Source organism: Podarcis bocagei (assembly GCF_964188305.1).
Source record: "Podarcis bocagei genome assembly, chromosome: 5".
NCBI lineage: Eukaryota > Metazoa > Chordata > Lepidosauria > Squamata > Lacertidae > Podarcis > Podarcis bocagei.
In genome coordinates this window covers 25,157,930-25,218,877 of record NC_138129.1, presented here as the reverse complement: position 1 = coordinate 25,218,877, position 60,948 = coordinate 25,157,930, and the positions used below count along the sequence as shown (strand labels likewise).

General features: G+C 43.1%; 1 protein-coding gene across 2 annotated transcripts; it reads right to left on the bottom strand.

The window, feature by feature from the left end:
- Positions 1-1,349: 1,349 nt before the first annotated feature.
- On the bottom strand, positions 1,350-47,200 carry ZHX3 (zinc fingers and homeoboxes 3). 2 transcript variants are annotated; one of them, XM_081196099.1, is made up of 4 exons: positions 46,909-47,200; positions 23,611-23,716; positions 5,647-8,590; positions 1,350-4,239 (listed from the first exon to the last, which is right to left on the bottom strand). In XM_081196099.1, exons 3-4 carry the CDS (start codon positions 8,441-8,443, stop codon positions 4,229-4,231), a joined length of 2,808 nt encoding a protein of 935 aa, XP_081052225.1. In that variant the 5' UTR covers positions 8,444-8,590; positions 23,611-23,716; positions 46,909-47,200; the 3' UTR covers positions 1,350-4,228. The 2 variants fall into 2 exon arrangements, with proteins under 2 accessions (XP_081052225.1, XP_081052224.1); XM_081196098.1 differs by having other exon boundaries at positions 47,001-47,200.
- Positions 47,201-60,948: the final 13,748 nt, after the last annotated feature.

Sequence of the window (60,948 nt, the reverse complement as noted above, 5' to 3'; positions counted from 1 at the left end):
TTCAGAAAATGAAACACATAAATAAAACATCCTCAGTGCACCAGGAAACCCAGCTCCTAAGTGCCTTGCCTAACTGCCCAGCATGTAACAGTGTCTACAACTAGCTAAGCAGCCACATCTCCAACCAAAGTGCTCCAATAGCCTTAGGAGAGGTGTGAGGATAACATTTTTCCACTGAAAATTCTACAATGGTACTTAATTTTCTAGCTACAACTGAGACTGATTCATGTAGATAAATCAGTGTAAAAAAGACTTGTTTTACCACCAAACGTCCAATCTCTGTCAAAATTAGCTTTTGTATTGTGGGGTGGGGTAGAGACCTACAACTCATTCTCCAGACAAAGATTCACAAAAATGACAAGCCTCTTTGAATTAGGAAGCTGTTTTATACTGAGTCAGACCACTGATTCATCTAAGCAGCTCTCCAGGGTCCCTTCGGTATGCAAAGCCTCTTCCAAATTTTCTACATAGTTCAAGAGTTGGAACGTCTTACTAGAAAACCTGTGCAAAATTGTGGCGATGCTTCTTGTGACATGAAACACAGCTGTGAAACCACTGGGGAGATCAACTAAAACTCTACGGTTTTGCTAGAGAGAGGAAGCAAGAGGATGCATTAGCTCATAGCATCCTCTCTTTGGAATCAGTCCTGTCTTGCAAACTCAAATTAAGGTACTGAATATGGCTTTAAATTGGGTACAGGTCAGCAAGTCAAGTCCCAATTATGCTCCTCTGTCCACCTTTGCTCTGGAGAGAGGGAGTTGTGTGCCCCCATTGGAATCCACATGCCCAAAGCTAGTCAGTCGTTGGATCAGACACCAATGTGGTAGGAACCACCATGAACTGTGCATTCAACCGATCCATGCTATATGACTGCACTGCAGACTGGTACAGCCACATGGCTAGTGCCTGCAATGTTTTAGGAGTGTTGTTGGTGTGTGACTGTTGCATACACCAGGGATGCTCTGCCACAGTTCCAGCCTAAATGATAATCAATTTAAATTAAATACCTACTTAGTTACAAGCTAACACAGAGTCCACTGAAGTTGCAGGTCTGCAAACCGCAAACCTGAACTCAAGGCTTGCAAACCAAGTACATCATATAAATGTCTGATCTGCTATTAAAATTGGCTACTCTAATCGTACACCCAGTTACATGGAACTGGGTCTCTCTGACATCCTGCTTTCTGAGTAAGGATGTTGAACATCACAGCCTTAGGAATCCCTTCATCCTGCCATCCTTAGGTAGACCTCAAGACACCCTCTTCAAATTTGATGCTAATTCCTTTTAACTGCTCACAGAACTATTTTTCCCTCTTAAGAGCAGAGTGAGATTTCCAATTACACAGCAATCTGTACATGTACATTTTTAATATTGATGCTATGCATAAAATAACTGCATATATGTACTGTATATGTGTATACTTAAAACAAACCTGTATGTATGTAGGCATAGAAAAGCAAGGATATAGACTGCCAAGAACTGTTCCTGTGCCACCCCCATTGAAGTGAATGAGGTTGCTCTTTCATTTGAGAGCTTTGGCTTCATTCCCATTCACTCCTATAGCAGTGTCCTACAATCTCCTTTGAAGACTGAACCCCAAGACAATTACCCACATTTGTTCTCTGAAGGCATTGCAGTAAAAGGAAGCTACAATATTTTAGTCAAAGCTCATTGCACAAACTTTCCCTGGATCCAGGCCCCTTGCTTTTAAAGTAAACCATAAACAGGCCTGGCCATGCCATCAGTAGGTTCTAGCAGCTATCCCACACTGTTTCTCAAAAGAGCTATGGAAGTGCTAATAGGGTCATAAGGCTTCTTTCGTGTGAAAGCAGAAAGAAACTCCAGCAAATCTATCTACGTCTTAAGAGTAGGTTCCTGTGTTTGAAGCTCTAACATTGCAAGCTAGCTGGGCTCCTTCTCCTACTTGAGCATGAAGAGCAGAAGCTGAACTCACAAGACCTCTTTCATAGAAATATATTTGAGCCATAGATGGCCTTTAGGTATGATACTGAAGGGGAGAGCCATGAGTCCCCACTTTGGACCTAACAGCAGAAGCAGAAAGATGAGGCCTTTTCTTTTAATATGTGGATTAATATAAGCGGAGCTTGCGGACCTGCACATCCCCCCCCCTTCTGTGCTAAAGTATCTCCTATTGTGTGCAAAAATATTTTGTATGGCGAAGGGTAGAACTGGGGTGGGATGGGGGGGAGTTGTAGAATCAGGCTGGAAGGCGTGGTTTTCACAGAAACATGATACAAAGGGAAAGGGTTAAGAGGACACCGTCCCCCTCCTCACATGATGAGCTGTCACTTCAAATTGTAGCATCAGTGGTTGCGTTGTGAAAAAGATCCAAACTAAGAATCCAAGAACTCCACGCAATGTGTGCACAGCTGAATTCTGAGACTGAAAAATACCATGTTGTGCTTTGGGGGGCTTGGACAACACAAACATACTTGTGATTTAAAGGCTCAAGATACAGTCATGCTTTTGGGGAAAGAATTCATGAGGACACGATAGCCACAAGCTAACAAAATTTAGGTGGAACGAAGTATCACACAAAGACAACCTTTCTGAACCAGAGACTTGAGATACACTCAGTACAGCAGCCTTCAATCAACACAGTGCCCCTCTAGATGTTCTGAGAGGACGATTCCGATAATCCCTGCCCATCTGGAGCAGACAGTAGTCCAAAACATCTGGGGGCACTAGGTTGGGGGTGGCTGCAACATAGGTGCAGTAAGAGAGCTGGGATTGGATCCAGTGCTACCTCTGGAGAAGATACCTGAGGTGGTTCTAAGGAAGGGAAAACTCCCCTACTTAGTGCCACCAAACTGACTCACTTAAATAAACATTTTCAGCCACTACAAATAAACTCCAGCGCATTAAATTATATTTTTTTCCATACTATTAAAATAATTAAATAAAATACTTAAAAAACAACAAGAGGCCAAGACTTGGGTAGGTAGGGGGAGAAGCATACCTACTATAACCAGGTAAGATTAATTGTGCAATTAAGATAGCGCAAAGTTGCTTGACAAAAAAAAGGGGGGGAGCAGCAGCTCATAAATGGCTAGGAAGTCTGGGAGAAATGGCAAAAGTTTCCAAAAGATCATCCCTCTGAAAGAAGGTATGGGATAAAACACAATTCTGGTCCAAACACAGAGGTAGGGTAGGGGTATGCAAAATATGATGATTGCCTACTAAATGCTTTCATGCCCCCCCCCTTATAGTCTTCTTAATAAAAAAATTAAGTTTGCTTGCTTTAAACAAGGGATCTGGATTAAGATGTGTTTTAAAAGTGCATTGATTCATATACTTGCAGATTAATTCAAGTAATAGATTCTGCTGCAGAAAAGTCTCACATAGTTTGTCACTAAAAGATGAATGAATGACAGATGCCAGAGTTCGGGGTCGTCGTTGTCGTCCGACTCCCCCCCCCCCCCCAGATTTCCACCCTACTAGCATGCATCAAATGCCCAATTAGAATGGCTGTAATTTGCCATATTCTTATTATCCTGGTTTTGTGCACAAAAACTAGGAATACTGCTCATCAGAGCTGTCCCTAAAACACACACACATGATTAGCAGCACAACCCTATGTCAACTCAGAAGTTCCATAGAGTTCAATGGGACTTGCTCCCTGGTGAGTGGGTGCCAGTTGCAGCTTTTATTTCCATACCTAGAGATTCAATGGTGAAAGGATGTCTGTCTCTCTCTTTCTTTCTGTATATGCAATGATTCAGCCTTCAGAGAACAAACACTGAAAGATTATGAATGTATTATGCCAATGATAGTCCAGTTCTATGAAACAGTAACGTTTAACACAATGCCCCAGATTCATGATCCTGTTTGCAGGCCACTCGGTAATATAAGAAAAACCGATAGGAAGTTTGAAAGAAATTGTCCACTGGAAAACAAAAACGGAGAATCTATTTGAGAGAGAGGAAATTTTTGCCACTGTGGCAGTTCTGCTCCCATGCTTGACGAGGCAGCAGACTGCTAGACTAAAACTAAACATACAAAAATGAGCCCCTTCCCACACACAAAAACAAGGTCTTCTTGAGTAATCGGTTCCCTCTTGCTTAACTCCCCAATGTGCTTTACAAAAGTATGATCTTGGCATTATGGCAGTGTTTCCTCAGGACCTTCAGAGATTCAGAATGAGGCCCACAGCTGCTGAGTCTTCGCAAAGTTAGCAGCAGATCCTTCGGAGGAGGCAGGGCTGGTTCACTCCATTTCTGAAAACAACACACAGGCATGTCACAATGCACTCTACAATACTGAAAGAATAAGCAGGCAGAAAGGCCAAGAGCGAGTTTGTGGAGTGGGGGGGACGGACCCACAAATTAATTATGACCTCAGCTATTTTGAGAAGGAAGTGTTCATTTGTTTTTTGAGAACTGCTTTAGAACATTAGGAAGAACTTCCTGATAGTAAAAGCTGTTCGACAGTGGAATTTGCTGCCAAGGAGTGTGGTGGAGTCTCCTTCTTTGGAGGTCTTTAAGCAGAGGCTTGACAACCATATGTCAGGAGTGCTCTGATGGTGTTTCCTGCTTGGCAGGGGGTTGGACTCGATGGCCCTTGTGGTCTCTTCCAACTCTATGATTCTATGATTCTATGAATGCCTGCCCAATGCTACCAGTCTGTGTGCTTAAGAAGTTGCTCTTTACCTGCCTATCTTCTGACCTTATCTGTATTATGTAGCTCCCTTTCATTTCCCCTCCTCTCACTTTTCTACCTGTAACAGACCAGAATTCCCCTCTCCTGAATGATGCAGTCTTAAAACACAGGAAACTGAGTCGGGCCACTGGACCATCTAGCTCAGCGGTTCTCAACCTGTGGGTCCCCAGATGTTGTTGGACTACAACTCCCATCATCCCTGAGTTCTGGCCTTGCTAGCTAGGGGTGATGGGAGTTGTAGTTCAACAACATCTGTGGGGACCCACAGGTTGAGAAAGGCTGATCAAGATCAATACTGTCTGAACTCACCGGCAGCAGCTCTCCAGGGTTTCAGACAGGAGTCTCTCCACAGCCCTACCTGGAGATGCCAGGAGTTGACCCTGTCGCCTTCCACTCTACCACTGGGCTACGGCCCCTTTACCCTTATGGAACATAGGAATCTAGACCATTTCTTGCATAGTTCAGTACTGTCTAACCAGCCTTTCTCAACCTGTGGGTCCCCAGGTGTTGTTGAACTACAACTCCCATCACCCCTAGCTAGCAAGGCCAGAGCTCAGGGATGATGGGAGTTGTAGTCCAACAACATCTGGGGACCCACAGGTTGAGAACCGCTGCCAGTGGCTCTTCGGGGTTTCAGATGCCTTGGAGATGCTGGGGAGTGAACCAGAGACCTCATTTGTATGCAGATGCTCTACCACTGAACAATGGCCCTTGCTGCGCATTATGACTGAAATTCCCTTTCAGGACATTGATGTGCCAACATCTCCCATCCCCACCCCCCCACCCCAAAATACCTCTCAGCTCTCCATTTCTGTGAAATCTTTAGCCCCCTCTAAAAAGGGGGAGGGAAGTTATTTCCTACTGAAGTTTCATCTGATCATCAACACTTGTTTTTTTAAACCACTTTTTAATGCTGAAATGTGAAGGGCCAAATTAGCAGAAACAGTTAAGATGAAATCACTTACCAAAGTGAACGGCAGGCAGATGACTCTCCGGATCTCCAAGCTCAGAACTACCATCTTGACCTCCAGGCTCCCAGGATTCACTGTTCTCAGAAACTTCAGAAAAGGCATCGACTGTCCCTTTTTGACTGCTGGCTGGCTCACCAACACTCGAGGACTGATCTTCACTTCCTGTGTCTGACACTCCCCTGTTTTCTTCATCTAGCCTTTTGGCAAACCACAGCCTGATCTGTTGAGTAGTCATCTGAGTTCTCTCACACAGACCTGGGAGGTCATCTTCACAAAGCACCTTGTTCTTTTGGAAATAGTCCTGCAGGACCACCCTGCTGGCCTCACTGGAGGTCGATAGGTCTTTAGGAAAGATACCATGCTTGTAGTTCTCATACCACCTCAAATTTCCATTTTTTAAACCATAGCGACTATCTCCAAACCAACGAATCACCTCAGTCCTGGGAAGTCCTGTATGAGAACATATTTGGTCATATTGTTCATTTGTCGGCCGCTGGGTCTGCACAAAGAGCTGCTTGAGCAAATGTCTCTGCTGAGCAGTCTTTTTAGAACTTAGCTTGGGCTTCCGGGGGTTCTCTCTTTGGACATCTTCACTCAAGCCTAGCACCTCACTTTTGCCATTTGACTCAGTCACCTTAAAGTTCTTAAGGTTGATTTTTATAGGGGTTACTTTGCGCTCTCCTGGCGTTTGAGAGCTGGTGGCTGCATCCAATGAGCCATTTTCACTGGAAGCTTTCAAGTCGTCCGAGGAGCCTTCGTCTTCCCCTGAGTCGTCTTCGGCGTCATCGTCCCTCTGCCGCTCTGCGTCTTTGATCACCTGCCGTTTCCTCCGCTCCGAGAACCAGCTGTCAATCTCTCTCCTCGTCATTTTGGTTTCGCTCCTCAAACGGTCCACTTCCTCCTCTGGAGGAGAGGGATTTTGTGCAAAGCTGCTTTCCAACGCTCTGAGCTGCTCAGGAGCCCTCTCTTTATATTTTGTAGCGGAGAAATCGGGTGTCTGATGCCAGGATTGCCGACGGGCTGGGGTGTGAACAGCAGGTGTTGCTGCCAACGTGGAAGTTAATTCTGGGGTTGCTTTGGGAGAAGAGGTGAAGGTAATTTCAGGCACAGAATCTATTATTATTGTATTATCTCCAGCATGTATAGCTTTGCCACCTCTGATGTTCCTGCAATGGTACCTCCTATCGCTAAACCATTTTCGAACTTCCCTTGTACTAAGGCCTGTGATTTTTGTAAGCCGCTCCACTTCAGCATGTCCAGGAAACTGGTTCCTACAGAAGCTGTCTTTCAATGCAGAGAGCTGCTCATAAGACTTCTTATTTTTGTATATACTGGGATCTAAGAAGGCCTGTGAAGTTATAGTTGGGCAAGCAGTGAGCTGTGATGGAGCAGCACTCACCACTTTCACAGGGGACGAAGTGCTAGAAACTGACACAGTGGCAGGCGGCTTTGCTATCTGAGTCTTTGGAATGGATGTGACTGCTATTGCAAGAGATGAGGTTGTCCCTTGAAGTCCATTTGATATTATTGGTTGCGTAACCAATACACCACCCGCTCCTTCGGGTTTCCCAACAGAATGGCCAGGTAAACTGGCCTGAATGAGATGCTGAACACTACCGGGGCTTGCAACTAGGGGTGTATTTAACACTGTAATGGTGGACTGGGGTATGGACTGAATCACAGTGTTAAACATTTTCTTCCGTGCATCTTCTATCTCCTCTGGTGACCAACTGATACCCTGCTTCAACCTCTGGGCAGTAAACCAAATCTTCAGCTGTTCTTCTGGGTACTTGGTCACAACAGTCAAATAGCAAAGCTCAGCTTTGGTAGGGTAAGGGAACTTATGGAAAGAGTTTTTCAGAAAGCTATTAGAGTCCATTGTTGCATTGTATGTTGGGATACTGCTCAGGGGAATCATTACCTTGGGAAGGGATTTTGAAGTGGGTAGCTGCTGGTGAAGTTGTTGTTGCTGCTGCTGCTGCTGTTGTTGCTGTTGTTGCTGCTGCTGCAGATGCACAAATTGAGTGAGGCCTGCCTGCAAAACAGGTACATTTCCTATTATTGAGCCATTGACAACATGTGTTGGCTTAACTGTTCCTGTTGATGATTGGTTCACTGGCACCGGTCCATTGGTGAATGGCTGCTCGCCAACTTTTTTCTCTAGATCCTTGACCGGTTTACTAGATACGTTTTCTTTCAATGTGTGGATTTTTTTCACTTCTGGTTTCGTTTTCATTATCTTCATAATGGGTGTTTTGGTAATGATAATTTCAGCTTGGCTGTCTTGACCTTCCTCAGGGAGGTCCCCCAGAAGGTCCTGGCTGCTGCTGGCATCTCCAATGGTTTGCTCCACAATCACGTGCTTGCCTTGTTTCACGACATTCCAGATTAAGCCAGTTTCCCCAATGTGGCACTCTGCGTTGTGGCAAGAAAGCTCTTTGTGACTCTTGACCAGGAAACTGCACTGCACACACACAAAGGACGGGCCTTTGCTAAAGTCTATGTGCTCAGAATCAAGGTGACCAAGGAACTGATTAATGTCTTGAGAGCCAAAATTGCAATAGATACATCTGTAAGTATCACCATCTAAGATACCACTATGTCCATTGGACAACAGCCCATTTTTGTGATTATTGTGAACAACAGTGTCACTAACAGGCAGAGTTGTAGGAGTAACAGACTGTTGAGATCCTTCATGATCAACTGCAACAGAGCCTGGTTGCGACTCCTGCAGTGCCAGTGTTTTTGGTGGTATCATGCAAGGCGTTGTGGATTTCCTTTTGCTGGCCATTTTTACAATCAGTGAAGATAATAAAAGATTAGAGGACAGGTGCTACTTTTTGAGACTGCTTTGCAGGCTATATTCCTGAAAATCCATGATGCCCAGAAAAATGTGTGTGTCAGGAGTCTTGACAACCATTTAAGTCGGCCATTGAATCTGAGGAAACAAAAAGAATAGCATATCAGCAAAATATTGTGCTAAACATTTTCACCAGCACAACCGCAGGCTGTTTCTTACTCAGTTATATACTGTGTTGCATATACATCATAAGATAGTTAACTAAGAAACAGTATTTCAGTTGGTCAACTGAGAAACTGAAAGCAGTTGTCTTTATAGAGCTAAGGAGAGACAGAAATGTTGGCCACACATCATGGCATAGCTGATATTTTGGAGAAAACACAACCTACAATATAGGAAAGATTTAAAGTTACCCAAATTAAAACTGTCATGGAGGTACAGTGGTACCTTGGGTTAAGTACTTAATTCGTTCCGGAGGTCCGTTCTTAACCTGAAACTGTTCTTAACCTGAAGCACCACTTTAGTTAATGGGGCCTCCTGCTGCTGCCGTGCCGCCGGACCACGATTTCTGTTCTCATCCTGAAGCAAAGTTCTTAACCCAAGGTATTATTTCTGGGTTAGCGGAGTCTGTAACCTGAAGCGTATGTAACCTGAAGCATATGTAACCCGAGGTACCACTGTATTATAATTTTGATTCTCCTCTACCCACCCCTCCAGGTAATGATGACTATATCGGTTTTCATTAAAGTTCAATGCAGTTTTTAAATCTAAACAAAAGACGGAATAATAGTCAAAGTTTGATTTTCAGTGGGTCTACTCAGAGTATGGCTAATATTGGATATTGGATATCATCCATTGGGTGCAATTCATCTAATGAATTGCATTAGATGTACGGAAAATCACTATAAGACTGCATGCAGGAACCATCAATGCTGGAACCAAAAACAATTCCAGAAACTGGTGTTGCAGAGATTATACATGCCGGTTTTTGTAGCAAATGCAGGTCACAAAGACACCTTTATTTTAAAAGGAGGAAAACACTTCTTGTTTTGTTGATAGATGTCTGACACATTACTCAAGGAAGCAGGACAAATTAGGTGATAAGCTACAGGTTTCTCACACAAACATTAGCAGAAGCAAACCTATAGAACCTTATATGCCTATGAGAGTGAAAGAGAAGCTCCACAACTGATTTACACTAGAGGGGATAAGGACATGGAGGGTGGGGGGAGATGTTGACAGCTGAGCAAAGTCAACATACACAAGCTGAAAGTTAGAAAAAGGGCTTCTCTATGCAAGTTTCCCTAGCCCCTTTTCCAGACTGCATGCACGTGAACATAATTAAACTGCACTGGATATATCCATAGGAATAACTAAAGAGGGCTTTGCCTGGTTCCCACAGTGTTCATGCATGTACAGTGGTACCTCCGGTTGTGGACGGGATCCATTCCAGAGGTCTGGTCAGATCCCAAGTTTTCCGCAACCTGAGGACCACTTCTGTGCATACGCGCATGGCGAAACTCAGTAAAATACTTCCAGGTTTACCACACGCGCATCCCAAAGTTTACGCAACCAGAAGGTTACGTAAACGGAGGTTCGACTGTATTCGGAATAGGAAGACATAATGCAGTTTCTATACCCTTAGGAGGATCACTTTTGGTGATGCAAAGTGGATGCACCCCATAATTCTCCCAAACTTCGCCTCCTGCAAGACAATCAGCCATGCTCCTTGTGGTGGGTAGAGGCACATTGCAAAGGAAGAGCGAACCCTTATGGCACTTTCACACAAACAAGCTGTGCGGGAATTCAGACATCACTCCAACTTGGAAAGGGTCCATTGCTCTGATGGTTGGGATAGATATACAAAAACACAGAGCTACCTTGTGCAGAAACTGACCCACTACTGTCTACTTGTAATGTTTTCCAAGATTCCAGACAGTGTCCCTTACCACTGGGTTCTTTTTCACTGGAAATGCAAGGGACTGAAACCCCCAATTGAAATAACCCTGTGATGTGCACAGGGGTCTTCCCTGTATGGGTTGTAAAGTGGCAACCATGTGGCAAGGCTTAAGAGAGCCCCACAGTGCAAAGAAAGAAAGAAAGAAAGAAAGAAAGAAAGAAAGAGGAGTTAAATAACATTCTGGTTTGCTAAACAAGAGTTACTGATTGACTAAATGTTCCTTAAGTTCTTTAGCGCTCCATGAAGGCTAGATCTCCAAAATGAAAAGCAGTGATGAGTGTGTCATTTACAGAACAACCGCAGGGAAAGCTGTTTTGATTCGGCTGAACCACTAAAAAGGCCAGATCTGGAATACTGTGGCAGCCTGACCTTATTCCCAGAGGAAAAAGTTAATATTTGCTCGGCCCTCTCATGTAAAGTTCGCTGGAGTTTAAGCACAGTGACAACACACCAGACAAAATGTAATCGAAGGGACTGTTTGTACATTTCTTTTCCCTCTAGAACAGTTATATAAGCACTATGCAGAAGGCTGGTGCACACTTGCATCTGCAACTTGAGTTGCGTACTGAGCAGACCACAGGATGTTTTAGATTACTAAGCAAACGGGGCTCGTGTATTTACAAGTTGCGAAAGAGCCAAGCTCAGGAGCAACACTTCTTATTTCAAATCACAACAGGTTAGGCCCAATTTCTAAATTTTCAGAATTTGTTCATTTAAGCACGAGTGCGTGACGCTGTCATACAATGAGCCAAGACCACCATATGTTCCAGCACTGTCTTGTCTGACAACAGCTTTTCAGTGTATCAGGGAGACAGTTCCTCTTCATCACTTGCAAGCTATGATCCTTTTAACTGGAGGTCCCAAGAACTGTAGAGTTGGAAGGGACCCCAAGGGTCATCTAGTCCAACCCCCCACAATGCAGGAATCTTCACTAAAGCATCCATGACAGATGGCCATCCAACCTCTGCTTGAAAACATCCAAGGGAGGAGAGTCCACAACCTCCCGAGGGAGTCTATTCCACTGTTGAATAGCTCTTACATTCAGAAAGTTCTTTCTGATGTTTATTCAGAATCTCATTTCTTGTATCTTAAAACCATTGGTTTGGGCCCTACCCTCCACAGCAGGGAGGAATCTGGGACCTTTCATATGTAAAAAAAATGCTGTACCCATTTCCTATGGCCTCTTCTCCAAAATAAACAACTTAAAACTGCTTTAACCAGTGCCAATTTATATTACACATTGTTTTCCTATGGTAAAAGCATCACAATTGCTCAGGGATATTTCAAAACTTTCTTATTTTTTTTAAGTTTGGCAATTTCACTAATTGTCCACTAAACTTAACCATCCAGGGGTCCTTTACCTTTACTTTACCTAATATTTTCTCCCTCTAATTTTTACCTTGTTTTAAAGAAAGTTTATGTTTAATGATGTTGTTTGTACTTTTATATAGGCATTGGGGTCAGGTAGTTTCAGCCCCTATCCTGTCCCAAATTCTAATCTCGCTAAAATAATCCTATTTAACAACAGCAGTTACGTTCAGATGGTGTTAGCCATTGTGTACTATGATTTTATTTATATTCTAGGAAGGTTGAAATTTCATTTTTTAAAAACTCACTTAACATCACACCTACTAACTGTTACACTTTGAGACAGCTAAGTTGAAAGGGGGAGGGTATAAGTAAAGTACCATAAGATCTTTTAAGAAACAACATTAGAGGTCCTCTAAGATGTACCAACCCTACAGAGCTCATGGCTGTCTTACAGCTGATACTACCCAAATTATTTTGATGGCCGTGAACACTTATTATGGAAAGCACAACTCTGGGTAAGTGTAAGTTATCTATACATTAATATAATTAAGTTTTAAATAAGTACCGCTAGGTAAGAGGGCACCAGTCCTTTTCGGCTGGCTTGTAAATGGCTTGTTTTCATATAATTAATAAAGGCAGGGTTGTTAATGCAAAACATTTCGTCTGGTCAATGCCAAAGTCTACATTTAGAAGATTAAAAGTGTGATCTTCACCCAAGGCTTGCTTAGCAACCAAAACTGAACATGTGCCATGTTTGAGCGTAGATTCTTAAGACCACTGAATACTCAATAAGGTTTTCCTTTTAATGAGCTTTCAGTACCAGTTTACCTACACAACTAGGGTAGGAGAATATTAAGCAAAGAACAATTAAGACATGAGTGATCAAGTCCTCTGACCTCTGAATATGGATGTGTGTGTACTAAATAACCCCAGACGTGCCAACAGCATCCACAGGTAGCTTTTGGTGACAGCTTGCTTGGCACACTCATTGCCATGCTAGTGGCAACTGGCACAGATGGCAAAGGCAGATTCCCTGCAGCACCCATAAGCAGCTGGACCCATATCTTGTGAAAAGTTTACTTCTGCTGGGACCATATGGAAGGCCCGTCCAAATATAGACTGTGTATGAGTGAGTCAGCATTGTGCCCTCCTATGAGGTGGTAAGGAAGCCTTTTAAATGCATTTGTGGGAGGGGATTTATTATTTTGTTGTTTTTTTAACTATTTATTTGTGCTTTTACCTTGTATCCTTATCTTGTGAACCACCCTGAGATATTATGATGAAGGGCAGTATATAAATCTAATAAATAAAATCAAATAAATTATCAGTATTAAGCCGGTTAAAGTTATAATTACATTATAACACCCACAGACACAAATATAGGCAGGCATGTGGGCTGAGAAATTCCTTGTAACCTTAATTTTTAGAAACAAACTATGATGAAGTGCTGCTTTCAAACAACATCCAATTAAAGGGACACTAAATGAGCCATAATTTTGACATGAATGCTGTAGGTATTTGTTTTCATGTCATTAAAAAAAAACCCCAAGGCAACTTATGATAACATAAAAAAAAACCTGCATGAAAATCCCCAACAAAATTCACAGACTAGAACAAAGATAATCACAGCAGCACAACTAGATTAAGTGGGGGAATGGCATAATTTAAGAGGTCGGGTTGAGGCTTCAAACTGCAGCCCTAAGACATGGAATGTTCTCAGACATTTCCTATCACCTGCACCCAGGTTTGAAAGTGGTTGTGCACATGCAAACTTGGCAAATATACATCTTTAGATCACAGCATTGATAGACATGTCTCTGAGCTGGTTGGATCACTGTTTGCTAATACAGAGAACCATTAACAGCAGAGAACCATTTCCACATTGATTATCTGCTCATGAATCTTTGTATTACAAAAAAGATTTGGGGTGCACTTCAGGAGAAGCTTCCAATTTACCTGGAGCCACTGCCACACCTGTTCCGCTGTCATCAACCCACATAAACTGAGTATGCTAGAACACGTCCAATAATCCTCTGAAACTGCTTTGCAGAGGGAAGATTGGTAATGGATTTTTATCCAACTGCACTTCACAAAGCTTCTTCATCCATTTTCTTGTTTTTAAGAATATGGAGACTGCAGAAATTCTACATAGACTGCGCCACTTTCAAAGACTTGAATCTTTTAAATAAGAAACCACTTCTGCGTCCTTATTCATTGCAATATTTCTGCAATGCCTGAAGCTCTGCTCTGGTCCTATGCAGAAGCTCAGATGTTAAGTACTCAGAAGGGGAGACCAATGGTGGGCAAGAGATGCAGCTTTGCACACTTACATCCAGACATCTGAGGATGCTTCTAGTAAGTAAGGCAGTAGCATTTCCCTTGCATTGGTAATCAGTGCTTGCCAAACTGTTGTGCAGCAGTTCCACCATTCAGCTTAATTATCCCATAATCTACCAACTGAATATGTTGCCAGGGTGATCAAGTGATGAAGGGCTGAAATCTTAATTTTGTTTCAGGCCAAAAGCTAAATTGAAAAATAATGTTGACGAGTAAACTAAGGCCTGACATCACAACACAAGCTTGGACAAACACCTATATGGAGGTAGCTCCTTCCTTGTTCAAACGTTTTATCTGCTCTCAGAGAGCTAAGGGCTTCCAGTTTGACGAATCGAGAAATTACATCAGGAGAGAAGCAGGGGGAATAAGCAATCAAGTGGCAAGCCTAACTGAACTGCAATTTTTAGATTCCCCGTGCGGAACACAGTTCATAAAGTTATGAACCTTCAGTTCATAAAGAGCATCTCAGAACCTGAATTACAGGTTGAAATGGACAAAGTGGCTCAGAAGCAGATCAGGTTAAAAAACAAAACAAAAGATGCATTTACTCTAATAAGACATACCTCCTCTGCTATGTCACCATTACAGTCATTTAAAGGAGCCAGTGTATGTGACATAATTGCTGTGTGCAGGCAATTCCTCTCAGCTCTGCTAAGAACTCATGGTACCCTTAGCCTCCCTCAGCCTTCTCTCTGTGAAATGGGGGCAGTAATATCAGCATATCCTTGCTTTTTTAAGGATTACTGGAAAATATGGTGAGAACCTTAGCATTTAGCTGCTATGTTAGTAAGGTTAAAATCAGGGGGCTCACCCAAAACAAACAAATCACCCACTAAGAAGAAAGAAAGAAAGAAAGAAAGAAAGAAAGAAAGAAAGAAAGAAAGAAAGAAAGAAAGAGTTTGTATAATACTATCAAAATGTAAACACTGGAACTGCTGCCACTTTAATCTGTAAAACAGCCCCACGCAGTTTGCATCAGTATCAAGAATGGCTCTATTGTGCCCATCCTTCAATTGTGCTTTGTAGATGTTGCCTGGCTTTCAAAACGCTTGGATGGTTTATGGGCACAGAAAGACCAGTCGAGTGAATGATCACATTCATTTCCCAAACCAGGGCAGAACGGAGATTTGTTTATTTTTTTAATCTGGATCAAACTGTTGAGAGATGCGTTTTGTCCAATTGGGCCATGCAGCATAAATATTTAGGAGCTGCTCGCCTCTATTTGCTCTTGTTAAATCAATTCTTTGTAGAGGACAACATGAAAGTAGCAAATTTCAGTTTTCTTTCATGTGCATAGATCTCTCATTGCATCTCTCTATAGGACTACCCTTGAGGTTGGTTTGGAGGATGCAACTGGTGCAGTGGTCCAGCATCCTGTTCTCACAGGCCAATCAGATGCCTATGCAAGCAGGACCTGAGGGCTAGAGCACTCTTCCCTCCTGCGGTTTCTAAAAGGCAACTCTGATGCAACTTCTGGTTTAGAACAAGTACTGTTTTAATGCAGAGGCTCTCGGGAATTGTGGGTAGACCCAACGTTCTTTCCCTCCACCCAACTTTTATCTCAAAACTTCACCTCTGCTTCTATACCTTTTGCTATTGGCATTTGATTCAGTATTTCGCCCTTCCATCCTACAACCAGGTAGAGGGTTACAAAGCTTAGGTTAACAAACTCTCTGAACAAGTGCTCTGCATCTCTTATTGCTGCCTCCCACCCACCCTCCCTTAAAAAAATGTGCTGTGATACTTTTTTTTTTTGCTCACAATCAGTTTCAAGTTTCAGAACATTGAAGATAAGCAATAACAAAAATCCAGGTGACTCAGGTGGTGGCAGGCTTTTATAACACCGATCAAATGAGAGGACAATCTTGATAGCAGCATTAAAACTAATTCCTTCTGCGGAGGTGCACAAGAAGCTTAGTGAGTTCAGAAGAAAGAATTCTGGGCTAGAACTTCATAGCCAGCTTAAGATCTTTTAATTTGCAGACTCCATGCCAGAAATTTCACATGAGGCAACAGGGGCATTCATTGCCAGATCCTAGCATCCGCCACATTCATGGAAATTAGTCACATTTTAAATGCAAATTACAAATACCAATTATTAGTGGGCATTCATTAACTGCACACGCTTTGTATATATCACACCACAGAGGTTTGAACCAGAAGGTCTGGCACACCCAAGTTAGAAAAGTTTGAATGCTTTCTGCAAAGTGTTGAGATTGGGAATAACAAAAGAGCCCGTTCTTATTCTGAATGCATGCACAACTTATTTCTGATGTATTTCATGCTACGGATAGCTGAAATGACTATGGGGGGGGGGGGAGAGAACTGTCCCCTTAGAAAATATCAATTATTTCCCCCTCTTTTTCTTAAGAGCTTGGTTTCAAGGCAACTTCATTATAGCCAAACACTTTTTCAGTTTTCTGAATATGCTGGTTTGCCGCTCTGAGTTGTTCTGCTCACTGAACTGGCTCATTCTTTTAGCAGAACAAACTGTTCCATGTTGAAGCAGGATTTGGCACTGTGTTAACAAAAGAGTCCCCCCTCTACTTTTGACAGCATTCTGCCAAAGACCTAGTGCATTTCCAGTGCCAAGATACAAAAGGTCAGAAGGGGTCAAGCCAAACAACGGGTATACGCTACAGCATGTGTTGCAGACAGCAAAGTGAATTGAGAGGGGGAGCAACCGTACCCCATTTATTTCAGAATAGCTATTGAGGCAGAACAAGAAAAGTATCACCTGTAAGCCTTAAAGCATTTGCTGGTTTGTGGAAGATCAGCATGGCATAGAAAATATTATTTACTCCCAGTTTCAGCTATACATGCTTCTTTCTGGGGCTGAGATGTGTGGATCCCTCAAGCTGCGGAGATTTTAAGGAACCTGAGAGTTTTGAATGGGTTGGTTCTGTCCAGTGAGGCCAAATATTCTTTGCCGTTGCTCTCATCTCCCGCTTGGGATTTAATGAACTCTGGCAATGAGCTACTCTCCGTAAATCACAAGCAGTGATAAAACTGAATATCACCTTACGAGAAACAAAGTCAACTTTCAACATGTACAACAGTAAGTTCATTTACTCAAGTCCTGGGAATATGGGATGGTGCTCAGAGTAATGCGCCATTATTCAGAACATGCTGAACATCGGGAAGGAATAGCTTGGGTGCTTCAGTTATCAGCTTCTTGGTTTTTTAAAAACATAAAAACAGTGCATTAAATTAACTCTGTTTTTTCTAAGATACCAGTTGTTCTCCCATCCCCCTTAAGCTGGAAGAGAAAAGCAAAGGTGGGGTGTTGAGGAGCAGATATTGCATCAATGCGACACTAAGTCAGGTTTTATAAACTATAGTAAATATACAGCAACTGCATTCAGAGGAAAACCATGGAGACACATGCTTCCAATATCAGGGGAATAGAAGGGGCATGTGCTATACAGTCAGCATAGATGGACAAGCATTGCACAGATTTACATGTATATGCAAAAAAAAAAGAAGTACAGTGGTGCCCCGCAAGACGAAATTAATTCGTTCCACAAGTTTTGTCGTCTAGCGAATTTTTCGTCTTGCGAATCACAAAATCCCATAGGAATGCATTGAAAATCAATTAATGCGTTCCTATGGTCAAAAAAAGTCCAAACAAAGCCAAATTTGGTACAACAACAGTTTATTAACTGCTCTTTAAAGTCACACATACTGTAAAGAGCAGTTCAAAAATTGAAGGGAAAATAAATTAACTTTATAAACATGACAGAAAAACATTTAAAAATCAACAAAGTATACAGTACATTTTCTAAGACTCTGGGGGACCACTTGAAGAAGGCTCCTCTTCCACTCTTTGCTTCTTGCTGAAGAACCCCCTCCCCAACTGTTCCCCCAGCCACCCAGCACACAGAAATTCAAATCCAGAATTTTTTTAAAAAAAGAGCAGAGTGGACCAATGGTCACAGAAAATCATAAAAATGCAGAAAAAACACACAAGCTTCCAGATTCTTGCAAACCCCTCCCCAACACCAAGTCCTTGAATTCCAAACACCCCAACCCAAAATCCAAAACCCCCCAAAAAAGTTTTTAAAACTTAACTTACCAAATGGCTGCAAAAGAAGTTCTGGAAAAGCTTCAAAAATCACCAAAGTCTTTAAAAACCTCAAAAAAGGCTACTATGTACACTGCGTTCTATGAGTTGCTCCTCGAAGTCAAGTCGCAACTGTATTAACAGTGTTAAGAAAAAGGAAACAAACTTGCAAGACGTTTTCGTCTTGCGAAGCAAGCCCATAGGGAAATTCGTCTTGCGAGGCAAATCGAAAACGGAAAAACCTTTCGTCTAGCGAGTTTTTTGTCTTGCGAGGCATTCGTCTTGCGAGGTACCACTGTAGTATTTTTGGTTGGTGGAATAAACACACTTGAAGGAGGTTGTAAAGGCTGGTTCTGGAACTGGAAATAAATCTGATCTAATCTAAAGTGTGAAAAGGGTATTGTTTTAAGTGTCTTTGGGTGGTATGCAACTACCATATCCCATGATAACAATAATTTCTGCTTGTACAATGGGACTTCCCCGCTCTCCTCCCTCCATACCTTTTACCATTCTGCTCCAGAGGGTTGGGAAAACCCCTAGAACAGCTTTAGAGGTTGTACCAGGGGAAGAGGTCCACTGTGCAAGCAGAAATCCTTCCACTGACGTAAAGTTTGCATAGCACTGCACTGAATACAACCTTCTTTTGCTAGGTGATCTCATTCATTTGGCTTACCTTGCTCACTCAGTGTAAAATGAGAATACCTAATTTCTTATGAAGCATGGAAGGCATGCTCTCTGAAGAAGCTCCCTCTCCTAACAAGCAACTTGTCTACTGGAAAAAAGTACCGGTAGTTATTTGCTTATTGCATTTATATACCACCTTTCCTCCAAAGAGCTCAAGGTGCTGTACGTATATAGTTCTCCTCCTCTCCATTTTATCCTCACAACAACCCTGTGGGGAAGGTTAGACTGAGGGGAAGTGACAGGCCCAAAGTCACCCAGTGCATTTCATGGCTAACTGGGGATTGGCAGCTTTTGCCAGTAAATTTTGCTTCCCACAGCAGACATATCCTTGGAAGGGCTTAATGCTGAATGCAAACAACTGATATAAAACAAATGAAAGTGCAGGTGTGTAGCTGGAGGTCACCCAAGACTGTTTGCACCTGAAACGAGGATTTCTTTTCCCAGAAGAGAAACACACAACAAGACAGGAAGTGTCAGAAGGGAGTGTAGCAGAGATACAATATCAAGCCATACAGAATCCCAAAATGCATCTGTAAGATTTGGAGGCTGCTTAGGGAGGGAGTTAGCTAACCAAATAATGCCCAGGGAAAACCACCCCTGCCTGTTAGTACTGCCACCAGCCCTGAACCCCCAAATCTGAGTCAGGAAACACTCAGATCTGTTTGTGGACACCCTTTGGGATTCAGCCAGGCAAGAGACAATGATCCACTCCTTGCCTTCCAAGCCCCCAAGGTACTCAGTAGCAATGACCAAGCAAAGCAGGCAGGTGCCAGAGCTTACAGTAAGGAACCACACCAATAAAGACGAATGTGTTATTAAGAGACAGCAAAGACAACCCTTTTATAGTAAAGTTGTGGTTTAAGAAACGAAAGACCCTTCCGACATTTCAGGTACAGACCAAAACTGCTTGCCCCATCCTAACACCAACCATTAGAATCACAGGAGCACCAGCAAACTGCATCCAGACAAACATGGTTACATAGCAACACGATCCTTCATCTGAATGCGACCCCAGAACCAAGTCAATGGCCAGGTTTTTTATATACCAAAAGGCCTAGACACAGGAGGGTAGATTGCTAGATTTCCCTTTAGCCAATCAAGCCCTAGGGCCTATTTTCCCCAGCACTAGAGGGTATTACGTGCTGGAAGACAATGCAGCTGCAGCTACTAACTTGATTTTTGCACCACCACTATGACCTTGAGCAGTCTTTCAGCCGATGATTCACACAAGTGGTAGATTAAATGATAAACCGGAGCTTTCCTCTTGGAAATACTATAACCAGAATACCAAGTAAAAAGTCATTAAAATAAACCAAAGATAAAGGGGAGGAAATACAATATAAACACATTTGAAGCATTTAGTGGGCATGAAAAATCACACACACACACCCCAAAAGCAGCAGTCATGAACTGCAATTCTAAGCTTGTTTACTCAAAAGTGAATCCCACTGGACTCAATGTTGTTTATTCTCAGGTAAGTGCATAAAAACGGGACGCGGGTGGCGCTGTGGTCTAAACCACTGAGCCTAGAGTTTGCTGATCGGAAGGTCGGCAGTTTGAATCCCCACAACAGGGTGAAGAAGGGTGAGCTCCCGTTGCTCGGTCCCAGCTCCTGCCAACCTAGCAGTTTGAAAGCACATCAAAGTGCAAGTAGATAAATAGGTACCGCTCCGGCAGGAAGGTAAACGGTGTTTCCATGTGCTTCTCTGGTTTTGCCAGAAGCGGCTTAGTCATGCTGGCCACGTGACCCGGAAGCTGTACGCCGGCTCCCTCGGCCAATAAAGCGAGATGAGCGCCACAACCCCAGAGTCGGCCACGAATGGTCCTAATGTTCAGGGGTCGCTTTACCTTTACCTTTAAGTGCATAAAAACGGGACGCGGGTGGCGCTGTGGTCTAAACCACTGAGCCTAGAGCTTGCTGATCGGAAGGTCAGCAGTTCAAATCCCTGCAATGGGGTGAGCTCTCGTTGCTCGGTCCCAGCTCCTACCAACCTAGCAGTTCAAAAGTACATCAAAGTGGAAGTAGATAAATAGGTACCGCTCTGGCGGGAAGATAAATTGTATTTCTGTGCGCTTCTCTGGTTTCGCCAGAAGCGGCTTAGTCATGCTGGCCACATGACCCGGGAAAACTGTCTGCGGATAAATGTCGGCTCCCTCGGCCAGTAAAGCGAGATGAGCGCCGCAACCCCAGAGTGGTTCGCGACTGGACTTAACTGTCAGGGGTCCTTTACATTTACCTTTTACTAAGTGCATAAAACATCTTCCGAATTTTTTTTTAATAAAACCTTTAAATACTCCCAAAAAATGGGAGGTGGGGGGAGAGACAGAGCCTGTTCATACTTTCCCAGGAGGATAATTTCATAACTGGGGTTCCTCCAGTGCATCTTAAAAGGAGAAATTACCTTTGTACAGGAAAGGAACGGGACGCGGGTGGCGCTGTGGGTTAAACCACAGAGCCTAGGACTTGCCGATCAGAAGGTTGGCAGTTTGAATCCCCGTGACGGGAATATATTGGAATATAGCGACTATAAAAAAGGGGGGGAAACACATATAACAAGAACGCTGATATACTGCAATATTTGTGTGCATTTCACTTGTGTAATACAGTATATTTCACTGGTGCAGCAAAGGGGAGGACATCTCCTGTACTTTTTCCATCGAAGGAATGATGCTATCATCTGCAGGAGCTGTAATTGCCAGCATTGTGAGTTTGGCTGAGGGTGGGAAGGTTGGAATATAGAACATGCTGTGTTCACTCCTTTACTGGCAATAACCTTTGCTGTGCTGTTTTAAAAGGCATTTAACGGTCTGTTCTTTACATTAAATTTATGTTAGAAACTAACACAGTTATCCAACAGTCTGTTTTAAACAGTTCAAATGAGCCTCACTGGCATCTGAAATGGCAGCTTGTGCATGGCAGGACTTTAGTGTTCATGTTTTTTCCAGTTCTCCAGCAGTTGAGCAGGTGGGTCGCTTGATATATATAGCTCTGTCTGCAAGCTAGGGATGCAAGGAACTGTCAACTTTGGTTCACTCCCTTTCTCATTGTCCCTAGTTTAAATTTGCTTTGCCACATATCCACATCAGTTTGTAATTCTAAAAAAATCCTTAGAAAAATTCTTTAGCATTCTGAGTAAATTTCCCTAATGTACACATCTTTCTATTCAATATACACATTTTTGAAAGCCAATTTTACCCAATATAATGTACAGTTGAACCTCTACTTACCACCACCTCTTCTTATGGTCATCCTAAGTTGCGACCGCGGCAAACCCAGAAGTAACCGGTGGGTTTGCCACCGCTCGCGCATGCGCAGGAGCGGCGATCGCCATTCACGCATGTGCAGAAGTGACAATCGCCGTTTGGACATGCAAAGCGGGCAATCACCATTCGCACATGCGCAGAAGCGGGCAATCGCCGCCCACGCTTACGCACAACGGCGCCTCTCCCAGCGACCCGTTTCGACCTCTGGACGGACCTCCAGTACGGATTATGGTCACAAATAGAGGTTCCACTGTATTTTTCTATGTTATTTCCGCTAATTTTTATGCACATTTTTGTTAGAATTCCAGCTGTGTGATTGCAGTCATGGAATTGTTGTCTTTCACACGATGTTGTATGTTTTGACTCCACAGAGTGGGAGTTTGTGTTACTGTGTTACTGTGTTCTGTGAAGTGGGACTATTGTCCTTTGTTCATTCTCTTTGCTGTCTGATGCTAGAGAGAGAGGGAGCCATGTTGCAGTGTTCTGTGTGTATTTATATGTAAATAAAGTACATTAGCCAAAATGCTGAGTTGCTGAGGTCTGTCACGCGAACTGCGAAGACTCTGCGGATCCCTAAGTGTGCCGATGTCTGTTGGCATTGGTCGCTGTGATGTTCTGGCAGAAGAAAGGTTTTGAAGCTCCCAAACAATTGACCAGGAGGGAGGGAACATGCCAGTCGAGCATGTGTCTCTGCCAAGGTTCTACTCGAGAGTAGGATGAGCTCCTGACAATTTTTACCCTGGTTTGTGCATTTTAGTACACTTTTTTTTTAAGCTAGAGAACTACACTGCAAAATTCAGAAAAATGTGAATTTCAAAGGACGGCTGTATTTCAGTTCGCATATTGTTTCAGAAAGTGTGAACTGCATTTAAATGCAAACTGAAACAAATTTCTTTCACACTCCTAGACGAAGTCCAATGTGCTAAACACAACACTATCTCTCTCTTCCAGGAGTGCCAGCTTGGCCCCACGACCATGGGTGCCAAGGGCCGTGGGTGCCACGCAACATGGCCCTGGCACAAAAATTTGTGGGCACCCAGCCCCTTCATAGGGAATTTTGTTGATGCTCAGGCACCCAGGGAGTTGGCACCTATGCGCTCTTCTATGAACTGACACAACACTTAACCAAACCATGTTTGATTTTTGGATTTACAGCTCATGGTTCACCTGGAAGAGACAAATCATGAGCCCAGGTTTGGGCAACATACAAAGCCAAATCATGGCTGAGATCACAGCGCTGCAGCAGCAGAAGATCCAGGGAAGGAGTACAGTGGCTGTGATCGCCTCTCCAAGAACGCTTGATGCTTACATATTCGTGCTAAGTCTATGACTGTGAGCTGAGACTGGGCATTGTGCTACAGTGCTGCTGGGATGTGGGTGTGCATATACCGTGGCCTACATTTTTGAACTCTCCTTAGGGGCATGGCTATGGGGCTGGTGTCATCATGAGCTCATGCTCCAAAGTCTTTACCGCTGCATCACTGGCATACATGACCTTTACATTAAAAGGCTGCAATGACCCTATGTATGAGAGCGTACCTGAAAAAAGTCAATGTTTTCTTAATGCATCGCTTTGTATTTCCTTCTCTTTCCTTTTAGGCATTATAAGATATTTTGTCCAAACAGCTGCAATCCCGATTTAGCCCTGGAAGTAATAAAGAGACCGTGATTGCATTAGTAAATTTCTAGGCAACTTTTTAAGAACATGCGCTAAGTTCTGCCAATTTCAATGAAACTGAAATGAACCACCAAGACCCTCAGGATACAATATGTCTGAAAAATCAGGCACATCCCTGCAGCCCCTTGGAATATTCATAGGACACTTTGCGGCAGACAAATCTCTTTTTTATAGAAGTACGCAGTCTGGCCCTCCTGGTTGGGACTGCATCACTTCAGGATACTGGAGGTGGGAGTCGGTGGGAGAAGAAAGAATGCTTCAATAAAAAACACTAATCCCTGCATACGAGAGAGAGAGAGAGAGAGAGAGAGAGAGAGAGAGAGAGAGAGAGAGAGAAGCATCCTAGCCTAAGAATCAGAGTTTGTTTCATCCATTCTGAGGTTCTGGCCTCCTCTTCTTTCACCCACTACAGCCTCCAGGAATCCATCTTTTTATCATGGCATGACCAATAGTTATTTTCCTGTAACTATCCATTATAAGGGACGCGGGTGGCACTGTGGGTTAAACCACAGAGCCTAGGACTTGCCGATCAGAAGGTCGGCGGTTCGAATCCCCGTGACGGGGTGAGCTCCCATTGCTTGGTCCCTGCTCCTGCCAACCTAGCAGTTCGAAAGCATGTCAAAGTGCAAGTAGATAAATAGGTACCACTTCAACGGGAAGGTAAACGGCGTTTCCGTGCGCTGCTCTGGTTCGCCAGAAGCAGCTTAGTCATGCTGACCACATGACCCGGAAGCTGTACACTGGCTCCCTCAGCCAATAAAGAAAGATGAACACCACAACTCCAGAGTCGGTCACGACTGGACCTAATGGTCAGGGGTCCCTTTACCTTTACTTTTATCCATTATAAATTATATTGTTAGACCCACAGCAGTAAGCAATCCTGAATACAACAAACAATGGTTAAACAGGCCATATTCATAACCCACGTTGTAAACTGCAATCCCTAACACTAAGCCAATATACTTTGAAAGCAAAACTAAACTCAGTATAAGTCTTCTCCTGGTAGGGCTGGGAATGTCCCACTGGAAACCATAAAGATCTGCTGCCACTCAGTGTAGACAATTCTAAATTTGATGGGCCAACGGTTCTGACTTGGTACATGGCAGCTACCTATGTTCCTATGTAGGGGGAATGTGTGAACCTGACACTTCACTCGAGCCTCATGGAATCTCACCCATGTAGTGCTAAACTATGGTTTAGTATTATGTGCGAATGGAGGCTACTGGAGTTCCATTTTACCATGATGGCCAATTATCTTTCACAGATAATTCATTTGGGAGCATCCAGAAAAAATTAAAATGAATAAGCATTAATCACTCAGATACTGATCAGGAGCAGCACTGTGTCATCTGTGTGCTAAAGGTTCCAAATGCCACAATCAACTAGCCAGGAAATTGTTTAGAGAAGCAATCACAACCACCAAACCAACACCGTTACAACCAATGGCTATATATAGGTCTTCCGCTTGACTTTCCACTATAGGCTTCCTCTCTTCGAAGTGGCAAGTCAATTCTATCTGTTCAGAACTGGTAAATTGCTTAAAACAGTTTCCTTTAAAAGATTGAGACTAAACTCAAAGACAGATGTATAACCAAATGTAAAACTTGCACACACAAAAGAATGCACACAATACAGGGAAAGAAACCTTTAAGATAAACTCATTTCTTTTAAGAAAAATCCACAATATAATAAAATGAAAAGAAGAAAACAATCAGCTTTACTTCAAACTTCCCAAATTAATACACCTGCCAGAATATTGAGATTTTTGTCCATTCTAAAGGTTGAAGAAAGGGACTGGGAAAGATTGTTGTTTGAAAACCTGGCTATTTGCTGCCAGGAATGAGGAACCGGCAGTGGCAGTCAGTGTTGTGGGGAGGGGCTTCGCTCTTGGCAGCACTGTCACTGCAGCTTACCCGGACAGGGCTGGGCTGTGGTGGGGTGGCAGTCAGGTCAGGGCTGTGCAAATTCACGAGCAGGAGCATTGGCTTAGCTCTGTTGGTGCATCTTTGCAGCTCCAACCTCTTTATAACCCTGCCCTGCCCCAGCCCATGTCAGCTAACTCAATGATTTCCCCATACTGCACTAGTCAATCCTGGGAATATATGGCTCTCCAGATGTTCCTAGACTACAGTTCCCATCATCCCTAATTACTGGCCATGATGTCTGGGGCTGATGGGAGCTGGAGTCCAAGGGCACGGGGAAGTTTGCATAGGATTCTCATTCCCGAGGCAAACTGGTCTGCCTAGTTTATTATTGTTGTAGACTCAGTATAAGTCAACTTTATAGGAAGCCTCCCACCCAAGCACCAACCACACCCAGACTTACTTATTCTCAGCATCATGTCGCTTCTGTTCAAACAGCAACACATGATACTCATGCTTTGCCTCTTGTTGGGAAAACTGATGGGCTAAAGGACTGTGGCAGAGGTTTCAGGTACTTCTGGTGACTGAGCACAAACTGCAGTTGCCGTAATAAAACCTACATCTGCACAAATTTTAAAAGTTAAACCTCTTAATTGACAATGGACACCAGATGTCCTTGTAGGAAATGAGAGGTTCTCAGTTGTGTCACTAAAAGGTAGGGAGAAATTCAAAGAGGTTCACGTTCAAAGGCAATATGCAAACCAAAACAAAACCGTCCTTCTCTGAATTTTGCAACTCAGCTCACCACCGGAGTAATATGTTCAAAAATGCATCTGCTAGGGTAAATCATGCACAAAATGAACATTATTAGTGAAAACAACTTACAAAAATGCATTTTAATGAAAAGTGCTTGCAAAAACGTGCATATTGGGTAAAATTACATTTAAAATGTGCACGTTAGGCAAATTTTACAGACAAATGATCATGAGACCTCTTATAAATAAATAAATAAAGTCGAGAACTGAACTTAAGTTTCGAAAAATGACAAATAGTGAGAAACCGAAACAGACACATTTGCCCATCCCTAATAAGAACAGACATCCAAGCAACAGTTCCCCATGCTGCCAGCTATGTGCTATACTGTGTAACTGGAACACACATTGTGAGAAGCAGTAGGGGGTTGGAAAGGACTCAAGAAAGATGTCTTTCCCCAGGAGAGACCCTTGCACTAATCCTAAGAAATCAGGGCACACAGATTGTGTACTGTACTATATATACACTGTCCTAAAGGCCACATGGACCAACAAGAAACCCGTGTGGGCTAAATTGGCCTACAAACCAGGCCTAGAATCCAGGCATCAGATGTATCCAAAGAGTCCAATTAATTTCCCCAAATTACTGCTGTCTATATCTGTCTTCCGGATAGCGGTACACATAATGATTGCTCTGAGACACTGAAATTATACCAGTGTTTCCAACAGCAAACATGTGAAATGTGCGCATCGTACAACTTTATTCAAGTTTGAAGGAACACTGGCCCATTCAGTATTCCATGAAGTGTGAACATGGATGCTTAAAGACCCGAACATTCATATATTATGCCATGTGTTTGTTGCAGGAGGCAGTTTCAGTGTTAACACACAGCAGCACCCTTAGCGCGGGTTAATTCCCAGAAACATTTTGTATAGAATAATAACTACTCTTCTGCAAACAAATGCCAGCTCCCTCGGCCTGAAGCAAGATGAGCGTTGCACCCCATAGTCAAGTTTGACTGGACTCAACCATCCAGGGGTCCTTTACCTTTACCATTATTTCAATTGCTGCTTAGGTGCTGGTGTTATGATGCTACAAAAGTATTCCAATAATATCCATTTCAGAAACAGCTTACTAACTGGGAGGTGGGGAAGAGGGAGGCAGAATGAGGACAGAAACTAGTTAGCTAAAGGACACCTGGATGGTTAAGTCCAGTCAAATTCAACTGTAGGGAAGCTAGTTAATCAATATATTGTATAGTGGCCTGGAAGTACCAAGAATTATTCTTACAAAATTCTTGTGAAGCATTAAAGGAACAAAAAACGGAGTGGATTCTGATGGCCAAATGCCTCATGGTAAGCTGCTTACAAATATTACAGTGTGGGTCAAGATGCTAGCCGGTTAGCATGCACAACAAGCTTACAAAAGATATAAATGGGAATAAAAACCAAAGCTCTCTCACACTCAACCTTGGTTAAACCCAGCATAAGAATATTTGTAAAATATAATAAACCTATTTGTAAATATTTATAAATTGCCACCCTTCCAAAGTTGCCAGTAAAATGAAAGTATGGCAGCAGTTGTCTTCACTGAAGGGACAGAGGTCATAATGCAGTCTCAGATATTTTAGAGCAAGTTTATCTAAGCAGCTATCCCATGTCTCCACAAACAAGAGCAAAAATAAATAAATTAGTGTTTTTAAAAGCAGAGTGGATAGGAAAATGCATCTTACCACTTTTTCAGGAGTATGTTTCAACAGCTTACAAACTCACTCGGCCCTTTTTTTCTTTATTAGTCTTAATTTCTACCCTTGAAAGCCAAAATGCCCTTCTGCATTAAACCTCTGCAGCGAATGTACCGATGCCACTATTCCTGTGGTTTTCCCCCCACCTCAGCTCTGACTCTCACAATATTTAACCCACCTCCATACGCAGGATTCCAATACCTTTCGGTAACTATAACAGCAGAATGTGGTTTGTGACGTCACAGCAGACGCTACGAAGGCTCATTCAGGTTTCCCAGCCCACAGTCATTCTTCCATGTTTTGGTTAATCAGAAGGCACCCAAGCCCACATTTCTGTATTAGCTCGCAGATAAAGATGAGATATACTAGAAAGTCTGGCTCCCACAACAAGGCAGTAACTATTTGAAGCTTGCATCTTAAAGTTTCCAGGTAAAAAGAGTCTACAAAACATATATTCTTGTTATTGTTTATGGGGTTAAGATTTCAAACACACTTTGGAAAACGATCAGAGCTGAATGCCAAGTCCTTGACCTGCGAAGTTACCAAGAATTTGCCAGGAAAAATTTAATATGTAATGAGAGAACAAGTGGTGAAAAGTGCTGAGTGAGGGTGCTTTGCTTTGAAAAGCCGCACAAAAGTTCTGCTGGAGCATACTATGCCCTGGCCTTACATTCTTCTGGGCTCTGTTGGTTATAGCATGGTGCTGCTAAAGCCAAGGTTGCTGGTTCAATCGCCATATGGGACAGCTACCTATTCCTGCATTCCTGAACTAGATGATCCTCAGGGTCCCTTCCAACTCGACAATTCTGTGATCAGAGCAGGTCAACCATCTGCAACCAGAAGACATGGACAGAAACCATCATAACCAGGACAGTTGCATTTAAACTTCTCTTCAGTCCCTTGGAACAAATCTGTGATGGATTTCTAATGGGAGAAGAATACATGAAGGCACCCAACCTGTTATTTCAAATTGTGACTCCTCACAGACCACCATTCAACGTTAAGCACCACACCAAGAGGGAAACAAAAACCAATTTGCAATAACAAATATGTGGCATTCCAAAACTGCTATAATGTATTTAATTGCCTGAAGGCTCATGAGGCCACCATGAGGTTACCTAGGAGGAAGGCCCAGTGAACTCAATGGGACTAACTTCTGAGTAGACATGCCCGGATTGCACAGTTACTGCCTGTATTTTCAGCAACTTGACTAGCTTATAATAGCCACATAAAATGTTCTCCTGTAATTGTATATTGTGTGTCTTATGGCACTTACTTGAAATACCTTTTGAACTGGCTTCTTTACTTTGGTTCCGCCCAATTCATTTAGCATCTTCTGAATTAGTAGATTAAGTGATCATTGTTTGGATGTAACAATTTGGATTGTTGAATGACTCATTATATTGTGAAACTGTATTATTTTATTTAACCACACAAGTTTAAGTTTTTCAGTGGCAAATACAGTGGTACCTCGGGTTACATATGCTTCAGGTTATATACGCTTCAGGTTACAGACTCCGCTAACCCAGAATTATTACCTGGGGTTAAGAACTTAGCTTCAGGGTGAGAACAGAAATCGTGCTCCGGTGGTGCGGCAGCAGCAGGAGGCCCCATTAGCTAAAGTGGTGCTTCAAGTTAAGAACAGTTTCAGGTTAAATACGGACCTCCGGAACAAATTAAGTACTTAACCTGAGGTACCACAGTAGGTTAAATACAGCAAGTTTAAATTAAGTGCCAGAGCATTAAATAAAGAAAACTGAAATTCCAGATTATTTTTCTGGCACAATGGCTCAGTCCCATTATAGGTCTTTCTCAACGGATGAAGGTTACAACTGAGACACTGTGTGTACAGTTGCAAGGGAAGGATTTTTTTAAAAAAATATATCTAATTGATTGGTTAGAATGCCATACTGTAAAGACATGCCTTTAAAATCTAATTTGGCGAAGTAAAACTTAGTAGAAATTGCATTTGCAATTTTCAGAAAACAAGTTTTCCTTTGGATACTAGGCTTAGAAATGCAGTTTCTTAGCTTCAAAGGGAGGCAGATAAACAGCTGTGGAAAGGAAGGTCAATTCACATATACAGCAGCAAAGTACACCACATTCCTTTTGTCTCAGAATTAACATATCATTTGTTCTCATCAGTGGGAAATTCAATCACTTTGCCTTCTCCTTAAACTTTTGCTTGTGTGGCAGAAAACTTGACCTGCACTTGATCTTATAACTTCAGACTAAACTCTTTTGCCTGGCAAGGCAGAGGGCATTTCTTCCCTACTCAGAAGTTTACAGGCTAAAAACAAGAACTTTGGGAAGATGGGGAAATTTTTCATTTTAAAATAATAGCCACAAATGGCAATATTAAAATAAATTTAAAAATCAATAGCTTTTCTTGAAAATGCAAGAAGAAAGCTGTTGGAAATATTTTAGCTTAAATATGGAAAGTTTTGTTTTGAGGGCTATGGCTTAAATCTATCCAAATTTGTTTTCTAAAGAAATGGGTGTGGATGGGGAAAAAGGGGATAGTTATTTTTCTCCACAGCTTTAAAACATGCAGATGTTTCATTCCACAATCCTATCCCCTCTAGGGAATGCTCCAGAGAATTTGCACCCAATAGCATAATTTGAAAACTACTTTGTAATTTTCAACAATATAAAATTTTGCAACAAAATATTGTGCCAATAAAAACTGAGGGGGAGGACAGAAGAGGAAGATTCTGGACTGTGAAATAAGTTTGTGCTTAATCCAAGAGTGTGAAATAAGTTTGTGCTTAATCCAAGAGTAAAATTTCTGCTGAAAAGAGGATAATGAATTACATATTTGTATAAATGTGTACATGATTTGGGACCTGCCCTAGCACAAAGGGGGAAAAATGGTTTCCAGTAAGCTTCATTCCCAACCCCTCAAATAAACATTTAACTTCAGGGTCGCTTCCCATTAATAAACTCTGGTCCATGAAACCATTCTATATAGTCTAAAAGAAAATTCCATGAAAATTGTTCATGAATGATTCTTCACACCTGTGTGAATGATACATATTCAAAACTCAAGGAATACATCCTACTGGTCGCACTGTAGAGCCATAGGGACTTATTGGTACCTATGGTGGACCTGCCCTTGGACAGCTTTCTGGACTAAAGTTATGGGGGAAATTAGCAACTTTAGTAACATGGTCCACCCAGATCTGGCTGCATGTCTTCTCTATATTTAAAGGCAACAGATCCACAGTTATTTCACAAACCTGAGTTGCAGCTCATGGTTTGGTCTGGAGAGAGCTAAACCACAAACCCAGAATTGGATTAAGGCAGGCTTCCTCAACCTCGGCCCCCCCAGATGTTTTGAGACTACAATTCCCATCATCCCTGACCACTGGTCCTGCTAGCTAGGGATCATGGGAGTTGTAGGCCAAAAAAAGTCTGGAGGGCCAAGGTTGAGGAAGCCTGGATTAAAGCAACCCATAGTTTAGCTATGTGCGACAGCAGAACGACTGGGGAGGAGAAAAGCTGTCATGTTCTCCTCTCCAAGAGCCTGCATGTTTGCTAATTCATACTAAGCCATGGTTAGGCTTACCATTACATATGAAACAGGCCAAAATACTTGAAAAGGCAGGGTATTACATAAATATAACCAAAGGCAGTGATCCACATATGAGGAAACCTACATGCACAAATGAGCCCTGACCAAAGGTCTGCTTTTGTACAATAAATATGCTTATGTTTCCTAATTTGTTATATATAGACAGTAAGTCTCTTCAAGTGACAGCCCCTAGCCTAAAGTATTCACATCAGTAATCTGGCTCTAGGTCAGTTTAATTGACTCTCCATTAAAAAGAGGAGACACTTTATATTTTCTGGCTATGGACTCTACACACACACACACACACACACACACACACACACACAGCAAGGTCACCTTTATTTGATCTAGAAACCTAAGCAACTGCAGATAATTACAGGCTTCTTACCAAAGGTGTTTGGACTGCATGAAAGAGTTGCTGCAGAAAGTAAAGGAAACTTTGTAGGCAAGGCAGTTCACAACATGATCTCAAACAGCTGACTTATTTTGTTAATAAAAAATAGTCACCTTGTTTACTCCCCTCAGCTGATCTTGCTTGACCACTAATACGAAGGTGTTTTTAGCTTGCCTCCCCCTGGTTTCCCCCCTTATTTTAAAGAGCAATAGGCTTAGTCACCTATTGCTTTTAGGTGTTATTTGGCTGTGCGGACACACCAACCCCAGCTGCTACCTTTGGTGCATCTCATATTCCTGTCTTTCCTGGTTGTGCCCTTTGTAGCAACAACATTTGAGATGTGTCAAAGGGCTGTGAACCTGAGGCAAATGTTCATGTGGACATGACCTACCTTAATCTACATGAGGTTTCCTATGAACAAACCACACACTCCATTTGCTCATGTCTCCTTCACAGGTTCAAAGAGAATTTACTCCCCCCCCCCAAAAAAAGAAATACAGAAGTTTCTTCAAAGTTAATATATTACACCATAACTATACAGTCATACCTCATGTTACGTTTGCTTCATGTTACGTTTTTGCAGGTTGTGTCTCTCGGCAACCCGGAAGTACTGGAAAGGGTTACTTCCGGGTTTCGCCACTTGCACATGCGCAGAAGTGCTAAATAGCGCATGCGCAGAAGCGCCAAATTGCGTCATGCACCTGCACAGATACGGCGCTTCACGTCGACGGCTTTTCATGTTGCGAATGGGCCTCCGGAACAGATCCCATTCGCAACCAGAGATGCCACTGTACTTCATCAATTTATAATTTTAAAAGCCCAAATCAGCTTCCCATATACACATTTAAGACCGGTGTTCACTGTGCTGTTGTATGCTAGTTAAGTCTATATTTAGCTTGTCTTCTAAAAAAGAGAGAGTGCCCGCCATCGCTGACAGTCTTGAAGCAGCTCTGAGGTACAGGGCCCTTTGGAATGGGGTTCATCTGACATAATCAGTGACGGGGGGGGGGGGGACAAAGTGGCATTCAGCTCCCCCTCATAAGGTTACCAGGCAATAAGAGGTCCTCTTTCTTTCAAAGAAAAGATAAAGTATTTTACAGGGGGTGACTCTTGAGTATTCGTTCCCCAATATTTTTAAGAGGTTCAAAAGGACAGGTACGTGGAATCTGATTACAGTGGTGCCTCGCAAGACAAAATTAATCCGTTCTGCGAGTCTCTTCGTCTTGCGGTTTTTTCGTCTTGCGAAGCACGGCTATTAGCGGCTTTGCGGCTAAGCGGCTATTAATGGCTTAGCGGCTTTAAGAAAAAGGAAACAAACTCGCAAGACATTTCGTCTTGCGAAGCAAGCCCATAGGGAAATTCGTCTTGCGGAACGACTCAAAAAACAGAAAACTCTTTCGTCTTGCGCGTTTTTCGTCTTGCGAGGCATTCGTCTTGCGAGGTGCCACTGTATTAAACACAATTCTGTCTCGGGAATAAGTTGGTTTAGCTTGATGGTCCTCAGCAAATATCAAGCACAAGATAATAGCAAATGCAGGCAGTCACTCTCGGTCAAATGTCTAGCTTTATTTTAGAACCCAGAGAAACTTTCTGTTATTCACAGTCACGGAAGTTCCTATTCACCGGAAGAATAAGAAATCAAGATAACAACAACAACAACAACAACAACAACAACAATAATATATTATTTATACCCCGCCCACCCGGCTGGGTTTCCCCACCCACTCTGGGTGGCTTCCAACAAAATATTAAAATGCAATAGTCCTTCAGATATTAAAAGCTTCCCAAAACAGGGCTGCCTTCAGATGTCTTCTAAAAGTCTGGTAATTGTTTTTTCCTTTGACATCTGGTGGGAGGGCATTGCACAGGGCAGGCGCCACTACCAAGAAGGCCCTCTGCCTTCTTTTATAAACTTTTTATAAAAGAATGGAAATGGTTTATAGAATATTTACAGATAAATTGTAAACAGATAAGATCATTGGCACGATTATTGTAATAACCTGCAGTTTTATAAAAGTGTATATTTAAAGTAGATGAATAAATGAGCAAATTAAGTTAATTTCGATATGCAGAGGCTATTAAAAATAAATTTAAGGAACTGCAGAAAGAGGGGGAAGGAAGTCAAGTTTTGAAATGTTAAAATGATTGTAAAATTAGTGAAATGTATAAAACTAGTGAAATGTATAAACTTGAAAAGTATAAATAAAATTTGAAAAACTGAAAAAAGAAGTTCCTATTCACCAGGGTGGGGGGAGTGAGTGAGCTGAAATCAAAATTCCTAATAATTCAATACCAAATAATGCTTTGAAAAGCAATTTGAGTATTACACTCTTGAAACAATTATCACTTGTGTACTTCAGCTGAACTATGCTAAATAAAGTATTGTATATTTGGTTTGCATTTCCCATCCCTGCAGCTATACAAAGATGTCTGTCTGTATTTCACTGTACTGTCATATAAATTAAATGGGTATGGCTCTACACAGAAGGGAATTCATAATATCAACAAAGTGAAAAGCTCCTAGGTTGGCTGCAGTAATTCATTGCTCAGTAGAGCTCCTAGAATACATACAGGCATTCCTCCTTGCTCAGACTCCTCCCCCACCGTCAATATTAGGGTATTGTTTTGTATACCTGAAGGAGTATCTCCACCCCTGTCATCCAGCCCTCTGACATCTAGAATCACATGGGAAGGACCTCTCTTCTCCAACCCTGGGTCTCAATCTTCCACCACCACACCATCTTCTCTGCCTTCCTACTGATCCATCTGAGTCTGCCAAAGCATTCCAGATTCTGATGGAGCCGAGGGGCCCATGGCACTTGGAGAGATTGAAGTGTATTTATTATCATTATTTCTGACTGCTCTTTTGTGCAAATCTGGCATACAGCGGTACCTTGGTTTAAGAACAGTCCTGTTTATGAACGATTCGGTTTACGAACTCCGCAAAACCAGAAGTAGTGTCCTGGTTTGCGAACTTTGAAAGGTTGAAGGGCACCAGCGGCGGGAGGCCTCATTAGGGAAAGCGCGCCTTGATTTAAGAATGGTTTCAGTTCAAGAACGGACTTCTGGAACGGATTAAGTTCGTAAACCGAGGTACCACTGTACTAGAAAACTTGTTCTTCAAAAATAAAAATTTTAAAAAATGTAAAAGTTGCTGTTGCAGGGAAAAGCAAATATGTGTGTGCATGGCCACAGCTGGACAGGTTTCCAGAACTTATGGATGACAGGAAAATACTACTTGATGGGAGAGGACAACAGCATACAGAACAAATAAATTCCATGAAGGACCACCCACTAGTGTGGTCAGGAAACATCAAGACTGATTTCAGAGGCATAAAATTGAAAGCACTTGTGTGTGAACAAAGTTGCACAACTGCATACAATGGAACAGCAATCCACATACCTATTATTGCCCTGGTGTGTGCACAGCCCTCAGTTAATGCCGCATTCGTAAAAGAGTTTTGCAATTTGATGCCAGCAAGAAACTTGAGGGTAATTGTCGGCATATGCCCCCTAGACCACAACCTGATATTTGAAAAGAAGTAATCTCAGCAACATCTGTCAGTGAGAGAACTGTCATGTCATGATGATAATGAATCTGAAGCATTAGAGTCTTAGCTTTCTGACAGAATCCGTGCATGTTTTCAGAATGCTAGACTAATCTTTAGTGAATGCAACACAAGTAAACAATTCAGTAGTAGAGATCTGCTCTGCATGTGTAAGGATTGGTTCAATCCTTGGTATCTCCTGGTTGGAAACAGTTCCTGCCTCACAGTAGACAATTTTGAGCTAGATCAACCTGTGGTCTGACTCAGTATAAGGCAGCAGCTACCTGTGAACTCACACTGACAGTTTAAAGGTAAAGGTAAAGGGACCCTTGACCATTAGGTCAAGTCGTGACCGACTCTGGGGTTGCGGCGCTCATCTCGCTTTATTGGCCGAGGGAGCCGGCGTACAGCTTCCGGGCCATGTGGCCAGCATGACTAAGCTGCTTCTGGCGAACCAGAGCAGCGCACAGAAACGCCGTTTACCTTCCCGCCAGAGTGGTACCTATTTATCTACTTGCACTTTGACGTGCTTTCGAACTGCTAGGTTGGCTGACAGTTTAGGTTTGACTTAACATTGGAACGACCATAGAATCCACTCCAATTACTGCTGGCAAATTGATTTACAGGTACCCAGTGGATGCTCTATCATAAAATGTTGTTGTCCCCTTAGCTAAACTAACCAGATAGTCAGGAAACACTTATTTTTATATATTTATTTTATTTATTAGACTGACAGTCCACCCTTCCTCAGAAGCTCTCAGGGCTGTTCACAATATAAAAACACAAATATTTAAAACAGAAACTACAAAACAATAACTCCCTTTTCCAAATGCTGAACTTCTGAACTCTGGCAAGTCAATCCAGTCTACATCTGAACTCTTGCAAATCTTATCTTCTTTCTTTTCAAACACTAGACTGTAAACAAGAAGATAGCCCAAAACACAAGCCATCTCATGAGGTACGCAAAATTCAAAAGTGTTAGGAGAATCAGTCCTACTAATGAGTATTCTCAAAAGAGAACTAACAAATCTGGAAGTGTTTAATATCTTAGTTTTGAAGCTTGTTACGAGCCAGATGGCTCAGTATTAGCACACCAAGACTGCAGCACAGGGCTAGAACATTTGAGTCATTATTGACTCAGAAGAAAATAAAACACTCCATGTTGCCTCCATGCTTCCCAAGGTGATTTCATTTTCTTACAAATTCTTCAACCCAAATATTAGCAGCTCTCCCCCTTGAACTTAGAAGACAAGCTACAGACATCACTTTTTTTATATAATTAAAAAAAAACAGTGCCCAGGAAGTAGTAGTAAGCAGCACTGTTAATACAGAAAGAGAGTGTGGTTTAGACTTGTATATCAAAATAGCAGGCAGGAAGATTAATATCACACTAGAGATAATGCTTGCTTCTTGTTCCCACAGCTAGAACAGTGCGGTTAATTTGACTGATCACAAGTAAAACGAAACTTAAAACAGAGCCTCTGAACCTAGGACTGACCACACCTGCTCCTGCTGCAATTAAAAAATGCCCCAAACTCCTGCACAGCGGGAGGACATTAAATTGGCATCACATTTTCAGTAAACACGGGAAGAGGAGGGACAAAAAAAGAGGGTTACTGCTAATGAACTATTCAGACTAGCACAACCATTCTTGGCTGCACCAAAAGGATGATTTTTTTAAAAAAGGAAGAAAAAGCAACAAACTGATAAGAGAACGAAAAGGCTGAGAACACAGGTGGCTGCTCTCATATAACTCAGGCAGCTGAGTTCATACAGCTCAGTACCGCCTGGCACCAGCACCCAGAGTTTTAGACAAGGGTCCCCCAAAACCTACCTGGAGTTGCTGCGAATTAAACCACGATATTTTGCATGCAATGCAAATGCTCTACTGCTAGAGACCATTCCATATTAGCCCTCTTACAATACATTGGCTATTTTGTTAACCATTTTCAAACACAAATATGTAAAGAAACAAGAATTCAGAAACAGATATCAACGCATCTTGCAACATTACCTCAAGGACCGCCTCTCCCCATATGAACCGAACCTGACCCTGCGATCAACACTGGGGGCCTTCTTTTTGTGCCCCATTCACAAGAAGCCCAGAGGGCAGCAACACACAAACAGGCCTTTTCTGTGGTGGCTCCCCACTTGGGGAATGCTCTCCCCAGTGAGGAGCTCCTGGAGTCGTCATTACATATATTCAGGCACCAGGTGAAAACTCTTCTCCATTACCAGGCCTTTGGCTGTTTAACATTTTATGCTTTTTTAAATGGGGGGGAGGCTTACTGGTTTGTTTCTGTTTTCTTATGTATTTTGTGTTTTCATTTGGTATTTTTATGTTGTGAACAATCCTGTGATCTTCGGGTGGTATACAAATTTAATAAACAATAGTAATATTCTACTGTGCTCACAATGATTATTGTTGAGCATAAGAAATGCTTCCAGGCAACTTCAACTCACCTTATTGGATTTTGTTTATATTTCTGGAAGGGGAAAATCTGATGGAGTAAATATAAATCCATCACCATAAGTGTGCATATGGACCCATAGTACAATGTTTTTTCTATTCCTTAAAATAAGTAAGTCATGCCTGGTTTTAAATGACAAGAACTAGATGACAAGTTTTAGGTATCTGTCCTTTAGCTGGGCCGAATTTTTTTTTGGAAAAAAACTTTCCTACGCACTTTTCTCTGGTGTCTAGTATTTTTCCAGTACCACCAAAGCTTTGGTGTTGCCACAAAGGTGTACAAACATCTTCAGAGCAAACTAACTCCAATGTGAGGAGTAAAACAAACCCATATTTCCGAGAAATGAGGTAACTCTGTTTGGGAAGACGCTTTTGCCAACAATGAAATGAACAAGTAACTAAAAGCAAGATGTATGGAAGGCTTGCAATGTCACGGTGAAAATGTGGCCGCTTCACAAATAAACATATTGTTCCGTGTGGTGCTGCCTGTAGGTGACCTATGCCACTGATTTTCTGAATTAGGCCTTATTGCTGTCATAGCTGGTGCCTTTAATATTTCACTGTCTACCTGAACACACTTGCTTTCAACTGTGCTGGAGAAAAGTAAAGGCACCTCTCTCGCTTAAAGGTTCACACTTCTACAGTGGCTATCTGGTGTTCAATACAATGGGCTTATCTCATGCTGAGAGTTCTGAGATTCTATACTTCTCAATAATACCTATGGGATCCACAAAACCAACTGCAGCCCAACAGTCGTGTATGTAGCCTACTAGGTGCTTGACACTGATGAAGCAAGAATGAACATCCTGATATTCTACAATAAACATTTTTCTTGTTGAGTTTCTCACCAACTTTTTAACTAAACACAGTGCTTCAGCAGGTAAAAGGTTTTGTATATTCTTAGCCCAATAGAAGCATTGGTCCAATAAAGAAAATTCTCATTCCAATCAATCACAACCCTAAATGTTGGGCTCACTTTTCTGTTCCTATTCTAACTACCCTTACCCAATAAATGAGGGTTATAATTATTCCCAGTCTAAGTAAAATGGATTTGTTTATTTAACAGACCTTAAAGTGGGACGCAGGTGGCGCTGTGGGTAAAAGCCTCAGCACCTAGGGCTTGCCGATCGAAAGGTCGGCGGTTCGAATCCCTGCGGCGGGGTGCGCTCCCATCGTTCGGTCCCAGCGCCTGCCAACCTAGCAGTTCGAAAGCACCCTCGGGTGCAAGTAGATAAATAGGGACCGCTTACAAGCGGGAAGGTAAACGGTGTTTCCGTGTGCGGCTCTGGTTCGCCAGAGCAGCGATGTCACGCTGGCCACGTGACCCGGAAGTGTCTTTGGACAGCGCTGGCCCCCGGCCTCTTGAGTGAGATGGGCACACAACCCTAGAGTCTGGCAAGACTGGCCCGTACGGGCAGGGGTACCTTTACCTTTAAAGTGGTTTACAAAAAAACCCCAACAATATTAAAGTTAGCAATAAAGGACAGTTAAAAAGAGCTACTAATAAATGATATAGCTTTTGCCTCTAACCTGTTGTATAACGGGCAACCTGTTAAAAGCAGCCACTTCTAAACAGACAGTAAACACAACCAATTGTCACGGTGGAAAAATGTACCAGTTGGCAACCATTGTGGAAATATCAATAACTACTTACTTTCAGAAGCCAACACTGCCTTGTTTACAGGGCACAAAATTAACCCAGAGAACTTCCATGCGAGGTGTGGGCACAATGTTTACTTTGAATCAGGGTTCAAATCCCATGAGAGAATCTACTCTTCCAGCTCTAGTCCCTCATCTGCAAATAGGGACTAATTCTAGCCGACTTCACAGAGATTTTCAAATGCTGATTGAGGCAAGCAAGGAAATCACCCTTCCTTTCCTTTGACCTCATAGTAACACGAAAGGAATTTCTAAGTATTCATTAAATGCACAGTGAGAACCAAAGCTCATATAGCTCCTCAGAGGCTGAAACCCCAGGGCTGGCAACACCTCATATACCCAGTTTACAATCTTCTGAAAGGTGAATGCTGGCAGCCAGCGATACCCAGCAGCAAAACTGTATTCAGACCTGCGTCCTAATGCCAGCTCCAAGGTTTGTCAGGATGCAGTGCACTTCAGCTCCTCATTTGCGATAAAGGAGTCCCACCATGCTGTTATAAAGACATTAAAACCAACAGGAAAATATATTTAAATTTCATAAGATGCCTAACACAAATACTTGTTTGTCCTGCGGCGTCAATCGTTTCTAACAATTCATCTCTCACTGACAGATGAGATGCAGTACGGATGAAGAAACCAAAATAGCAGAAATGGGTTCGGGCGCCAAAGCACCTATGTTCCAGAATGAGCATAACACAGACATTGAATATCTTCTTCACAGGGCTCTTATGTAAATGATACATAATGTTTATATGCTATTAGCAAGAACAACACAAGACAAATTGTGTGTCTATTTCAGGGCCCTCTGGGAGAGTTATTATTTTGTTCTGTTCCTTAGGAACAAAAGAGTCTTGCTGGGTTAGACTGAAACCTGCCTAGTCCAACATCCCATTTCCCAGAGTGGTCCACCAGATGCCTCTGGGAAACCCACAAACAGGACATGAGCTTGCAATATATCTAACTTGTTGCTGCTGCTGCTGCTCCTCTTCCTGTTCTTTATAATACAGTGGTGCCCCGCAAGACGAATGCCTCGCAAGACGGAAAACTCGCTAGACGAAAGATTTTTCCGTTTTGGAGGTGCTTCGCAAAACGAATTTCCTATGGGCTTGCTTCGCAAGACGACAATGTCTTGCGAGTTCCTGCTGTTTTTTTTTCTTCCCCCCCCCCTTTTTCTAAGCCGCTAAGCCACTTATCAGCTGATCCGATCAGCAGATAAGCTGCTAAAAGCCGCTAAAAGCCGCTAATAGCGCTAATCCGCTAATCCGTCAATGGGCTTGCTTCGCAAGACGAAAAAAACACTAGATGAAGAGAATCACAGAACGGATTCTTTTCGTCTTGCGAGGCACCACTGTACCTCTTATTCTGGAGATAGCATATAGAGCTAGCATAGGATAGTGAGAGAGTAACTAAGACTTGGGAGGCCAGGAGTGGTATTCAGCCGAGTTTCAAAATTAGTGGATCTATGTTAGTTATCTTCATTAATTTCATTGGGTCTACTCTTGAGTAAAATAAAAGGCAGAGCCACACCATACATTTAAAGTACACGCAGTATACATTTAAAGTGAATGACTTTCCCCAAAGAATCCTGGAGACTGTAGCCTGTTAAGAGTACTGGGAATTGTAGCTCTGTGGGGGAAACTAGAATTCCCAGGATTTCTGTGTTTTAAATGTGCACTGGACATACTTTAATTGTATGGTGTGGAACTGCCCTTAGCTGAATACCACCCTAGGGTTCAAATCCTCACTCAGCCATGAAGCTCACTGTGTGATCTTGAGCCATTCACTCTTTCACAATCTAACCTACCTTTCAGGGTTGTTGTGCAGGATAAATGTAGGGGACGACGACGAAATAATTCACTTTGAGCTTCTTGAAGAAAATGTGTGAGATAAGAGTATAAATAAATAAATCCAGCCTTTGCGACTAGACAACCTTGGAGAGCCACCGCTATGCATTTGCAATCACAAAGTCCCCTGTTCAATTCCATGTATTCCCAGTTAGGGAAGCTACTGTCAGTCTAAGGTGACGAAGCTGGGCTAGATAAGGACTGACCCAGTGCTTTTTTTCTAGAAAAAGAGGTGCCGGACCTCACCATGAACACCTCCCTCATTCACTTAGAATGGCAATTGCAACCACCTGAAAGGTGCCGGAATTGAGTTCCTGTGAGCCCCCCCCCCCTGAAAAAAAGCCCTGAGTCTAACCCCATAAGGCAGCTTTACATACATTTTTGTTTACTTCGACTGGAGTCCATGACAAACCAACAGAAGCAATATCCTGCACAGATGTATACAGATTTGTAAACGTATCAGTGGGAATGTTCATACATTCAGCTACGAAAGAAATTTTCCTAAAGCACTTTGCACATTCATGCTGCAGTCCTGCTGTTCACAAGCTCCATTGGCTATAGTGGGATTTATTCCTGAGTAAGCATGCATACGACTGCACTGTAAAATTGATGGTCAGGGAACAGGGAATATGCAACACTTCAACACACAGCCAACTTAATTAACACAGCAACAATTAAGCAAGGCCTCTCTGCTGCTATAAACACAATTCTCCTTTCAGTTCATTTCCTTCTTCTCCTCACAGGTTCTCTGCTCCACTTGATTTTGTTGCTCTTTTGTAATCCTTCATGCTCTTACGGGGGGGGGGGGGTCGAATTAATTCGCCATAAGTAGTTCCAGTTCATGAGAAAACTTTTGGCTCTTGCCTATCCATGGAGAATTAGCCAGCAAAGTTTCTTAGGACACAATGATCCCAAGTTTGGGACTAACAGAATACAAGTGCTTACATGGAAAGAACATGGAGTAAACTAAAATCTAAATTAAAATTGCAGATGGGGAAAAATATTGCCCAAAATAATAAATGGTTACACTGTGTTTGTTCCCAACACCTGCGATTAGAAATCTTGAGGGGTGAGATGAGAAAAGGTTAAAAAGTAAAGATTTGATGGGGGAAGGAGAAATGTTATGGGAGTACATAAAGCATTAGATTTCAGAATTTATTCCTTTCTTTAAAAAAAAAATCCAGCAGGAGAGTTTTTAAAACATAATAATTCCAGACCAGTCATTTCCCAGAAATGTTAACCATCCAAGTGAAAGTGACGCAAGACCCCAGCACACGCTCTTTCCATCTGGGATTGGCATCCCACTCAAACATTTCCAGTTCCCAAGAACCTCTGCAGCTAGCTAAGTACAAATAAGAGGTCCCTGAGTCCAGAGAGGCCTTGCCTGCCAACGCAAGTCTTGCAGAAGGCCTGATTACAACACAACTCCTATCAGTGACATACTAGTTTTGGTTCCCGGTATCAGGAGAAGCAGAAAAACCTAGGTCTTAGGTTAGGATGGGAAGACATGTGTGTTGCTTCCAATAATTGCTGCAAATTCTTCAAGTGATCATCTTCAAATCATTTCACAGCAGTTGCTTCTGTTGGTTTTTATCACTGCTGTTCCCTGTTATTTATACAAAACCCATAATGTGTTTTGTAAAAAAAAAATTATCTTACCTGTCATCACAGTAATTCAAAAAACGGCAAGTAACTATTATTCCTAATATACAGATGAGGAATCCAGACGGATGCAACCAGTCTACTCATTATATGCAATTGTGAGTAAATTTGCTCTGCCTTAAAAAAAGAAAAGAAAAAGCAACAATTGGGAGCAGCGGAAGGGCCTGTGGGAGTTTAAGTCTGTCCCTGTCCATTGTTCCCTCTCTCCCTAAAAATTGCTTCCACCTGCTTTTAGCCCTGCAGCGAACCATATACTTCCACAAAGGGGAAAAAGAAGCTGGGGCAGATTTTGAGTGGAAGCGTGCTTCAAGAGGGAAGGCTTAAGCACACTGCCACTGGTCCGTAAATTTTCCACAAGCAACTGAACTCACTCTGTACAAAATTACACTTCAAAAAAATGTTATTTTGTGCTAAAACCATAGCACACAGAGAAGGAAGAGTGGCTATGCTAAGTTTTGACTGGCGCTGCTCAGAGTCCAGGAACTTTTAGTGTCTCCTCTACTTGAACTTTTCCATTCCAGCTGGTCATCTTGGATAACTTGTAGCCAATAACTTGAACCTGAGTTTGCATATTCACTTATTTCCTCCTCCCTCCCAATCATTTTTTCTTTTTGTGTCATTACAAAAGGGGCTGTGATTTTTTAAATTTGGGGTGGTAGTGATTTGCAAGCCATTTTGGGAGTCTTTATTTTTTGGCTAAAGATAAGGAATTGGGGAAAGAAGCTTTAAATGAACAAAAATTAAAAAGTTCTTGGCTAGCTCGGACCACACCATCAAAAAAATCATTTTCTTTGAATTTCTAAGCAACAAAGACCAAGTGTGTCATGAACTTTTTTAGGCAGCTGCTACAGCCACTTGAAAGAAAACAAACCTGTTATGTTTATGCATCAATGTCAAGCTAAGTACTTAACGTGGTGTTGTTTTCAAAAAGGGAGAAAAGGCTCCGGAGAAAATGCCAGTGGTTTATTTTAATATACCAAATGCGGCTGCCATGCTGTGTCCGGTTTGAAGTTAGCAGCACGTTGCAAAAACAGACTGCGCTGGCAGCCGCTTGTTACAGAGGCGCAGGATTATAAATGAGAAATGACACAGGTAAATACACTGTTCGCCACAAGCTGGCATGAACGCAACATCAGGGCCAAGCAAAAGTGCAATGCACAATGCAACTCAATGCTGCTGTGACACACATACCAACTGCTCTCAACTGCGGCCCACTGCATATGAGTATCACCTCCAGGCTGCACCTCAATAAACAAATACCAACTTCTGACACACTGAGGAAATCTTAGCTTCCATGTTTAAAATCCACATTTCTAGTCCTCAGAAATATTTGGGAGAGGGTGTGTAGTGTTGGGGCAGAAGGGGGAAAGCATCCACATTCTATGAAAACCAGAAACTTGGTACTAAACTGATGTCTTACAAGGTAATTTACACAATATATTTTAACTGTACGTAATGTAGGCAACTTCTGAATAGAGCAGTTGTTTTTAACAAGAGTCAACACAGCCATGCCAATACACAGTGAATCTTTACATTACAAAAATATTTTTCTGCATCATGTTTTCCTACTTTCAAAACACCTTCCTACTATTGCAACTTCCAGGATAAACAGCTTTCTGACCTTAAGAGATGCCTATTGGAATAAACAGCGAATAAAATCTTTTGACACCTGAAACACTTACAGATTTAATGTGGAATCACTTTCATAGAATAGAGTCCACTTCATCAAATAAAGCTGATGCTTGATTATTTTATATTTTTATATGTGTATGCATACATGTGTGTGTGTATACACAAACATATAAACCTTTTTTAAAAAAAGTAGATTACCCTTCATTAGGAATTCAAAAGCAGTTTACAATAATCTTCATAAAAATCAGTACAATAAAACCAGGAAATATACAATGTCCACTGTGTGTGTGTATATATATATATATATTAAAAATCACCACAGACCGTACTTTTTACTATTTCATGGTCATTTGACCTCAGTTTATATTTTTTCCCCTATGTTTGTTTGTCCATGTGGCTATATAAACACTGATAAATGCACACACCCTTGTCAAATGGGAACAATACTCCAGGTATCTAAGTAGATTCCAGGCCACAAAAGCGTAGGCCACATTAAATTTGTAGTCTTCAAGGTGCTACAACATTCTGTTGTAGTCCTCCCTGCCACACACTCACTCACACACACACACACACACACACACAGTAACATAGCTAGGGATGGCAATCTCAGAGATCAGGTAAAAAAAATTATCAAGGCTTTCCTTTCCTTCCTAGCAAAATAACACAGTGCGAGAAGTAAAGAAGTCAGTGGGAAAATATGAAGGCAATATGACAGAACCCAACAAGGGGACGAAATATTATCAATAACAACATTTGCATAGTGCTTTCAAGTGTCTCATGGAAGTGTTCAAAGTGCTTCATAAGCATTATCTAGATGAAATCCTTTAAAATCCCGTAAAGCAGGTATGGCAAATCTGTGGCCCTCTGAATGTTGTTCAACTACAATTCCCACAATTCCTGATAAGTGCCAGCTGGGGTTGATGGGAGTTGCAATCTAAAAACATCCTAGGTCCCCCACCCCTGCTGTAAGGTTAGTCAATGTTATTATGGCTGGGTAGCCCTTAGCCAGGTACAGGTAATCAAAAGAAAATGAGCTATCCAGCAAGACTTTAGGGTAGGAGTGAACATCCTGGTGGGACTGAGAAACAATGATCAACCCTAACCTCACTCACCTGGGAGTAAGCCCCATTGAGTTCAACAGGACTTACTTCTAAGTAGACGTAGTTAGAATTGATTGCACTGGAAGAAACCAGAGTCACCATAAATATAGCCCTTGCAGTGATTGGAAAGAAAAGTAAACAAACCAATGGAGAAGATTTTTAAAAAACTTTCTGAAGGGGCATAGAAGTCAGAAACCTAGAAAAGTTTAGCAAAGGTAGCAAGTCTCTCTGTCTAATTCTCGCCATTCTCCTTAAGGCAAGGGGCAGGCTGTCAAAAGCAAAGTTATTTAAGGAATGGAGAGGCAGCTTCCCGGCTAAGATGGAGGAGTGGGAAACTGAAGGATGGATTGGACAAGTTACTAAAAAGTCCAGGGGCCAGAGGGGTGTGTGTGTGTGGATGACAAGAACGTGTAGGTATGGATTGCGTAAATAAGAGAGTCAGGAGAGCCAAAGATCAACGACAGCAGGCTCGAAGCATGGAGTGATAGGGTGGCCAGCCCGTCCGGGGTGGGTGGGGAGTGAGAATCCTGCGACGGGGGGGGGGGGGGGAGAGAAGCCGTGGTTCTGGGAAGACAAAGGGACACGGATCCTGGGATGTGTTGATGTGTCCACAAGCGCAGGGTGGGAGTTCCCGGAAAGGGGTGGGAGAAGCAATGACAGCCTGGGAGCCCAGGTTGGGGGTCCTGGGCAAGGAAAGGGTCAGGGGGACAGGGCATGAGTGGGAACCGAGGGGGTGTAAGGTGGTGGTGGTGGGGAGGACTTTGGAGGGGTCCTATGCTTGTCCCAGGGGACAGAAGAGGGCATGATGGACGGAGAGGGTCTGCGAGGAGTAGGGGGCGTGTGGGGGCCACTGATGGAGAGAGGGAAGGAAATTTGGGGGGTTTAAGGGGGGTGCGAGCCCCCCAGGTGGCACTTACTGGAGTGGGACCAGCCATGGGCAGCCCCTCCGACGTGGGAGGGGGGAGGATGAGTATGAGCCCCCGAAGGGTCGCCGCCGGGCGGGACTCACCTCCTGCAGTCGCGGCTTCGCCGGCTCCGGGTCCCGAGCGAGGCGGGAGGAGGAGGAGGAGGCGCGTCCTGCTGCCCAGCTGCCGAGGCCCCGACGGCGGCTCCGTCCTGTGCGAGGGAGGAGGAGGGACGGCGCGTGGGGGGTGGCTGCCGAACCGACGTAAGGCTCGGGAGGGAGTGGATTCAGCGGGCTCGCAATGCTGGGAAGTGGGGAGGAGCGCGGGGGGGCGGGCGGAGTGGCGAGCGCGGCGCGGGCGGGCGCAGCAAACAGCGCCGATTGGCAACACTGGAGTGGCCGCGAGGAGGGCGGGGGAGAGGGAGGGAGCTGGGCCTGGAGGGGAGGGCTGACGTCACCGGAGTCGGGGCCGGGGCGTACGCATGCGCCGTGCTGGGTAAAGTCGAGTTGGGCGACGTTGCTTTGCTCAGCCGGCGAGAGGGGAGATTGCTTCTTGTTCTCTCCCTCGGCTTCTCATTTTTCTGCGCCCCTTTCCCCTCAAATTCAGCAGTTGTTTCCACGTTTCCTCCTTTTATTTTTATTTTCCAGTTTTTTTTATTGATTTTCCATAAACAGACAAACAAACAAACAAACATAAATCTTAAGTGTATTAATTCCACTTTTGTTTACATTGTTGGGTGACTTCCTCGACTCCCCCTAGCTGAGTTTCAATATCATTGTAACAGTTTTCCAAAACTATTTTCACATAAAATTTACTTAGTCAATTAACATTTTTCTTTTCATTTTAACTTTAGATATATTATTCTATAACATCACATATTTAAACCCTAGGCCAATCTGGTTCTTGCACGTAGTTCTATTTAGGTTATCTTAGCATATTTAGCTAAATAGTCTTTAAATCCTCCTTTTATTAAAAGAAAGCAAGATTGGTGGCCCTCAGCTCACCAGAGCAGAAATTTGCAATGGAGGGACCTACATTTGGGAGACCCCTTCGCAACCAGCAACATAGGGGTCCAGGGGTCTCCCCCCCCCCATATTTTATTCAAGTTGGCACCCCTGACCAGCGAGGAGGTCTCTGGGCATTAATTGCCATTCAAATAGTGTGTGTGCTCCATGTCATGTGATTGATTATGTGGGGTAGAGCTTATCTGCCCCTCCCCCCCCAAAATATTTTATTCAAGTTGGTACCCCTTGCCAGCAAGGAGGTCTCTGGGTAACCACTGCTATCTTCTTCAATGGGGCTGTTCCATGACAGATCACGCCTTTACAACGTCTGTGCTGCTGACCCTCAAACTTTGGGGTGGTTGAAATACATACATACAACAACAAATCAATTTCAGCCATGCGACTCAAATTGGGTCCACTAAACCCAATGTTTTTAAACAATGTGGACCAGAGTTGCTTATGGGGCTCCTATGGGATCAGAGGTCCTGAAGCTTAAGCTTCATTGGTTTCATAGTAGATCTGACCCTGCCTGCAAGCTATGGCAAAAGGGGCACAATGCTTCACATCTGAAGAGCCCTGTTGGATCAAGACTAGGGCTCCTCCAGTCCTCACAGTGGCCAAGCTGTGGACCAGCAGGACCAGAGCAAAGCAGAATTCTCCCCAGTTCTGATTCCCAACAACTTTTCTTCTCAGAGGCATACTGTCTCCCAACAGTGGAGGTAGAACTCACTCGTCTGGCCACTGTCACCATAAATTGGTCTATTTTTTTTTATATATAAAATTTCTATTGGTTTTTCAACATTTATATAAACACAAACAAAACACAATACAAACAAACAAAAACATAAACAAACATGTATAATTTCAAAATCCTTTTTTCTTAAACCCTACTTCACCGACTTCCCCGTACCTCCCCTTTCTGCATCCCAATTTAAAAATTAATTTCAACAAATCCTCCCCCTTAATTTTATCTAATTTTCCCTTGTTCTTTTCTTTTACCTAATCATTTGTGGCTGTGATCCCCTTTTTTCTCTGACCTCAACATTTTAGCACTCATTAATTTTACAGTATTTCTTAAGATAAATTTTAAATTTCTTCCAATCTTCTTCCGCCATCTCTTTCCCCTTGTCTCGGATTCTGCCAGTCATTTCAGCCAGTCCCATGTAGTCTATCACCTTCATCTGCCATTCTTCCAGAGTGGGTAGATCTTGTGTCTTCCAATACTTTGCGATGAGTATTCTTGCTGCTTTTGTAGCATACATAAATTGGTCTAAATCCTTTTAAAGCCATATAGCCGCCACAGGGTTTTGCACCAGTTGGAACCTCCAAACCAGGCCCATAGACCCAGAGCTGGCTCTGCCATTAGGCAGCCTGAGGTGGCTGCCTCAGGCAGCAGAAGTGCACAGGACGACAACCCTTTTTACCTTTATGGGGTAAAAAACAGCACATGGTCTTAAAACCTGACACATGGGAGCAAGAAAAAGGGGATTTGTGAAAGGACAGTTTTGGAATGCGCTGTCATGTGGATGAGTGCAGGGATTAGCATAGGACACAGGTCTCAACTACTTGTCCCCTAGTTGACTTGCAGTGTGACAATGTAACCCACCCACCAACAAGGCTATTTAAATATAACTACTCAATTGACATCAGATTTAACCTGGGAGTAAGTTAGGATTGCACTATAAACTGGTAGAAGCAAGGGGAAGTACCATTGGCTGCTTATCTCATCTGGGACATGGTTGGCCAAGTTGTGTCCCCTTCCATCACCACTTTCGATAAGCCACAAACCAGGGGAAAGACCTCTTGAAAACAGGGCACTGGGAGGCAGACTCTGGTCTCAGTAGGGACATGGAGTGCATACAGTTCTGTAGAGGGCCAGAACTGGATACAGCTGATATTTAGAGAAGCCTAGCAAAAAGTAGTAATGTTGTTGTTTTAAAAAAGATGGCTAGATATGGTAGTTTGTAGCTGGTTGTAAGCAACTGTGTCATTTTCTGAAACAATTATAATTTGTCAGAAATGTTCACAAAATAGTCTGTTTTTTGTTTTGTTTTCTGCTGTGTACTGTCTCAAGGCATATGTTTGCAAGATACAGTACAGTGGTACCTCGGGTTAAGTACTTAATTCATTCCGGAGGTCTATTCTTAACCTGAAACTGTTCTTAACCTGAAGCACCGCTTTAGCTAATGGGGCCTCCTGCTGCTGCTGCTGCTGCTGCTCCGCCGGAGTACGATTTCTGTTCTCATCCTGAAGCAAAGTTCTTAACCTGAAGCACTATTTCTGGGTTAGCGGAGTCTGTAACCTGAAGCGTATGTAACCTGAAGCGTATGTAACCCGAGGTACCACTGTACTTGTCAAATGATTGTTTAAAAAACCTTCAGAGAACAGGAGCTTGCGGCTTCCTAAGCAGTGCAGTGCTATGCATGTCTATTCAGAAGTAAGTTCTATTAACTTCAACAGGACAGCAGTTTAGGCAATGCATCCTTCAGGGACACTTTTTGTGTAATGAGACCAAGCAATGTGACAATACAGGGACAGTTTTGTAGTTTATTCATATTCCAGAGAATGGCTTCGAAAATGCAAACTTTTCTCATTGGGGCAAGGTTCAAAAAGAAGGGATTAACTATGAATGCAGGGCAAAAACCATGCATGTTTACTCAGAAGTAAGCCCCACTGTGCATAATGGTGCTTAGTTCCAGTCAAGTGAGAATAGGACCGCAACATAGTATTATAATTATTGAAATAAATACGATGTCTATGAAACAAAACACACACACTAAAATAACCAAAACAGACACTGTTTATCTTGAGAACACTTGGGGTGGGGGGGAAATAGTAAGTTCAGAAAGTAACACATCAGTTTACAACCAGTTACTTTTGTTACCAACAATGTATTCACCATTTTTAATTTAAAGGTACAATTTATCAGGCTTCAAGCTGTCTCTCCTGCAGAGTTCAGGCCAAAAAGAACATAAACTTGTTTCATACATACGGGTGTGACTTTATAAATAAAAATATGTGCCAATATACTTCTTGCACTCCTGCTATTTCCATTTCAGGATTGCTTCCCAGTACAGCCTGTTTAGATAATGATGTATTTGTGCACACCTGACTACAGTCTTCACCCTGCACTGAGTCACCGGAATGGCACCTATTGATTTCAATGGGACAACAATATTTAACTGCCTCACCCTGAAGATCTGCTTTAGATGATGGTGCAAACAGTAGCATGTGCCACCACACCTAACAGGTGGGGCTGTGCCTGTATGGAGGCTGGAGGAACAAAGGAAGCTACCTTATACAAGCTCAGCTTACCTGATATTGTCTAGTTTGACTGACAGCATCTCTCAAAGATTTGTCCCATAACCTGATCCCTTTAGCTGGGGATGCCAGGGGCTTTCAGTATATAAAGGGTATCTTTTATATATTTATATATATCTTTTCTAGGGACGCAGGTGGCACTGTGGGTTAAACCACAGAGCCTGGGACTTGCCGATCAGAAGGTCAGCGGTTCAAATCCTCGCAATGGGGTGAGCTCCTGTCGCTCAGTCCCTGCTTCTGCCAACCTAGCAGTTCGAAAGCATGTCAAAGTGCAAGTAGATAAATAGGTACCGCTCCAGCGGGAAGGTAAACGGCATTTCCGTGCGCTGCTCTGGTCTGCCAGAAGCGGCCTGGTCATGCTGGCCACATGACCCGGAAGCTGTATGCCGGCTCCCTCGGCCAATAAAGCGAGATGAGCGCCGCAACCCCAGAGTCAGTCACGACTGGACCTGATGGTCAGGGGTCCCTTTACCTTTACCTATATATCTTTTAAGATTCCAAGGTTGTGTGCACACCGTATATAATTTCCCCCAAAGAATCCTGGGAACCTCACAGAGCTACAATTCCTAGCACCCTTAACAAACTACAGCTCCCATGATTCTTTGGGGGAAATGATGCACTTTAAATCCATGGTGTGTATGCAGCTTTTTGAGTTGGGTCAAATATCAATTCAATGCTACCATACTTAAAATTAATAACATAAATACTGAGACTTAACTTCTACACCATATACCGTATTTTTCGCTCTATAACACGCACCCGACCATAACACCCACATAGTTTTTAGAGGAGGAAAACAAGAAAAAAAATATTCTAAACGAAACAGTGGATGTATGATTTTTGTGGTTCATGCTGTGGCCACAGACATGTGATCTGACGGTGAGTTTGAGGTAGCCCAATGCAAAAATCCTGAGGATCCATGTGGATCCATGCTTTGTAACCACGTTTTAAGTGGGGAGGGAAGGAAAAGCACTCAAGGGCCAAGGAACACGCGTGGGGTGGGTGGAGAAGGATGCTGTTAATAATGCAGAAGAGGGGCATAAGAGGAGAAGCAAGCAGGCTCTAAAGGAGCCAACCGGACAGGAGCCACTTACACTCGTGTAAGCGGCTCCTCTTCTCTCCTGCTTTCCTCCTTTAAAGCAAGCAGGCTTTCTGTCCCTCTCTCCTCCCCACTCAGCGGCTCTTCTCCCGCTTTGCTGTTTCAAAGCGAGCCACGGAGGAGGGAAGGAAGGGGAACCATGGATCCTCTGCTCACGACTGCAGCAGATTCCCCCCCCCCCCGCCACCCATAGGCATTCGCTCCATAGCACATACAGACATTTCCCCTTACTTTCTAGGAGGAAAAAAGTGAGTGTTATGGTGCAAAAAATACGGTACTTAAAGCACATGACTTTCTCCAAAGTATCGTGGGTACCATGGTTTGCCACTCATAGAGCTACTACTCCCAAGCCCCATTAACAAACTACAGTTCCCAGGGTTCTTTGGGGGACGTCATGTGCTTTCAATGTGCATTAAATGTATGGTGTGGATGTTTGACCTCTGTTGCTCCACTTCTCAGCAGAGCTTCCAAAGAACCCTATGGAATGAAAGTCATAAAAAAAATACAATAAATGCCAATACACACTTCAACAACAAAGGGCAATAAGCAAATGATGCAACAGAATCGTAAAAACCAAACAGGCCATAATCACTACTCACTTTATGCCACTTTTAATATGCACTCAAAGTGATTTACAACAAAAGCATGACCACACAAAAAACTGCATATGAAACCATTCAAAACAATGTCATAATAAGAAAAGTATGTAATAAAGCAATAACAATCTTTTTCTTTTCTTTTTCAAAAATTACAATAGTTTTGTCACCAGCAGGAAAGAAGCAGCCTCTGGCCTAGATGACAGCAGCAACTGGAGGGTGACTCCTTTTAAAATAACTGCAGTGGGAGATGAGGACACAACACTCAGGGTCAGCAGATGAGTAAACCATCTCTCAGGGAAGAGTTGCATCCAGTTAAGTTAGGCTCATAGTAGATTTATTGAAATTAATGAAGTCCGTTCATTTTACTGGGTCTACTCTGAGTAAACTAACATTGGCTACAACCCCAAGTCTACAGGAATTCAGCTGAATAATATGGTGCCAAGTAGCTACTGAGCTGAGGGATAGCTCAGTTGGTAAAGCATGAGACTGTCAACCTCAGGGTTGTGGGTTCAAGTCCCACGTTGGGTGAAAGATTCCTGCATTGCAGGGGGTTGGACTAGATGAGACCCCTATGGCCTCTTCCAACTCTACAATTCTATGTTCTTTGAGGGAGAATTGTAGCAGATTGAGTTTGCCGGTTGGCCACAATCCCAGAACTTTATGGTAACACAATAATAAATATTAAAATTTCAGCACCAGCTCAGGAAAGCAAAAGGCTCATTTCCCAAACAGAATAGTCTTCACTGTCATTTGAAACGTTGACATTGAGCTTGGGGATGTGAGTTCCAAAGATAGAGAGCCAACACTGAGAAGCCTCATAGCTCAAACAGTGGCAGAACCATCAACCGAACCTCCTCAGACAATATCAGACCCCACGGAATGGGAGGAACATATAAACAAAAGTGTTGATTTAAATAAGCCTCCACCACCTAGTGCCCCCCAGATGTTTTGGACTACAACTCTGATCAACCCCAACCAGCATGGGAGTTGTAGTTTGGGAACAACTGGAAGACATTAGATTGGTGAAGGCTGATTTGATTCTAAGCCTTGAAACCAGAAACCTCAGGACTCATCCATTAAATCCCATGACCCACTAGTTGAGATCGCTCATGTGCCCTGAGTGACTTTATATTTAGTCTGCACCTTCTGCATTTAATTTCCCTCTGACAGCATTGTTTATAATTCCACCATGCCACAACCATGTGTGCACCTGTAACTCAGGATAAGCATTTCATGGCTTCTGATTATAGTTTGCAGAAATGTATGTCATAATAGATTTTATAGTCTTTAAGGTGCCACAAGTGTCCCTGTTGGTTTTGAAGACATTTCTGTGGAAATGCATGTGAGAGAGTAATTCGGTTTGATAGATTTTATGATATGTGAAATGTCTAGGCTTTTAAACTTATTAAAGACATTTTAAATTGTTATTCATATGTGAATTAATAGACTAAGCTAAAAATTATATTTACATATTGGTAAAAGCAATATTTCTGAAGCAAAAACATACTTTGTAGAGGACTTCTGGGGAAGATGGCGCCAGGTCAAGTCTCAACTGAGTCTCTGCTGCGTGAGTAGGAGCTCCAATGATCAAATTACCCTGATAAAAAGACTCAACCTATGAAAATATCTGCCAACTTTTATCAGTAAAAGACTCCAGGAGCTGTCGGGTGGACTTTTAAACCTCCCCTCCCCTTTAAAGCTACTTAAATCAACTTTGAACCACCTCCCTTGAAAAGCCCATAAAGCTGTGGGCTGGATAAAATAGCCCCATTTATTTCTGAGTACAAGACAATGTTGCAAAGAACTGGGGATTTCACCTTTACAACCTGTAACAACTCCCACAAAGAAAAAACAGGCCAAAATTTCAACCTACTTTGTAGAGTATGGACATGTTTGCTTGCCATTCACAGTTTTTATAAACATATCACAAATTATTATTATTATTATTATTATTATTATTATTATTATTATTATTATTTAATTGCTATCTTTTTCACCAATTAAATGAGTTTTAATTGATATTTCTATCCAGCGCTAGAAATGACATTTGATACATCCAAGCAAACTGAATTGGCCATCTCCTGAGTGCGCATTTTTTATCTTTGCCCTGTTCTCAGAGACCCCCAACAAAACTGTGGACAAATGCCTGATGTTTTCCAAAGCACACAATCCATGATCACTGCATTTTGAAATCAGTCAGCCCTGAAAGCGAATCCATCCAGGCTTGGCTAAGGTTTTGTTTCACTGCATGGGAATTTACATTCTTCAGGGAAACTGACACTGAGTTTCAGTCATTCTTTATTTTTATTTTTTTTTATCCCTGTGTTACTGTTTGCTGAATCACCTCTTTTGAAAAGCCTCTTTGTTGATCTTCTGAGGAAAACCAGAGCCCCCTTTTCAGAGAACCATCTGAGAGGAGGCAGAGAGAAGAAGCAGCACACTTTGCCAGGCTTCCTCCCTCTGTCTCTCTCTGTGTCTTTAAATGGCTCTTTATCGCTCTTCCTGAGAGAAGAGTGGGCAGGCTGGGAAATCCCTTTAAATGTCCCTCCTCCTCTCAGTGGGGATTCCCTCTGACCTGAAGCAGTGTGGTAAAGCAGAGAGAAGGAGAGGGTGTCACAGAGCCAGTTGCTAAGGGAGGGCTGCTGTGTCTCCTTTTTACTCTAGACCACAGCAATGCAATGTGGAAGCAGCAGCAGCAGCAATAACTTGTTCAAACCCAGAACAATGTCTCACTCCCCACCTCCCCGAGTACTGTATATTTTTGCTTGCTATTTGTCTGCCAAAGCAGGATTCCCGGACTGACCGCTAAAGAAGCATGGTGGGCTCATCCATGCTCCCACTTGCCCCATGCCTAGGAAGCATGGGTCTGAGACGTTTTCTGCTTGCCCTGCACTATCTAGGCACAAGTCCAAGCAGTTGTGCCCTTGCCCCACACCTTTTCCTGGGAAAACTCACTCTTTAGCTCTGAATCGGAGCACACATCAGTCTGGAGTAAACTCAAATTGCCATTTGCTTAGATCAGGGGTCAGCAAACTTTTTCAGCAGGGGGCCGGTCCACTGTCCCTCAGACCTTGTGGGGGGCCGGACTGTACTTTTTTGGGGGGAGGCGAAATGAACGAATTCCTGTGCCCCACAAATAACCCAGAGATGCAGTTTAAATAAAAGGACACATTCTAATGTAAAAACACCAGGCAGGCCCCCACAAATAACCCAGAGATTCATTTTAAATAAAAGGACACATTCTTCTCATGTAAAAACACGCTGATTTCTGGACCGTCTGTGGACCGGATTTAGAAGACGATTGGGCTGAATCTTGCCCCCAGGCCTTAGTTTGCCTACCCATGGCTTAGATTGAGCACTAAAGTGTTTGTGTCCTGTCCCCCCCGGGGGGGGGGGGAAGCAGCAGGAGAAGAGTTGCTACACTCACACTTTCTTTCTATATATCTTTCCGTCTTCTTGTTTATATTCCATGTATCTGTCTAGGGGACCAGCATTTGACATGCAATGGCATGTTATTAGATATTTTTCTGTTGTACTGTGGGCCACTTTGGAATGGATATAGCGACAGCAATGACAACAGGTTCTTGAGAGGTGTTGCCTTGGTTTCCCCCATTACTAATACTCTTACAATACTGAGGAACTGAAGTGCCCAAGTTTAGCTTATGCTAGCAATGCCATCAGTATAACCAGATAGGTTGCCAAGTGTGTGCTGGAAATTAAGCTGGAGTTAGAGCTGAGCCAGATGGTTTTGTGCTCATTTGAAGGGCACTGGCCTCAGTGGGAGAACATCTGTGTGTGTGCAGAAGGTTCCAGGTTCAGCGTGTGGCACCTCTAGGTAGGGCTGGAAGGGACCCCTGCCTGAAACCGTGGAGGGCTGCTGCCAGTCAGCATAGACAATATTGAATTAGATCAGGGATAACCAACCTGGTGCCCTCTATATGTTTTTGCACTGCAACTCCCATCAGCCCTAGTAGCATGGCCAATTGTTTGGGATGATGGGAGGTCCATGACATCTGGACATCGCATTGATTACACCTCACTGTTCTCTCTGCAGTTTTCTTTCTTCGTCTTCTTTGTCCTCATTGGCCCACACTGTCATTGACTCTAAAGCATGTGGGTCACCCCAGCCAATTAGATTCAATAGATTTGATTATGATACCTCTATTCCCCACCCCATCTCTCTCTCTCACACACACACCAGTTCCTAAAGAAGAGCTGGCAGACCTGTGGTCTAGATGTTATTGAACTACAACTTTCATCATCCCTGAACATTGACCATTCTGGCTGGAGCTGTTGGGATTTGGAATCCAGTCATATCTGGGGGGAATATATTAGCCATCCCTAGCCATTACATTAGGCAGACACTTCTCCACTTCTTGTATTCTGAAGTGGATTTTCCTGCTGAGCTAGTGTCTGGAAAACACAGAGTGTTAGAAACACAGAACACAACTGTCTCCCTTTTTCAAATTGAAGACTGTTTCATAGACTGTTTAGTCTCATCCTGTTGTAATTACAGAACAGCTGCAACTCAGACACATTTGTGTAGGATTTGCCCACACCTGTATTTGAAGCTGATTGTGTTCCTATTTTGCATTGTCCACATGACACCCCCATTAAAGAGTTCCTATCTCTCTAGTTTCCCTTTGTAAATGTGTTTCCTTGACCCAGGGATAATTGGATAGGTTTTGAAAAATGCAACTATAAGCCATGGCACTCGAGACAGTGGGTAGGTTGTCTCGGTTTTTTCCTGGGGTTAGATCAAGCATTCATTTTTGTTTCTCCCCTTTCCATACACCCTACATATGGACAACAGCAGTATTGGCAGTGGTGGTGACAATTTCTGGAAAGCCCTGCAGCTGTGTGTGTGTGGGGGGGTGTTGTTGTTGCTGCTGCTGCTTTTGCTTTTGTTTTTTAAAAAGCACAATAAGATTTGCACAAAACAGGAAAATTGAATAACTGACAATGATTTCTCCAGATCTTCCTGCTTCATTTCCCCCTACAGGTTGTACTGTATATTATTTTCCTATTTTGGAATGGGAAGTTCCGCTTTGTAAAGAACTGAGCATGAAGTGCATACCGTCCAACTTTTTCTGATGCAAAACCAGGACTCACGTCTTCCGGGATGCACCCTTGGGCGAGTCACATTACCTCTACCTCGCTCTCACCCTGAAAGGGCCATCAAGATCTCGTGTGAAAAATGGGAAGTCCCATTGTTTCCAGGACACTTGGAAGGTATGAAAGTGTGCACACAAGCTTGTATTGAATGGGGAAATCCTGCATGTGGGCTATTTGTGCAATTCCCGGGAAAGCTGGAGGAGGGGGAATAAAAGATATGCAACATTTTTAGTGTGTACCCTTTGTAGACCAAGTCACTTTAGGATCATAACATGCATTATGTGCCACATGGTTTGCCATAAATTTATTTGGGAGTGAAGGGACCAGTTTTTCACCAGGGAACAGTTCGTGCCAGAGACACCAGTTTGCAAGGGCTATAGGGAGGAGCCAATGTCACGTGTGTGACATCACAACCTCCCAATGTTGCGTGCCTGAACATCACACCTTCCTAAGCTGGGCAGAATCTTCCTGGGCTTTGCAAAGGAGATGCCAGGGCTCTGACAGGATGCTGGAGCCCTCTTGCCTCCTTCCCAAAGCCGGGTGGGCTTTGCAAAGGTGGTGGGAGGCTTCTTGGACCCATCAGAGCATTGCGCCTCCCTCCCTAAGCCAGATTTGGGAAGGAGGCACATGGGGAATCTTTGAGGATAAGCCTAGTCCCCCTAGTTGACTGACCACACACCACTGATGGGGACATAGAAGCTTTAGTTCCTTACTGGGGGCTACACTCAAACAGATCAGTTTTGAATTTTTGTGAAAATAAGGAGCTGGGAACAACTTCAGCCTCTTAGGGGTGGCTGGCGATGGAGTTAGAGAGCTGGGAAGGAAATAATAATAATATTATTTATTATTTATACTCCACCCATCTAGCTGGGTTTCCCCAGCCACTCTGGGTGGCTTCCAACAAAGTATTAAAATACAGTGGTCTATTAAACATTTAAAGCTTCCCTAAAGAGGGCTGCCTTTAGATGCCTTCTAGAAGTCTGGTAGTTGTTCTTCTCTTTGTCATCTGGTGGGAGGGCATTCCACAGGGCAGGTGCCACTACCGAGAAGGCCCTCTGCCTGGTTCCCTGTAATTTGGCTTCTCACAGCGAGGGAACTGCCAGAAGGCCCTTGGCGCTGGACCTCAGTGTCCGGGCAGAACGATGGGGGTGGAGACGCTTCACAGGAAACCATTACCAGTGCAGCAACACCCTTCCTCTCCTTTCCCTCCATTCCACCCTGTCACCCACACCAGTGCCTAGACTCCTCTGCTGCTAAAAGTGAGGTTACAGAGAACCAGGCAGAGGGCCTTCTTGGTAGTGGTGTCCGCCCTGTGGAATGCCCTCCCATCAGATGTCAAGGAAATAAACAATTATCTGACTTTTAGAAGACATCTGAAGGCAGCCCTATTTAGGGAAGTTTTTTATGTTTGGTGTTTTATCATGTTTTTAATATTCTGTTGGGAGCCACGCAGGTGGGTGGGGTATAAATAATTAAAAAAATTATGATGATGATGATTATTACTATGTTGATCAATCTGCCTGACTTTAGACTGGGAGGAGGATCTATTTGGAAGGTGCTATAAGACAGAGAGGAACTGAAAGTATCACTGCCTTAGAGCTGGTTCATTTAAAGAGAACTCCTAGCTGTGCCTAGGCATGTAAATTAGACTGGAAATTTCAGCTGCTACTTGCTTCTGGTTTCCGAAGGAGGAGGAGGAGGAGAAGGAGAAGGAGTTTGGATTTGATATCCTGCTTTATCACTACCCAAAGAAGCCTCAAAGTGGCTAACATTCTCCTTTCCCTTCCTCCCCGACAACAAGTAAGTGGGGTAAGTGGGGCTGAGAGACTTCAAAGAAGTGTGACCAGCCCAAGGTCACCCAGCAGCTGCATGTGGAGGAGTGGAGACACGAACCCAGTTCACCAGAGTCCACTGCTCTTAACCACTACACCACACTGGCTCCTCCTCCTAACAAAACTTCCCTCAGTTTCAGCCAAACAGGACATGACACGGATGATGTCTGATTAGAATCTCTCAAGCTTTCCATACTGAAAACCTCTTACCAGTTTGTCATACTGAAAACATTTCATTTTTTAAAAAATTGTTTTTTAAAGGGCTGGGAATTGAATGTTCAACTGTTTCATCTCTTGCCCTTTCCACAATTTAATTGCACCCCTAGAGCCAGTGTTCCCCTAAAAAATAATGTTTAGGGGTACTGTTATGGTAAAATCTGGGTGCGAGGCTGCTCTGCCACCCAGCTCGTTGGACTAAGTCTGCGGGTCCCTGCGGAGGAAAATGAATTCAGCCGGAGACAGGGGCAAGATGCAGAAGATCCAAGTTTATTGAGCAACAGGTTCAAGGCGAGATTGAACAGCGAGGAAGGGGTGACATGAACTTTTAAAACTTCCCTCCATGTCCCAGGATACAGTGCAAAATACATCACGGTTACATCATGAATATATTAAGAAGAGGTTGGGTTACACAGGTTACATCATGAATACATTAGGGAGAGGTTGGGTTACAGAGGATTAACATATGGAGGAGGGAGGGGGAATATGCAGAGCTGAAGATATGCACAGATAAGTACATCCTGAACAATGGTCCAGGTATGCATAGTCTGCCACCTGGCACTGCCCGGAGGAAAGGCTTGGCAGAGTGATTTGACGGGATTAGGGTCTTCCTGTGTGTACATGACGCCTCGCTTGAGGGATTATGGTGGACAGTGGAGGTGTCATGGAGTCCTAGAGAAATTGAGCAGATTGGCACCAAAAGCAAGAAAATCGGTGCTTGTGCAACAGTGTGGGGGCTGAGGGGTCCATGTGGGGCCGGGTGCCCTTGAGGTCATTGCCTCGGACCTTCTGGTGACCGGCGGAAGGGGTGAAGAAGACATGCCCCCCCTTTCCGTATCAGGTACTCTCATTTTCCTACTCATATT

Coding starts and splice junctions, on each gene's coding strand:
- ZHX3 (XM_081196099.1), bottom strand. CDS start 8,443: ATGGCCAGCAAAAGGAAATCCACAACGCCTTGCATGATACCACCAAAA.